Below are 72,089 nucleotides of genomic sequence, written 5' to 3'. Positions count from 1 at the left end.
TGAGAATGTGTATCGATTATAGAGAATTGAATAAGGTTACGATTAAGAATCGATACCCACTACCTAGGATTGATGATCTTTTTGATCAATTGCAAGGAGCTAGGTATTTCTCTAAGATAGATTTAAGATCTGGATATCATCAGTTGAAGGTACAAGAAGAAGACATACCTAAAACTGCTTTCAGAACTAGGTATGGTCATTATAAGTTTACAGTCATGCCCTTTGGATTAACGAATGCCCCAGCAGCATTCATGGACATGATGAATCGAATCTGTAAACCATACTTGGATAAATTTGTAATCGTTTTCATCGACGATATACTTATTTACTCCAAAAGCCAAAAAGAACATTGTGAGCATTTACATGTTCTCTTAACTTTGTTAAGAAACGAAAGGCTTTATGCCAAATTCTCGAAATGTGAATTTTGGCTGCAAGAAGTACAATTCTTAGGTCATGTGGTAAATCACGAAGGTATCCATGTAGATCCTGCTAAGATAGACGCAATTACGAAGTGGAAAGTTCCACAAACAGCTATGGAGATAAGAAGTTTTCTAGGCTTAGCTGGATACTATAGACGATTTATCAAAGATTTTTCCAAGATAGCCGTACCATTAACTAAGTTAACCTGTAAAGCTGCTAAGTTTGAATGGGGACCTAGACAAGAAGAAGCCTTTAAGATTTTAAAGCATAGGTTGACGAATGCACCAATCTTAGCTTTACCCGAAGGAACAGAAGATTTTGAAGTATATTGTGATGCTTCAAAATTAGGCTACGGATGTGTGTTAATGCAACGCAAGAAGGTAATTGCGTATGCTTCTAGACAATTGAAAAAGCACGAAGAAAATTATACGACTCATGATTTAGAATTAGGAGCCATAATTTTTGCCCTTAAGATATGGAGACATTATCTGTATGGAAGTAAGTTTACTGTTTATACAGATCATAAGAGTCTAAGATATATATTTGGGAAATAAGAATTAAACATGAGGCAAAGAAGATGGATGGAGATGCTAAGCGATTACGACTGTGATATCCAATATCACGAAGGAAAGGCAAATGTAGTTGCAGATGCCTTAAGTCGTAAGTACCATGAGAAACAGAAACGAGTCCGTGCTCTGAGGTTAAATCTACAAGTAGATTTAATGGCACAAATCAAAGAAGTTCAGAAAACAGCAATCCAAGATGATGCTGAAGGAATGAAAGGTTACTTAAAAGAACTAGAACAAGGAAATGATGGAATTTGGAAATTCCATAAGAAGCGAATTTGGGTACCTAAGCAAGGAGAATTAAGAAATAAGATCTTAGAAGAAGCTCATAAATCTAGGTATACCATGCACCCAGGAAATAATAAGATGTACCAAGATTTAAGAAATAATTTCTGGTGGATAGGAATGAAAAAGGATATAGCCGAATATGTATCCAAGTGTTTAACTTGTTCACAAGTTAAAGCTGAACACCAGAAACCTTCAGGACTACTACAACAGTTAGAAATGCCTGTATGGAAATGGGAACTTATAACAATGGACTTTGTTACAAAGTTACCCAAAACCAAAAGAGGTAATGATGCTATTTGGGTAATTGTCGACCGATTAACCAAGTCAGCTCATTTCCTACCAATGAAAGAAACCTTTAGCATGGAAAGGTTAGCACAACTCTACGTGGACGAGGTAGTATCCCTACATGGAGTCCCGCTCTCCATTGTATCGGATAGAGATAGTCGTTTTACATCTCATTTCTGGAAAAGTTTTCAGAAAGCAATGGGAACTCGACTAAATCTAAGTACTGCTTATCATCCACAAACAGACGGACAGAGTGAAAGGACAATACAAACTTTAGAAGACATGCTCCGAGCATGTGTAATTGACTTTGGTGGTAATTGGGATAGCCATTTGCCATTAATTGAATTCTCCTATAACAATAGTTATCATTCAAGCATCGAAGCTGCACCATTTGAAGCACTATACGGACGTAAGTGCAGAACTCCAGTATGTTGGGCAGAAATCGGAGAAAGTCAATTATCAGGTCCTGAAATAGTACAAGAAACTACTGACAAGATAACTCAGATTAAGGAAAGATTGAAAACGGCTCGAGATCGTCAAAAGAGCTATGCAGACAATCGTCGTAAGCCTTTAGAATTTCAAGTAGGAGATAAAGTACTTTTAAAAGTTTCTCCTTGGAAAGGAGTAGTACGATTCGGAAAGAAAGGAAAGCTAAGTCCAAGGTACGTTGGACCATTCCCAGTGATTCAACGAATAGGACCAGTTGCTTATCGTTTACAACTACCAGAAGAATTGGCTGGAGTACATGATGTATTTCATGTATCCAATCTCAAGAAATGTTTAGCAGATGAATCCCTGGTAGTACCTCTTCAAGATGTAGAGGTGAACGAAAAGTTGAAGTTTATAGAGAAACCACTACAGATCGAAGATAGAAAAGTCAAGTTTCTCAAACACAAACGACTGGTGTTGGTCAAAGTCAAATGGAATTCAAGAAGAGGACCAGAATACACTTGGGAACTGGAATCGGAAATGAAGCGAAAGCAACATCATCGCTTGTCCCATAAGTGCTAAAACGACCCATTATGTTTTAGTGTGTATCTTGTAAAGCCGTCTTGAAAACAACATCATCGCTTGTCCCACTAGGCCGTTGGACATAGGCATTATTGTAATAACATGCAAACCATTTGTTTCATGTTCATGACCTAATGAAATAGACATGTTAGTATATTTCTTGTTGCATCAACATATGACATAGCTCTGTAAGGCGGTTTCAAAATCTATCTTCCGATTGCGCGTTACCTACATTTGTTCTTAAAAATAAATAAAACTTAGAAATGATTGATACGAAAATAAGCATGGGCAATTTCATATATACCCCTACAAACTTGCAAAATATCATATATGCCCATACAAACCTATAAATATCATATATATTACCTATAAATATCATATTCATTAAAAACAATTTAATAAATGACAATTTCATCCTTATTTTTCTATGAAATCTCATATATAACATCCAACTTCAAATATTATATTTATTCATTTCTAGATTAATTTATTTAGCTTAAATATTATATATATAACCCCTACAAATGAGAAAACCTAAGAAACTCTAATCCCCCGATTTTTTTTGAAAAAAATTACACATGTAATATATATGTTTTTAAGGGTATTGGGCAAAAAAATCAAAAAAGCGCCGAGTGGATATTTTTTAAAAAATAAACAAGTTTCCTGGGTAACATATGTCAGATGAATGTAACATATGTTACACCAAAACTTGTTTATTTTTTTTAAATATCCACTCGGCGCTTTTTTTATTTTTTTGCCCAATACCCTTAAAAACATGTATATTACATCTGTAAATTTTTTTCAAAAAAAAAAAAAAATCGAGAGCTTTGAGTTTCCTGGGTTTTCTCACCACAAGTGGGTTTTATATAAATCATTCCCCTATATATATATGGAGAATACTACTGTTTATGGGGAAAAAATAAAAAAATGGCTAAAAATAAATTTAAGCTTAAAATGCGTTATATAAAAATATGAAGTTAAAAGATGAGCATATCTGAAAACCTGAAGTTAAAGAAATAAAGGTAAAATGATTATTTATTAGGTTTTTTTTAATAAATTGTGTATATTTGATATTCTAACTAATTTGTAAGGACATATATGACGTTTTTAGTTTTTGTTGTGTGTATATGATTTTTTTTTCAGGTGTAAAAGGGTATATATGAAATTAATCCAAATAAATATGTATGTAGTGTAAAAAATATAAAAGTTTCCTTGGATTCTTCAAAATATTACACCACACTCTTGCCAACGCATCCTCCTCTATTGTGCTCCATTGTACGCTTTGTGCCTTACCAAATGATTCTTTTTGTTCCTGCTTTCTTGTTATTTATATCTTTGATTGTTGCGGTTGGGTTTCTGGTACAAGTTCATCTTCATCTTCTTGGTTTGAGGAATGACATTGGGTTCAACTTATTGGGATTGTTGTGATTGTTTTCGTTGTTGCATATGCATTTGTTGTAGTTGTTGGAAGTTGGAACGCGTTTGGGCTTTGATTATGTCCTGAAAATGATAATCGTGGGGATCATATTTGATCTACGACCAATATATAGTATATAGCTGAGTGACGTAAAGGGTGGTTGGTTCTGTTAGAAATTTGTGAAAATAGCATTTTTCACAAATATAGGAAAATGATTTTTTCCTATTTTGGACTAGAAATAAATATAAGAAAATGAGCGGGTTTTATATATTTATTTGTGGGTTTGTGTTATGTTGGAAGAGCTTCGTAACGAACTAAACCACGTCCAAAACGGAGCTAAGATGAATGAGATATCGATGCTCAAAGTTTGGTGTTTGAAACTTGAATGCTGAAAAAAGTGGGAAAGTGGCATCTTGTCCCACATAGGAGGAGAGATGAAACTTAAAGGGGTATTTAAGTGGGAACTCTCCATCCTTATTGTTTCATGGAAGCACACATTAAGTGTACTCGCGAACCCTAACCCGCACTCGCGCGCGCGGCGTGGGCGATGAGGCGCAATGTGGCACTTTGATGGTGCACTTTGCACTTGTATTTTTGACCACGTGCGCGTGGTGGAGCATAAGTGTAACAACTGTCACTAAAATCCATAATTAGGATGGTAATTAGCTATTAAGGAAACCCTAATTAAGAAACCCAAGTAATTCTGCACTAACCCTAAAATTTCCAGAACAATCAGAATCAGGATCAGGGCCCCTAAAACTCAGGGGGGGATAAACCCTAGCCAACGATTATCTTCATAACTTTCAATCAAATTCGAAAATTGAAAAACTGTCAACACAGCAAGCCTAGTTACACACGTAGCTACCCTATGAACATAGGTTACCACTCGCGTAGCGCGACGCCTATAGGGGGTACCCCTCGCGCTACGCGACGGTGTCAAATTTCGGGTATAAATAGAGGGGGTTGGGACTTGAATTCTGTCTTTGGAACGACGTAAATCCGAGCTACGTAGAGCGAGTTATCACAGAAACAGTCCAACACACACACACAATTATCGAAACGCTGCCGCAATCAGGGTAATAACTCGATCGCTATTACGATTCAACGTCCGATCGATTATAACTATCCAACGATAGTCCAGGTGCCGCTCAATTGAGCTTGTACTTTGATTATTCGTCGTGATTTCGACTTGAATATTAGAGTGCTGTTCGAATTCGGACTATGCTCTGTTATTCGTTGTGAATCCGATTGAATTATCGAGTATTGCACTGATTAATCGTTGTGAAGGTTTAATCTCGTGAATTGACGTAATTGCTGTATTAGTTACTAACCTGTGTGTGCATTGTGTTAAATTAGGTTTAAGCAAGGCTAATCAGTAGGCTTATATCTATTGCTCGTTAATCTGCAATGTGAGTCATTCTTCTTTTTAAATTGTTTTCTCACAGTTTGTGAGTAAGTATTTTAATACCTCAAATTATTTTCAAAGGTTATAATTACAGGGATTAAGTCTTTGTAATCACCAAATTACAGCTGGTATGTGGGGTATTGTGCACATTACTGTTATTATCACTCTATGTGAGTGAATATTACTCTATGTGAGTTATTATTACTCTGTGTGAGTACACCGTCACTATTAGGGCAACGGGACCCAATAGTGGTATGACCACAGTCACAGAAATGAATCGAGTGACAAATACCCATTCTTGATAATTGGTTGATAGAAACATTGTAATCGCTCTTAATACTGTAAATTATAACTAACGGGTCGTTTTAGAAAACAGAATGATTCACTCAGTATTTCCCCGCTGACAAAACCTTTTTCAAACATGTTTCAGGTGATCTGTGTGATCCAGGAAAAGTGCAGTAAAGCACTATCAAGCTCAGAGAAGTGGCTCAGTGTAAATAAACCAATAAAACGTGTTTTGAAAAATAAAGATTTCTGTGTGAAATCAACTTATTGTAAATTATGCGATTTATCCCTTAAAACTTTGTGTAATATATATTAAACGAGCATTTTACGGTGAAAAGATCCTGTTGTAAAAAGACTTCCGCTGCCGCATAAATTAAATACCACGGGAACTGCCTCGCGGGCCCCGACTCCGTCCAGGGTGGGTCGGGGGCCGTGACAATAAGGGTTGCAAGGACCAGGTGGTTGGTGACGTGGCATGAAGGCGCATGGGTACGAGGCGCATGACCCTTGTAACACCCTGTGTTTTCGAATGTCAAAGTCAAAGTCAAAGTCCAAGTCAACTTTGACTTTCTTTGACTGTAAATAGTCTATTTTATGCTTCATTTGTATTATGTGGAGTAAGTGTTGTAATAAGAAAGAATCGAAGTAATCGAATGTTTTAACGCGAACCGACTTACGACTGTGAATAGTAGGAAGTAACAATGCGATAAAGTTAACTAATCAGTAATCAAACCGATCTAACTATCATCGAACTCGAATCTCGAATTACGCGAACTTTGGTTGTTGTTATACGTGTGTGTGTGCCTTATGTGTTACCTGTGCATGTTTACTTTATGTTTTGTGTTTTGTGTGGTGATCAATCGAAACTCGAAACTCAAACCGAATGCAATCGAAATTGAATTACGACAAGTGGTAACGTAAGGATAGGGTGAAATATAGATGATTGTATGTTAGATATAGTAGTTGGAACTGAAAGTAATTTGAATAGGAAACTCTATCGTACTCGTACCGTCTTCAATCGAAATCGAAATCGAAATATCGAAAATCGTCGCACCGAACACTCGAACCAGGCTGCTATTCGATCAGGCTGTCAGCCGATCGAACAGACTGTTCGATCGAGCAGGCTGTCTGATTGGGATGCCAGCCGATCGGCCAGCCCTTTCCTCTTTTGGAGCCTATAAATAGGGCTGTCATTGTCACTCTTTACCACTTTTGGAAAGCTCTAACCGACCAGCCCGTGCTCCTCTTCTTTTCTCAGATTTCTTCCGATTCCAGTAAGTTTCCATCCTAAATCTTGTACTTTCTTGATCAAAACATGCTCCTACACCTTTCTATCTTTCAATTTTTGATTTCTAACCGTGAAATCACCAAGATCTAGGCATTCTTGGGTGATGTCATCATGGTGTTCTTCAAGAACACCATGTTTTGGCTTCAATCCACCATGGATAGCTCGGATCTAACCGATTTCCACATAAACAAGCTAAGATCTACCAAAAAATCTAAACATTTACATGCTGTGAAGGATTGAAAGAAGGATTTCCAACTTTCTTTCAACTCTTTTACACTCAATGCCTTCAAACCGGTAGAAACGGAGCTTGAGCCAACTCACTAAACATTCCAATGGTTGTGTGATTCAAGATCCGGATTCTATCTACGAGGTTCACCGACTTTGGGTTTAACGTCAAACCGCCAGTTCCGAACCATTCACCGGCCGGACTTGGGTGATTCCTGTCCGAGCAGGAGGAACAAGTAAGAACGAAGGTTCCCCGGTTAAACTCGTTGTCAAACTACCTTAATATAACGTCAAATAATCAGAACAGTCAAATGTTAGACGGACAGGCCGACCAGGTCAGGATGCTGGCCGAACGGTTAGGCTGTTCGAACGAACAGCCCAACCGATCGGACATGCCAGCCGATCAACCGGGCCAGCCGATCGACTAGCATATGGCCCCACAACTTAACAATTTCACGAAGTATGGTATTGAACGAGGTATTGTTCGATCGAACAGTTGTTCGTCAACATTACTCCTTGGATCATGAGATACTATGCTTCAACACTTAGTCGATTTTCAATTCGTTTGTCGTATAGGAATGCCACCCGATCGAGCATGCTATTCGATCGAGTAGGTTGTTCGATCGAGTGACATCCTGATGAGGACTACTATTGGAGTTCCTAACCGATCGGTTATGCCGACCGATCGAACGGATCGTTCGATCGATCGACCTGAAAGGTAAGAACGCTTCAGTGTTCTCAAATGCTACAACGAAAATTTCAAAAGGACAAGCCATCATGCACAAACACATCCTTCACAAAGGAAGAAACAATCCACTCGAACAGTCCAACCGATCGAGCCTACCGGCCGGTCAAACAGGCTGTCCGAACGGATTGTCCAGCCGAACGAACAACCCACTCGATCGAATCAACTGTTCGATCGACCAGGCTGTCCAACCCACTTACACTTGTTTCCATTCTACGTGTTATTCATCGTTATGCTATCGAACTATTCAGGCTAACCCTACTCCCAAGCGCTCCCTTCAATCCATCAATCTATCGCTGTGAGTATACTCGATCCCTTTTTGCTTTTAGCACTTTTGGGTGAAATCACTATCAAACACACTACTCAATTGATTGAACGCTAATCGAATTGCATGTATTACGTGACTAAATGAATGCTTGTTGATTGTGTATACATGTGGAATGCTGTCTACCTGCCTTAACGATGTAGTACTATAGTTTGGAATCAGCACCCGTTCACACGGGGGTTGTTAAGGACAATTACTTGCATGGATTACGGTGGTAATCATGTATTGCGAACCGTCTCGGACGGTCAACCCGCAGTCATTGGTATCGATAGGTCCATGTCGATAATTAACATGCTTCGTTTTCCTCTGTGTACGTGCTGGTTATGCGTAAACTATTTCGAACTCTATATGCTATTATCAAACTTGTATGCTCACCTTTACATTATATGTATTGACTTTATTTTAACGTATGTGACAGGTGTTTAAGATGTTTGCTTGCTAGAAAAGCGAGGCTAGAATAAAGCTCTAGAGGCCCCCAACAAATAGTTGTCTGTCAGGAAAGAGCAACTAGAGCATAGTTGTCTGTAGATCTTGTCAGGCTGGGTCTTTAGGAGCATCTGAACAATAATTATTTGTTTTATTTAAATCTGAGTTGTCGGAACAGAATATTTGACTAGTTGTTATCTGTAATAATTTGTTTGTTATTTGGGACACGGTATGGGACGTGTTAATTTAAACTGAATAGTGATGATGATTGTTATGGAAACTTCTGGACAATCTGTTTCGCTCAGTGCCATGCCCCGATGATTCCGCCATCGGTTGGGGTGTGACAACCCTGGTGGGTCCGCGTGCAGTAGCTCATGACGTAGCAGTCTAGCACGTCCGCGCGCGAATACCTATGCCAGATAGACGCGCGGTTGCGCGCATGGAGCATGGGCACTGATGTGACGTGCGCAGCGCACCAAAGTGAGCCAGTGTGCGCATGCGCGCGTGGAAGTGAGCCAAAATGGCGCACGCGCGCATGAGCGTGCAGACCTGCGCGCGCACACCAGTGTGTCTTGCGCGCGCGCAGTAGCTTCCAGCAATTAATGCTAGTGCAGTTACATTTCAGCATTCGAAACTGACGAAGTTAATGGTTTTGACTGAGAATTAAATGAGGAATTAAAGTGCGTTAAAGATGTTCAATGCAACTTAATTCTCCCATTTAATTTACTTTTCAGTTTCGACTTGGACCTGCAGTATAAATAGGAGGTTCCTGCTGCAGAATGAATACACCGAAAAACATACAGCAAACAACTTTCTCTCTACTGAATTCTTCTTCATCTTCAAGCAGCAAGGTACACGTTCGGGTTGGAGTCAAGACCGACAGTGCAACTGCTTTAGCTGTTGTATCCTAGAAACAAACGAGTTCTCCTGGGAGACTCGAAATTTGTTTTAAGGGACCCATGTCTAACACGATCCTCAGTTGTGAACAGTTTTTCTGTTCGATTTTTATGTTCTTGTTTTTCCAATGTTTTAGTTGTAATTGTACTGTACTTTTACTTTCAGTCAGATTTGTTTCTGTAATTCAAGTTAATAAAGAATTTTATTTATTTTGCACGAACGGATTCCTACAGGTTCTCGTTGTTTGGACCCATGATTCAATTTTGTATAGAAAACAATAAGTTTATTTTTTTAGCGGTGTAATAATTTTTTTGTTTTGATAGTTATAAAAATATAGGGTGAAGAAAATTATGAAGAATGGAGATCAGGAAGGAGCCCAGGATGTCACCGAAGATACATTAGGAAAGAGAGGGGAACGGTGTTCCTGGCCCTCCCGATCTCAACGGGCACCTCCACATGTCTTTCCCTAAACACTATAATGCATATCCTTTAAAGGTAAGAAAGATAACTTTATGTTTTAACCATCTATGCATGCATAATTGTATTACGTGCCTGAAACTGGGTTTGTGAAACATTTTACGATAAAAATACTAAAATCCAAGTACCATATTTAATAATAATTATATGGGGAAAGTGAATACGGTGCTGTTAGACGTGTAACCTTACGCGATAAACCCATCAAAACTACGTAGTTTTGATTAAATATCCCTAAAAATAAAATTAAACCTTTTATTATTTTCAACAACAACACGTTCTTTGATTTTGATTATCACCAGGGTCGTTTGTAACCCTAAACCCAATTTTGCAACACCTTCTCCTCACATCCGCTTGATCTTGAGCAGTTCTTCCAACGATTTTAACACTAAACCCAGGTTTGCAATTGATTGTTAGCAATCATTCAGTTTTGCAATTGATTACCATGGGCTGATTGTTAGGGGACGCGTGGTTTTCTAGGGCTCCAAATTCTTTAACAACTGAAACAGAGGAATACGTGATTCACAATTGCAAATCGTCGGTACCTACCCAGTGATCTGTCAGATTCAACTTGAATTCAAGTCTCAGATGTATATTGATTCTTGTAAATGCTACTCATTAGAGATACTAGTTAAAAGTCAAGGTCTTTAATCTTTTAGGCATTCAAGTACTTAGCACAGATTGACAGATTCTAAAGATTCTTTGTAAGTAATTTGAGTCTTATATGTTCAAATTTTCATCAGAGATACATAGTTGACGCTTTGGAGGTACATAACGAAGGAAGAGAAGACGATGTTCCGAAGCCAACAAGATGGTTTATTCGTACTACATTATTACTAAATTTATTTTCTTATCCTTTGATCATGAGTATCTTTTGTGTAAACTAGAGTTGGCATATAGTATACTATAGAGGCTGCAGATAGTATACTATAGAGGATGCAAGGTGCTACAGATGAATGCCCATGAGAATGGAAGAAACATTAAGAAGATGCAAAGAGATTGGACTGCAAAAAGAATGTTATTTATAATGGTTTAGTTAGATGGTTTTATTGTAAATGTTCTCAAGACTATCTTGTATAATATGAAATGGTTATCTAAATCAAAGTGCGTGTATATTTTCGCTGCAAGTTTGCCATGGGTATAGTCATATCTTGCTATAATTGACCCGTTTCATTTTAGTTCCTTGTATATTGACCCGTTTCGCTGCAAGTTCTGATATAATAATTCTGAACGCCAATATACAGGGAAACTTCCCATGTGACATATGTTTCATACTTGCATCACTTTAGTTACAGTGACACTTAGCTCATGCTTATGTAAATGTTAACTAACACCAAAAAAGTACAACAGATCAAAAGATAATAAAAATATAAAGAATAATAAAGGAAAATAGGTACATCAGTCTTCCAAATATTAACAGCCAAACTAAAGTTTGACCAAATCTACTAGGTCATCACTAACTTTGCAAGCATCATCCAAAGCAACCCTGCACACAATTTTTTAATATACATCTACTTTAATATACAACAGCTACATTCTCAAACTACATGAGGTCGATCATATTTTGACCTGTTACATATTAATTCACTATATAGTGACCCGTTCCATTTTACCTCACTATATGTTGACCCGCTTCATATTAATTCACTATATATTGACCCGCTTCATTTTAATGTACTATATTTTGACCCGCTTCATATTAATTCACTATATATTGACCTGTTCCATTTTACCTCACTATATTTTGACCCGTTACATTTTACTTCACTACATTTTGACTAGTTTCAGTTAAACTCACTATATTTTTGGCCCATTTGACCTCAGTTGAATTCACTAAATATATATATATATATATATATATATATATATATATATATATATATATATATATATTCGCTGCTACTTTGATGTCATTAAATATCAAAACCATTGTAATAAAGGAAATTGCAAAACTACAAAAAAAAAATTACTTTCTACAATACTGAAACTAGTGCCACCATAACAAATTTGCAAACTTGCTGATTCTTCCAGCCGAGTCACATTTCATCCTTCTCTTTCTAGTAACGATTCTTCCATCTGAAAAAAATTAATATAAGTATTATACTAACATCAATTCATTATAAATATATAGATCTTACCATCTTTTTTGGAAAACTGCTGATGTAATGACCCAGTTTCTTGCAGTGAGAACAAGCTCTCTTTTTTGGTGCTTCAAGGGATGATTTGATTCTAGTTGCACTTTTAGGTCGACCTTTAGTATTAGTATGGACTAGTGGATCCCGAATAGAAATTTGAGGTATCATGTTCACTTGAGAGCTTCCAGCCATAGAATCTTGTGAAGCGGTCTCTAATTGTTTCGACCTTGTTCGAATACTTTGCTCTTCTAAAAAATTCAAAAGGATAATGTTTAATTTCTTTATCTCAGTCGGGGAGTCTCTTGCTTGTTCGATCGCTTTTTCTAAAATTTGATTGAACATACCATAAAGTTAACCCACTTACTTCATTCTCATTATGTGTGTCTTCGAGCCCAATAGTGCAATTATCCACCTTATACCTTGCATCTAGAGTCCACCTAGGTAAAATATAATAATCAGGTAGAGTTTCAACATGTCTCTTCTTCAAGACATATAAGATATGCTTGCATAATATCCCATATGTTTCAAACTTTGCACATGAACATGTAACATCCATCTTATCTGAGGCACGGAAGTTAACATTTCTCCAATATATTTTATCTATATCCAGTTGTCCAACCTTATATATGATTTCTTCAGAAGTCTTGCTTATGGTCTCATGAGTTAAATTGAAGGTAGCTTCAATCCATTCCTTTTTGAATACATCAAAGAGATTTCTTGTGTAACGTGAACTCGCTTTTGCCTCTATCAAATTAACAGAAGAAAGAACTGGCTTGGAGTTCATGGTCTTGAAGTCTTTATCATACTGTATTACGAACTCATTCAACATGGTCTTGGAATTTACATATCCATCAAAAAAAGAGTGAATACTCTCACTTCTTCCGCTTGATGTCATGCCAGCAAAAAAACAATCTTTCAAGAAGGCTTTAGCCCAATATTTACGTTGGTTATACATCTCCATTATCCAACTGCCGCTTTGAAAATTATATTTACCACATAAAAATTCCCAACGACTTTCAAATTCTTCAATTGTATTACTCTTTACCCACTGCCTATGTAACTCTTCAAAGTCACTATAATGAACTTTTAGAGGTCGAAGATGTTCGGTCTCATGTTTCTTAATATGCCATGAACAATAACGATGTCGAGTGTTTGGAAAAACACTTTGTATTGCATTGCAGATAGCTTTATCTTGATCTGTAATCATCGCTGAGGGATACTTATCAAACATGCACTTCAAGAAATTTTTAAATAACCATTCAAAAGTGTCTTGCTTCTCATTCTCCAATAGCGCACCACCGAAAAGTATGGACTGGCGATGATGATTTACCCCGACAAAAGGAGCAAATGGCATCTTAAATTTGTTGGTCATGTATGTGACATCAAACACAACAACATCTCCAAACTTGATATACGCGTCTCTTGATCTCCCATCAGCCCAAAAAATATTTCTTGGAGATCCATCCTCAGATAAATCCACAACAAAATAGAGGTTTCGATCTTCTATTAGTTTATCTTGGAAATGCTTAATAAGCCCATAGAACTCCTTGCCTTTGTATTGTTTCCGTTCAACAGCTAAGATATCAGCACATTGCTTTGATGTGACATCATTTTCACATGGACTTTTCATGGTGTTCACGACCTTCCAGATTTGACTAGGCTTCAACCCGGATTGACTAAGTTCTGACATTAGAGATTTGCAAGCTTCTGCGCGGTGAAACTTCTCATGAGACCGGTGTTTCATAACTTTGGTTGGAGTAATAGTTAGTTCATGATTGTGTGAATCATTAAATTTATCTACTAGCCATTTTCCATCTTTACCTTTTGAAATCCTAAGAAATGCTTCACATCCGGTCCTTAATTCCCTACGACGTTTGACATCTCCTTTAGAACTATCACGCTTTAAATCTTTAAACCCCTCTTTGTTGCATACATATTTCCTCCTATAAGGTTCATTTGTTGTCTTATCCTTAAAAGTCGAACGAATACGTATTCCAAACCCATGTACAAATGCATAGCGATTGTAGAAATCATATGCGTCACCAAGAGTATCAAATACCTGCCCGATCACATTATCATCTACTTCTTTCTCAAACTTAAAATCTTTTATATTCTCTACTTCAACATCGGAATCGCTATGTACGACTAAATACCCATTTGCATCAATATCATCAATCAAATTCGCTTCTAAAGCTTCCTCCTCTGGTTGAACTCTTGAATCCATTAGCTTAGCTTCTGAATGTTCTGGATCAACAAAAATACAAACATGTGGAAACCGATAAATAGATGAATGAACCTGGGAAAAAAGCATTCTAAAAAACATGTCGAATCATGATATTTAAGGTAATTTTAGTAACATGGAGATTTATTAAGCAAATCATCACCAGTACTAAATCCATTCTAAGGAACTTTTAAATAAAAAACATGGAGATTAATTAATTGAATACATAATCAATGAGGAAATACCTGATCGATTAATTGAGAGTGGAACACACCAAAATTTTCGTAATTGAAGAAACCTGGTCGATTAATTGAGAGTGGAATACAAGAAAATTGATCTTATCTTCAGATTCCTAATTAGAGAAGCCATGGGATTTGCAGGTGATTTGGATTTGGGGATTTGCAGTCGTTCTTTTTGTTTCAGCTAGTTAGGGATTTAAGAGATAAAAGGTTTAATTTTATTTTTAGGGATATTAGTTAGGGATTTAAGAGATAAAAGGTTTAATTTTATTTTTAGGGATATTTAATCAAAACTACGTAGTTTTGATGGGTTTGTCGCGTAAGGTTACATGTCTAACAGCACCTTATTCACTTTCCCCTAATTATATTAGTTATTTTAGGTTTACTAATACTAATATCAGTGAGGTGAGAGGAATGGATATGAATCAAAACTTGAAACAGAAATAGAAAATAAAAGAATGAGTTGAAGGCTTGTCAGAGGGAACAACGCATGGAAAGTGAGATAGTGAAAGGTGAGGAAACGCCCATTCACGACATCCCTTACCATCTTAATTGCCATTTCCATACTCGTCGTGATATATATTTTTAAAATCAAGTTTTACTTATATGTGTCTAGTGTATAAGGGCATGTTTGGCTAAGCTTATTAGAGTTAAAAATGACTTTTGAGAAAAGAACTTTTGAGAAAATGACTTTTTGAAAATGAGTTTTAAAAAAAAAACGTTTGGATTAGCCTATGGGGTGGGAAAAGCCAATAAGTCAATAAGTTGTTTTTTAAAAAGTGTTTGGCTTAGCTTATATGATATAAGGGGGTAAATAAGGGGTATATTGGTAATTTGAAGCTTGAAAAGTTATAAGCTGGCCAAGAAGTCACAATATTGTAACTTGTTAAAAACTCATTTTCATTCATCTTAAAAAGCCATTTTCAAAAGCACTTTTCAATTTGCCAAACACTAAAATGACTTATTGGCTTTTTGATTAAGCCAATAAGTCAATAAGTTACTTTGAAAAGCTTAGCCAAACATGCCCTAATTGTTCTATTTGTAACTACTTATGTGTATTGTATTGTATTCGTATTTTAAAAGGTAAATACCATTGCCTAATCTTTAAGCAGTCACCATGGCCGATCCAACCTTTTTGAGGCCCAAGATGAAATGAAACGTCGGGTCCCTTTTTACTTCTTTAATTGTTATAAACGATACTCATTTATCCATGTTTGTAATCAAATACAAATCCAACACAACTATAATAGAGAGTAAACAAATCTAAAATAATAATTTTGCATTAATATTAATAGTTAACATATTAATTTTTATTTTAAGTGGAAGCCCGGTTCTTTTGAAGGTCCTAGGCTTAAGCCTGGGTTAAATAGGTCCGGCCTTGGCAATCACAACATTAGTGAGTCCGCGTTACAATTGTGTACATCGTGAGGCATCGGAAAGCCGTGAGGCATTCGTAGATGCTTTCGTGATGAAAGGATGGGATTGGGGGGGGGGGGAAGTTATGTATTTTTTCGGTCGATGGGAATAATAGATTTTCTTTATCGACAATGAATTAGTTTTTCTAAAAGCATTAGCAAAAAGCTAGAAAATACAGGTACATGAATGACATGACTAGGAAAACTGAATTACACCAATTCAACCAATCAAAGATTGGAAGGTTCGCCCTATCTTTTAACCAAAGTAACCATGTCGTCTTGATTTCTTCGTTCCGAACCCACCATATACTAGGAAAACTGAAAGTTCACCAATTCAACCAATCGAACATTGAAAGGTTCGCCCTATCTTTTAACCAAAGTAACCATGTCATCTTGATTTCTTCGTTCCGAACCCACCATATACATAATACACAACATGATATCAACACAACTTCCACTTGTGGCCCATGTGGCAATGGCTAGGGATGGCGCCTGGAGGGGTTGGCCCGTGGGAAATTTGCCCTTCTGCAGGGGTGGAGGTTAACGGTGGCCCGAGGGTGCCCCAACCCCTATTGATATTTTGTTCGTAGTGTTAATTTTACGAAAAATATCTGATTTTTTTGTAGTGTAAAATATTAAATTTAAAAAGTTTAGCCTCCACCGATTTGGATTTTGAGCCTCCCGGTCCCCACTGAGTTTTCGTTAAAGCTCCGCCACCGCCTTCTGGAAGGGCGAAATCTTCGCGAGATATGGTGCCTCAATTAAAAAAAACTTTTAAATCTTATTTTAAATTTCTTGAAATGTAGTAGTAATTGGTTAAAATAATAAAAATATGTAACGTTTTTCTAAATTTTGAAAACCTTATTTATTTAAATTTTTACAGTTTTTATATCTTTTAGACAATATTTGTTTTATATAAATTAATTTACTGTCAAAGTATTTTTTTATAATAAGTTATGTAAGTTTATATAAATAGTTTGATTTGGTTAAAAAAATAATTTGATTATAGAAAAAGAAAATAAATGGTGATTATGTTGAAATATAAGAATCTGTAAAATGTTTGTGGGGATTAACATAAAATTAATGTTTTTGAAGGATCAAAGGAAATTCGATAACTATCACTAATGCTTTAGTGGTGGCTACAGGTATTTAAGTTTCATCTATGGTGGGTCCGGATGAGTTTTCTCATTCAGGTCTCAAGTTCGAGTCTGGGTGATATGGGTTTCTTATTGAGGGGTTTAAATTGGGGATTTATTTTGCAAGGAAGCTCTCTAGCGCGGATCCGGTTAAAACAACATATGCTAGACCTCCCGATATTTGCAAGTAATTCACACCTTTCTAAAAAAAGCTAATTGAGCGAGTTCGTGGTTGTTTTTAGAACTGACCAACAGAGATATTATTAGTGTTAACATTTTTTAGAGTAAAGTATAGTTTCAGTCCCTGAGGTTTATACCAGCTCTCAGGTTTAGTCCCTATTTAGAAAAAATCAACACTCCAGTCCCTGACGTATTCAATTGCTCACAATTAAGACCTTCCCACTAACTGACCATTTGTAAGTCAGTGAAAAGACTAAAATATCCTCATAACTTTACTTACAATTACATTCCCTAAACGTATAAATGACATGATTCCCTCCATATTCAAAACAAATCATAATCTTGCAACTAAGCACCGATTAAGCTGATATAATCTGCAACATGAAGGTATTAACAACAACTACAAAACCTCGTAACAAGTAACAACACATATAACCAGATTTGAAGTTCAAATGGGTTTCAATACTAGAACTAGAATTTTGTTTTGACCTTTATGATAGCTTTTTTTTGGCTTTAACCGAATTTTTATAGTAAATACCAATAATGTTATTTAAACGTGTTAACCATTAATCATTCACATCCCATTCTTTATATTCGTTCAAACCATAAAATTTAACAAAACCTATTCTTTATTCTTTTCTTATACCTTAACCATGTATTTTCAATATTAATTCAAACCATAAAATAAGAATTAAGTTTACGAAACAGTAAATTTTAGTTAAATTATATGGATATGAATAACTTTTTTTTTTGAAACATATCTAGATATATTTTAACAAAACATGTTTGAAAAATAGCTCATCTTCATACATAATTGCGACAACCCCACACACATAAAGTAAATACATAATAATAAACAGTTAAATATACATAATAAATGACATTATTTGTGGGGAAGGTGGTAATGGTACTCATGGATGGTTTATGGGAAGCAAAGTTAGAATAGAGGAACACGAGACCATGACAACACATCATGTGTCCGGTCTTTTTTGGGTATTATTTTACTAAATATCATAAGAGTTAATTACACAAATATTCCATATGATTTTATACTAGCAGTTAATATACTGTATAAGCTTAAAAAGTTTTAAGTTGAAGTTACATGATTTTTATTTTGTAACAAGTTTGAGTTTTAATATTAACTTTCGTTAAAAGTTTTGTTATATTCATGTAAAATGCGTAATAAAACCACTACAACCACCACTATAAGCTTCTAACCCCAAATAAATATCTTGCTCAAGATCAAAACAACATAAAATGCATTAACAATTGTACTAGTTCACTTCGTTACCTGAATTTGTGTTGTCGAAAAGTCACGCAATGACGGTTGGGGTCCTCCATGCTTCTGGTGGTCGGTAGAAGGTGACACGCAGTGTAGATTATTTTTTCCTCTAAAATCACTTAACTTTTATTAAATGTTTGTTATTATGATTTTTTAATATAATAACCTAAATGGAACACGTATTAATCATAATTACCATCTAGTAATTGTTATTTTTAGATTAACTTTAAGTTGGAGTTAGCAATGAAAAAAATCATATAGCAACCAAATTTGATAAATGTGTAGTTGAATCAGAAAAATAATCACTAAATAGTAACCAATATTTATATATGTTTCATCTAGGTCACTTACTTTCAAAAATTAACATTTATATAAATATTTACAAGATCAGGACACCTAATGAATAATGAGCGACTTTAAAGAAAAAAAAATTACTTTAGTAAGATACTGGTGAAACTTGGTTAGATTTTGCCTAAATGAAATATTTTTTATTAGGCAAACATAAACACATGCCACATCACCTACCCGATAAGGCGATAACCTAAGTGAAAGCCTAGGGTGGAAGCCAATGCAATCCACTACCTACCCGACGAACCAACTCTCACACATCTTTAATTGGTAAACACTCACCGATTTCTATACTTGAACATTCAACGACAATATTACCAATCAGATAGGAGTACCCCGTTGAGCTACCTGGTGACGCCCTTCACTCACTCCCTAATAATTTAATCAATATCAATTCTGACTCTCATAACAATATAGGCCTTTTCTATAATTAAAGTGTTTGTTATGATATAATATAATAATATCCCTCTTTATATCTAAAATATCTATTGCATAGTGGGGTTGTCTCGTAGGACTAGTACGGTACTTGTAATAAAGCCAGAGCGATAATGCCTTTCAAATCCTCGACAAGCACATCCCATCTGACAGTGATGAGTTAATATATACTTCCTGTTTTATTTCTCTACAATCCTATAAGGCCATGTGTAGTGGTTAAACACTATAATGCCTCCATCATGGGGCGTTTTGCGCCATGTGACGTCCTAGTCAGCAAGGGGGCATTATAGCAAAAGTGGTGTAGTGGGTATAATGCCCCATAATGCCCCATTCAATCATTTTACAATCATTTCACAATTATTTTTTTAATTTAAAACATAAAATAACCTTCATTAATTTAAAAATAAAATTACATTACTTGAAAAAAAAATAAAAAGAAAAACTAAAAAAAAACCGAAAATAAAAAAAAAGCAGAAAATAAAAAAAAAACCGAAAAAAAGCTGAAAAAAATAAAAAAAAAACATAAAAAAATAATATGATCTAGAGTCCATATTTTTCTCTAATTTTTTGGCGACGCATTTGCGCAAGGATCAACGCTTCGCCTTGTAGGTGGTCGATAGGTTTGGACAAAAACTCGATGTCCTTTTCCATTTGCCTCGCCTCTTGCATCTCGTTAAATTTTTTTGTTTCGACCACTCGTTCCTTCATAATCTCATAACGTTGGTGGCCGAGATCTCGAATGTCTTGGAGACGACGGTTCATCTCCTCGAAATCATCCTTTAACTCGAGATCGGAAGACGACTCGACCGTTTTTTTCCCGGTTCCCTTTCTTCTACCGGTGGGTCGGGCCAACTCTTCTTGAATGCCCTCGTCCACCGCCTCATTTAAATCAACATTGCGGGCATCCGATGTCGGAGTTGACGGGTCAACGGAGGATGATGTTTTTGACCTTTTAGCCCGACGTCTACTACTAGACGTCATTGGGTTAACTACCGCCCACTTTGGACTTTTTCGAAGTAGCTCCCAACAGTTGTAGTACGTGAAAGGGCCTTTTGTCCTCTCGAACTCCTCCAAACCCTTCGTTAAAACCCCCACGTCACCTTCACCGCTCGGCCGATTATCGTAGTTACGTTGGAAGACTTCTTGGAACCCATGACACTTGTTGTTGATGTCGGTCCATTTGCTAGAAATGGAGTCTTTGTCCCGATGTTCGCCTTGACCCCACGTGCTAAAGAAGAGTGCACGAACCCTATCCAAAAAAACCGGGCCCGTTTGAAAGTTTGCTAAAAAAAAAAGTTTTTTGTTAAAAAATAAAATAACAAAATAAGTAAAATAATATTTATATAAAATAGTTACCGGTCTCTTCGTCCTCCGAAATGTCGACATACGCCCGAGTCAACGCGTATTCCTCTTCCTTCGTCCATTTGATTATATTTTTTGTACGCCGCCGTGCGTCCTTATCCTTCTTCTTATGCGACCTTTTGCCGCGTTTCGATGTTTCTTGCACCGGTTCGGGTTGCGTCTCCGGTACGACTTCCACATCGGCTTCGGGTTGTGACGGTTGAGACCCGCCGGCTTGACCATAGCCGAAAGTGGGAGGAATAAACGGAGGGGCGCCACTCAAGTAAGCCGCGTAAGTTAAAAAGCTCGGGTCCATGTCTTGAAGGTTGAATGGGGTTTGCGGTTGGGTTGTGTTCGGGTTTGCGGGTCTACCGGGGACACCAAAAGGAGGGCGGAATGGATGCATGATTGTATAAAAATTAGAAGAAAGTGGGTTTTTTTTTATAAAAGTTGGAAGAAAGTGGGAGAGATAGTGAGTTTTTGTATAAAAAATGATGTGAATGTGGGGTAAATATATATAGTGGGGATTATTTTAAATTAAAAAAAAAATAAAAATAAAAGAAAGTTACCGTTTGAAAACGGTCGAAAGACGGTGGCCCCCACATTTTTAAGCGTTATAATTTAAACGCCGAACGGGATTTTTTTCGAAAATAACGCCGTAAAACGCCCCCTGTAATGGGGGGTTGGGCGTTTTCGAGCGTTTTCGCGCAATTTTTTTTTAAAAAAAACGCCCCATTACGCTTGGTCTAAGACCATTGGGTATGGGGGAGGATAGTCTCCAAAGAACTATCCTCCACATAAGCGCCACGTAGGCAAAGGAGAAGGACCCTCCCCTTGAAGACTATCCAAGGGTGTGGGGATGCTCCTTCTTTATTTTTTTTTATTATTATTATTTATTTGATTTAATTAATTAATGAAAACAAAGTAAATAAAAATAAAAAAGTTACATTTAAATAAAACCTAAAAAAACAATGTAAAGTTACATTAAATAAAAAAAACACACCTAAAAAAAACCTAAAGTTACATTTAAATTAAAAAAAAACACACTTAAAAATAACCTAAAGTTACATTTAAATTAAAACTACACTCCCCCACTCCATTTTTTCCTAATTTTGTCCTTCATCATTTGTAAAATGGGACGGTCTTCCGGTGGATAGGAGCTAAGGTCGGTGGTCATTATTTTCCATTCCTCTAACTCCTGCGCTTCTTGTTACTTTTTTAGCTTCTCCTCCGCTAGTTTTTTTTAATATCTACCTTCTCGGTTTGCCTGTCGTTAAAGATTTCCTTGAATGATTTTAACTCCGCCATAACACCTTCCAACCTCGAACCACCACCACTTCCTGATGCGGCTTGTTTCCTTTTTTCAGCCGCTATTTTTTTACTTTTGTCCCTTCCTGGGGGACGTTCTCCATCTTCAATCGACTCCTCCTCATAGTCGGGCTCGTCGTTGATATTTATTTGGCAACGACCGGTTGAGCCTCCAACGCTATAACTTCCTGACTCGGAAGTTTTAGACCGTTTCGTTGCTCGTTTCGCTTGTGCAACCTCATTTTGACATCCCTTCCATTTTGGGTGATCCTTTACAACTAGCCAAGCACGGACATGTGGGAAAGGAGCTTTGCTCTCATTTTCGTATAAACGCACCGCTTCATTGAAAACATTTTCGTGGTTCCACCCACTCGGTTTGTTGGCGCGCGTTGTGTTATAAAACCCACAAAAGCGGTTGATCAACGTATTCATCTTGCGCCACTTCGAGCTGATAGAATCAATGGTTCTGTACTCGCCTTGTTCCATAAGCCCGTGGAATATATCAAGGGCTTCTTGCCAAAACGAATCGCTTAGTTGATTGTTAGCTACAAGTTAGTAACAATAATAATAATAATATTTTGTAAGAAAAATATAGTGTACAAATAAATATTTAACAAACAACAATAAAAATATACAAATAATATTTAATAATAACAATAAAAATATAATGTACAAATAATATTTAATAACAATAATAATATAAGAATAATAATATTTTACCGACTATAGGAGACGTTGAAGAGTTAATATATGCTTTCGCCAACGCCTTTTCCTCAATTTTTGTCCATTGTTGCATTTGTTTGCCCGGTGCGTCTTCATTTTTACCCTTTCCCTTTTTATTTTTCTTTTTTGAAGGTTCAGGTTGTGTTTCTGGCACAACCTCTATCTCATCATCTTGTTCCTCGATTTGTGTTTGAGGTGCTTGTGGCATGTTGGGTTGTTGCATTTGATATGGGTTGAACGACATGTTGGGTTGTTGCATTTGATATGGGTTGAACGGCATGTTGGGTTGCATTTGCATTGGGTTGAACGGGTATTGGTTGAAAGCGTTTGGCATTTGTTGGTAACCCGCAAAAGCGTTGTCCATTACGGGTGTGTAGCCGGATGACGAAAACGGGTGTGAACTTGAGTTGGGATTATTTGGGTTGTAGGGATCCATAATTTTTTTAAAGGTTGAGAGAGGTTTTTTTTTTATAAAAATGAGAGAAAAGTGGGAGTAGTTTGGTAAAAGTGGGATGAAAAGGGGTTGAATTTATAGTGGTGGGGTAATTTTTTTTTTTTTTTTAAATGTTACAAGTTACCGTTTCAAGGGCCCACCCCATTCAAAAAAGTCGGCCCGTCTCCAACGTCCAAATTCAGACGAAAAAGCCATGCCGAGCCCCAAGAGGGCAGTGTTTGACGAAGCTAAAGGGGTGGGACGGCCCACTGCCGTTCCCCACACCCAATGGTCTAAAAGTATTGGCTAGTATTAATTAATATTAAAATTACCTTCCTAAAATAAACCACAATGAATATTATGATCTTAGACACCAAGGTTATGATTTGCAAGCTAACATGGTGGGATCTAACACAAAAGAAGGGTGGTCGACACTTGGGTGAACCGTCATGCTTGTTTCGACAAGAATCTTTTGTTTCGTACAAAGAATATCAAGGGAGAACTGAGAGTGATCTTGAAAAGACTTACGAAAAGGAGCGGTGACTCTCAGAATAGGAAGTTTATCATGGCTCATTCTATACGCACCCCCCTTTTGTGAGAGGAAAACTGTCGGTCTCACGCAGGCCCCACCTGTAAGTATGTGAGAGGAGGGGAGTGAAAAAAGTAAATAGAGGGGGTGTAGAAAGTAGCACCCTTTATCATCTCATGTTCTAATAGTGACACCAATCAATGTTTTGTATGTTTTATGTTTGTAAGAATATAATGTCTAAATGGTTGCTTAGCAAGTTTGGTTTTCCTCTATGTGTTTAAGGTTAATAAGGGTGTTAACCGAAATTTGAATTTTCTTTTTGATAAGGAAAAATGACACAACGATATCGGTATATGTTTAAACTTAATGAAATGGTTGTTAAAAATAAATATAGCTAGCAATAGTTTGGCTTATGTAAGGTAGTGTTTGTTATGCTTGAATTATAGTCTGAATGGAATGGACTAATACAAGGGTATGAAAAAAATATGTCTGGTTGTTCAGGGTAATATGAAATCACCATTTATACAAGACATTTCATTCTCTCAAATTCATTCTATCCACCCTCTTATTTTTTTTTCATCTCATTCCCTCTCTCACCTTCATTACTAACAACACCAGCCACCACCACCGCCTTCGCCACCACCACTCTTAACCACCGCCACCAACCACCGACGTTGCCACCACCCTCCGCCATCAACCACTGGTGCCACCGCCACCACCCACTACCGCCACCTATCGCCGATTTTATTCTTTCGTCTTTTCCTTTCCTGCCTACCAAACAACAAAAGATAATGATATTTTATTCCTATAGTAAAGCGATGGACTTCATAACTAAACTCCCCTGCACTTCATCTGGTCACGATAGCATTTGGGTGATCATTGACCATCTGACAAAATCCGCTCACTTCCTCCCCATCCGTGAAGATTATCGAGTTGAGAAATTAGCTCGTATCTATACCGATGAGATCATTTGCCGTCATGGTATTCCAATCGACATTATTTTGGATCGCGATGGTCGTTTCACTTCGCGCCTTTGGCAAACCTTTCAAACCGCTTTTGGGCACCCAACTCAATCTTAGTACGGCTTTTCATCCTCAATCGGATGGTCAAACTAAACGTACGATCCAAACTCTTGAGGATATGCTTCGTTCATGCGTAATCGATTTTAGTGGCAATTGGGACGTATATTTACCGTTGGTCGAATTCTCGTACAATAACAGTTATCACGCAAGTATTCAAATGGCTCCGATCAAAGCATTGTATGGCCGGAAATGCTCTTCGCCTATTTGTTGGCACGAGATCGGCGAAGCACTAATCACCGGTCCTAAACTCATACAAGAGACAACAGACATGATCCTACAAATTCGTGACAACCTCCTCAAGGCTAGAAGTCGACAAAAGAGCTAAGCTGACAAGCGACAGAAGCCCTTTGAATTTAACGTTGGTGATCATGTACTCCTCAAGGTATCCCCTTAGAAGGGAGTCACTCGCTTTGGTAAGAAAGGCAAACTCGCCCCTCGTTTTGTAGGTCTCTTCAAGATTCTCAAAAGGAATGGCAAGGTGGCGTATCGACTAGATTTATTGACGTGTGTCTGTGTGAGTGTATTTTTAGTTACATATTTTTAGCTATTTTTACTGGCCGATTTCAAATTTTAAATTTATAAAACACGATATTCTACTATCACTCTACACACACGCTAGGGCAAGTATACCCATCGCGGACGTAGTATAGTGATGGCAAGATACCGAGGCCGTCCAAGGACACAAGAGCTTTTAGTTCCGGCTTATCGTCAACGTCTAATCGAACCAACTATTGAGAAAAGATTTTTAAACTAATAAAAAGATAAAAACAGAAAATAAAAATGATAGACAAGAAAGAATCACTTGGATCCAACTTATCTTTCATGTACCCTTTTGATGACTTCCGCACTTTGGGCATTTTAAGAGATTATCTTAGTTATAGTAGTAGGCCCCTCTTTTGGAGGCGACGTTACCCTCAACCTAGTGGTTTGAGTCAGCAAGGATACAATCCTACTAGGTCAGATTGTCGGAATATTAAAAGATAATTAAGTTATTAATGCAAAATGTGGTGGACCCCCCTTACGAGGTGGCGATCACCCTCAACCCGTTGATCTGAGTCAGCAGGGATACAGTCCTCGTGGGGTTGGTTTAAAGTTTTAATAGTAGTTTAAGAATAAGGGATTCAAGCTTTTTGTACCTCTCCCGTGGTGGGTAATGCCCGATCCGACTCGTGAGGTGTTACTGGGCTTGAACCAGGTTCTCGCAGGATCTATACACTGAACGAGACATAGAATTACCCAAACCACCCTTCTAATCTCCCTTTTGGGTTAATTAACATGCTTTATATAGACCATAAAGACATGAACATGTTGAGTAAACGAACATATGAAGAATGGTTGAATAAATTCACCTTCAATATAAAAAACTAATTATTAAAGTCATTAATACATACCCAATTAAAAAGTAGCCAAAGTTTGGAAATCAAAAAAGAAATACATAAAAGATATGTCTTCACCAAGTGATGTAAGAATTTAGCCAAGCATGGCCTTTGTTTGACAAAGATTCTTACGATCAATCTTGGATCCCGAGACTACACACACACTCTAAAGATGGAAAATGGATGATAGTGGTGGATGATGGTGTTGTAGTGGTGGCAAGTGAGAGAGAAGTGGTTTGCCAAGGGATGAGTTGAAGTGGAACCAAGCACTTCTATTTATGGCTGTCTTCAGAAGCTTCAGCACGGCCCGTGCCCGGCTGGCACGGCCCCGTGCCCATCTCTGTCTCTCTCTTCCTCATTAACTGCTTGTCAGATGTTGTACTAACACAACCCCGTGTGTCAACGGCACGGCCCGTGGCCAAAGTACTTGCTGTACTATCGCAGATTCTGCAAATCTTTGAGTTGACCACGCCTCATGTTGGCTTAGCACGGCCCCGAGTTGGCTGCTATTTTTGTCTTTTGCAGTTGTCTTTTTCTTCTGCCCAGTATCCATCTTTGAATATGGCCCGTGTTTGGTGGACACGACACCGTGTCAGCCTTCTGTTCTTGTTTTGAGGTTTGGATGTGAATTGGGGCTTGGCGAGCTTCGACAATTCCTTCTTGTTTACATTTATGTTGGATTTTGCTGTCTTTTTGCTCCTTTTGCAAATTTAAGCTCTTTTAGCCCTGAAAATATAAAAGGAACGAAAACACGAGCTTTTTCCAACATTAGTACTAAAAAAGGGTTGCTTTTACGTCGTATTTGACATAATTTATATGTTGTATTTTAATCACATCACTTATCTCAAGAGCTCAACAACATTTATCCAACATTTCACGTATCAAATCTCAAGAATTGCTTAGCTGAAGAAGGACTTCAAGTTCCACTTGATGATTTACAAATCAACGAGTCCTTACACTGCGTCGAAAAGCCAGTCGAAATCATGGACCGAGGAACCAAGCAACTTAGGCGTAAACGCATTCCCACTGTCAAGATTCGATGGGAAGGAAAACGTGGCGCCGAATTTGCCTGGGAACTCGAGAGTGATATGAAGACCAGGTATCCACACCTATTCATCGAGTCTTCTTCTTGACTAAATTTCGGGACAGAATTTCCTAAAGTAGGGGAGACTGTAACGCCTCGCATTTTTGTATTTCTATTTTTAGAAATTCTTGTATTCGTATTCTATTTTTGGAAACTTGTAATTCGTATTCCTTTCAACCAATTGTAATCTGAGACTTCGATCATAATGGAAATGCATTTTTATACATATGCATGTTACAATCAGGGGCGAAGCATTGAAGGGGCCGGGGAGGGGGGGCCGACCCCCCGAACTTTTTGCTCAGTGGTGTTATGTATATGCGCTTCGTATAGAATTTTTTAGGTATATACGTTTTTGACCCCCCCCCCCGGTTTTAGCGACCCCTAGTGGAAATTTTAAAGCTTCGCCACTGGTTACGATCATACTTGTTTACGCTAAACACCACCGAGTACATGCTTATGTAAGAAACCAAACCATATACAATCATTAGATATTCAGTTATACACATTTTACTCTATCAACACACTTATACGCAAGCCATACGCACTAAATATGTGATACATGCTCAATCCCGTATACACGTTTTATACACGAAACCGAATCATACTTAACGTTTATTTTATGTTCGGGATATTATTCCTACACATTCATACAATACACATACTCATACATGCCTTAGAATTCCTTAAAAACACTTAACATGTTGAAGAAATTGCATAATTGGACAAACAACCAAGCATCAAGGCCAAAAATAAAAATTTTCACTTTTGACATGTCATATGGACAACAAGACATAGGGTCTTATGGTCCGCAAGAGCTTCTGACGGGCAAAATTGTTGACAGCTCGCAAATTAACTTCGAAATCCACCTTTTAACCACTTTTTCCACCTCCCTTCTCCTTCTATCACCTTCTAACTCAGTTATGACTTAACCTTAGTCCTCCTCTATAAATCCAAGCCTTCTATAACGCATTTCCACTTTCCATAACCTCATTTCACTTTCAAACACTCCAACAATTTCAAGAAAACTCCAACTTTGGGAAAATCACTACAAGTTAAACTTGTGAGTATTAACTTATTTCTGCAACCCTTTCTTCTCATCTATTGCTTTATAACTCCTTGGATAACCTCTAAGGATGTTACCCAAAGGTTCACCGAGGTGTAATAAGGTGGTACATCAATTATATGATGCTCCAAAGTGGGTTCAAAATTCTGTTTTGGATTAAACTTTACAACTTGTTCTTGGTTACATTCATCTTGTGGGAATCTTGTGTTAAGCCTTGTCCCCAACTAAACTTATGTCGTGGGGCTTATGTTGTGACAAATTTCCAGAAGTTATGAGGTCCATAACCTCCAAAACTTTCTGCTTAAAAGGTACCAAGTGACCTACAAAGTGTTGGAACCATCCAAGCTTTCAAGCTTCAAAATTGAAAGACTTGAGCTTTTCTTAAGTGTGAACGGAGGCCTTGGCTTTCCAACTATGATTCCACTACCTCACTTAGTTAGTTAATCCATCTTCTTTAACCTAGGTAATCAAGTGGACTTACTAGTAACAAAGTATCCAAACTACACCAAGTCTCCAAACATTTGCCATGATTGGAATGCACTAGTCTAGTTTGAGTTTAAAAAATATAACTCCAATTCTTATAAATTTTTATTTATATAAAAAATAAGTGTAACGCCTCGCGTTTTGTAACTTTCCTTATTTAGCGAGTCCTTTGTACTTTCCTCTTATGGAAACTTGTAATTCTTTGTATTCGTACTTCATTTCATACGTTGTAATCTGAGACTTGAATCATAATGGAAAACTTTATCTTTTATATATTTGTAGTATACATTATTCGTAAACTTGGTGCTTACTCATATTACATACATACTTGATGCTTATTTCCATGCAATTTCATACATTTTCATACTTGCTATACATGCAAAATACATTATTTGGCTCTTTTATCCATGCACGACACTTGTACATCGCTAAAATCCGCTTAAAATACTTAAATTCAGCAAAAATATCAAAATTCAGCAACTTGGGCCTTGGGCCTGGTGGGTTCGCACAGATCTGCAGCCCAGCCCAGTCCATCCGCGCGGATGGGCTGATCCGCCCCAAAGCCCATTCGTAAAAGCCCATTCCACCCTTAAACCCCAATTTCATTCTATAAATACAAGGCCCATTCTTTACTTCCAACCTTCCACACCCACGTTACTCTCTCAAATTGCTGCTGTTCAGAATCATACGAAGCTCACATTAGACACTCTAAGTAAGTGTTAATCCTCTATTCTTCATCTATTTCTACTCCTTTCTTTCGATTTTACAAATATTTAACAAGATTCTTCATTCCCTTACACTTAGTTTCACAGATTCGCATAGGCAATCTGTATTGAACTCTCAACTATTGAGGACCAAGCTAAGAATGAAGTTAATCTCTTTTCAAAACCCGTTTTTCCAAACTTTCAGATTCAAACCTTATTGAAACCGAGTTCCACCGAGCTCACAAGTTGAGAAAATAGTTGTGGATTCGTAATGGGGCTGATTTCAGTCAAATAGAGGGCCAGTTCAAGCAAAACCGAGCTGATTTACCTCAAGAACAAGTCCATCAGCACGAATCAACAGTCGATCCGTACGAATAGACATCCCCATTCGTACGAACTGGCATTTTCCCATCCGTGCGAATGCACTGTTCATCAGTTCTGACGATTTCCAAACGTCAACTGACTTCCAGGTTGCTATACTTAATATGGTTAACTCTGGAACGTAGATAGTAGTATTTGTATTCTATATTCCTTTTTGTAAACGTGACCAACCGATCAGCTTGACTGATTTGTGCTTTGGTGTTATATAATGAGGTTCAACAACCTACATGCATGACTTCTATGAGACTTCTGTTGACACTGACTACTAATATACCAATACTCCAACTAATAACAGTAACAGAAAACACGAACTTAACTAATTCATAGTTAAAACATTTAAACGAGGTTCTGTCCGACAACAGTCCGTTCGCACGGATGGACTTCTCCCTTCGCATTGATGGACTTTCCCCATCCACACAAACGACGCATCCGTCACAAACAGCCTCATACGAACTGTTCGTATTTCCATTACTGGTATTCTGATATCGTGCCTTCAATCACTGATAATTAGAATACACTTCTGTTATTTCTTGTTATTGTCCTAGATAATACTAAGTACTTAAATTCCGTAATCTTAATCCTCCAACTCCAACTCACACCTTCACTTACCTAGTAGGGTAACCTCGGTGTTCCTGTACTAGTCCCATCTTAACTTTGGTGTTCTCGTACTACATTCGTGAATTCCTACCAGATCTACGCTCACAGGATTAATTCGAAGAACTAAGCAAAACTGTGAGTATACTTGAACCCCTTTTTCTTTTACCACACTTTGGGGTGTAACATGTTAATCTATTAAACTTACACTCATACTCATATACTAAATGCACAAACAATCCTGTATGCATACGTTATACTTGATGCTCTAATCTGGGTTTGTACGTTTTGTGTGGAACTTGTCATTAACTTCGTACGAGCCTAACCTTAACATGTTAGCGCTATAGGAGTAATGCACCGCCTGTGAACGTTGGGTTATGTTAAGAGTTTATTGCGTTTAAACTTTGGGTTGACTAGTTTATGCAAATTCCAGTTTATTGTTGATCTTGTTTAGCTAGCTTGCCATGTGGATTTGTTTAAACTTATTTACTTATGTCACACCCCAACCGATGGCGGAAACATCGGGGCGTGGCACTGAGCGAAACAGATTGTCCAGAAGTTTCCATAACAACTATAATTACCAATTATTTAAAGCAACATGTCCCATACCATGTCATAAAAGATAACATAATTATTACAGACAAGATCTAGTCAAACTGTTCTGTTTCGACAACTCAGATTTCAAATATAGACAATTGTTTATTGGTTTCTAGACCTTTCTTAGCCTCGATTTCACAGCAAGAAAAGCACTCAAACATCTTATGCACCTGCTACATACGTTAAAGTAAAAGTCAATACACATAGTGTAAAGGTGAGCGTACAAGTTTACTAGATATAATAGAGTTCGAAATTGATTACGCATAACCAGCATGTACACAGTGTAAAATGAGGCATGTTAGTTATCAACATGAACCTATCGATACCAATGACTGAGGGTTGACTGCCCAAGGCAGTTCGTAATACACACTCACCACTGTGAGCCATGTAACAAATTGTCCTTAACAACCCCTGAGTGAACAGGTGCTGAGTCCAAACAAATAGTACTATCGTTGCTAAGGCAGGTAGACAACATTCCATGTGTAAACATACCAAACAAGCATTCATTAAGTCACATATAACATGAGGTAACAGTTAGCGTTTAAAGTATTTCGTAGTGTGTTCGCTGTGACTTAGATTAAGTAACGTAACACCCAAAAGTGCATAAAGCAAAAAAGATATCGAGTATACACACAGCGATGATGGATTGAAGGGGCCGCTAAGAGCGAGATTAGCCTGATCAGAACGATAGCACAAAAGATAAGCGGTGCGTAAAAAGGAGCAAGTGACAGTGGGTCAGACGACAATCCGATCGGGTGACAATCCGATAGGGTGGCCGGTCGATCGGGTGACAATCCGATCGAGTGGCCGGTCGATCGGGTGACAATCCGTTCGGATGGTCATCCGATCGGGTGACCATTCGATTGGATAGTTACCTTGTTTGGGATGGATGTGTTTGTGTATGATCGCTTGTGCTTTGAAGTTTTCGTTGTAGCATTTTGAAAACAGAGAAGTATCTCTACCTTTCAGGCTGGTCGATCGGACAGCGGTCCGATCGGGCGACAATCCAATTGGTAGGACACTTCAGTGAGAATAAGTTCACAAGAGTTTGTCACTCGATCGGATTGTAGTCCGATCAGGTGGCAATCCGCATGCATTGAACATGTTGAAAATTGTTTAAGTGTTGAAGTCTAAACGTCACATAGTCGAGTGTAATCCGATCGGGTGGTAATCCGATCGGACAGCAATTCGTTCAACGTTCAAACCTCAATTGTTGAAATGAACGTTAAGTGTGGGACCCAAGGTGCAAGCCGATCGGGTAGCAACCCGATCGGGTGGCAATTTGATCGGACAACAGTCCGATCGAACAACATTCCGTCCTGGTCGACCTGATCGTCTAACACTTGGTTGTTTTTGATAGTTTTGTAGTTTTATCGAGACGGTGTGACAACGTGCTAATCAACAGAACCCCATCCTGACCCCAGTGACCCGATCGAACAGGAATCACCCAAGTTCAACCAGTTAACCGGTTCAAGATGGTTATTCTTGACTAACCCGAAATCGGTGGTCTCGTGGATAGAATCTTGATCTTGAACCAACACAACTCTAAGAATGAGTAGAAGGTCAGAACAAGCTCCGATTCTATCGGTTTTGAGTGCATTGAGTGTAAAAGAGTTGAACGAAATTTAGAAACCATCTTTCAATCCTTTTTCATCATGAATATGTTCAGATCTATGAAAGATCTTTGTCTATTTGTGTGAAAATCGTTCAGGTCTAAGTTGTTCTTGGTGGATTGAAGCCAAAACATGAAGTTCATAAGAACACCATGATGACATCACCCTAGAACACCTCAAATCTAGTGATTTCACGGTTAAAAGTTAAGATTTAAAAGATAGAAAGGTGTAGGAGTACATGTAGATGAAGAAAGTACAAGATTTAGGTTGAAAACTTACAAGAATCGTGAGAAATCTGAAGAAAAGTGGGCAAGAAGCGTTGGTCGGACAAGAGGTGTAGAAAAGATAAGTTTGTGATGTTGACAGGGGTATTTATAGGGTTTCCATAAAAGGAAAGGGGGAAGATGTGGCTGGTCGATCGAGTGGCAGCCCGATCGGGTGGCACCTCGATCGGGTGGCAGTCCGATCGGGTGGCAGCTCGGTCGGCTGGCCACTCGATTGGAGTGATTTGTGCGACGAGTTTTGTTGTTTCGATTGCGATTGCGAGCGTTGCGATGCGATGGAGTTTCTTATTCAAATTACTTTTAATCCCAACTACTATATCTAACATATAATCATCCTAAACATAAACATAAATAAACATAAATAAACACGCACAAGTAACACATAAAGGCGCACACATACGTAAAACAATATCCAGAACGTGTAATTCGAGTTGCGAGTGCGATTGCGATAAGCGATAAAGTGATAAAGTGATAAAACATGCCATAAACAAGTCATAAACATCGACAAATAGCGATAAAACTTCGATTATTAATAAGTACTCCACATAATACAACTAACGTAAAAGCATGAAAAGACTAACTACGAGTCAAAGAAGTCAAAACAGGAATTGAGCAAGGAGTGACAGATCGCAATTAGCAATCTTTTCTTCCTTTGACTTCAATCTTGACTTTGACTTTGACTTTTGAAACACGGGGTGTTACAGCCTCCCCTAGTTAAGGGAATTTCGTCCCGAAATTAGGCTTCAGCCGTAACAAAGAACTGCGGGTACTTTGCCTTCATGTCGCTTTCGAGTTCCCAAGTGAACTTTGCACCTCGTTTGCCTTCCCATCGGACCTTCACAATGGGGATGCGTGAGCGTCTGAGTTGCTTGGTTTGGCGGTCCATGATTTTGACAGTCTTCTCCACGAAGTGTAGTGTTTCGTTTACTTGAAGATCCTCTAGAGGTACGAACAGATCATGCTCAGCCAGGCACTTTCTGACGTTAGACACATGGAGAGTCGGGTTGTTGCTAAGTTCCTCCAGTAGTTCGAGTCTGTAGGCCACTTTTTCGATCCTTTACAGAATCTTAAAGGGTCCAATATATCGGGGCGCGAGTTTCCCTTTCTTGCTGAATCTGACCACACCCTTCCAAAGTGACACTGATGTGCTTGAAGTGGTTCAATTAAATTAACTAAATTAAACCCTAAACTAGACTCTCTAAGCTTTAAATTTATAAAACTAAGACTCTCTAAACCCTAAACCACACGACCGGCAAGTGTACCGATCGATGCAGTATAGCCTAAGGAAGTCCGAGTATCGAACCCAAGAGACTCTAATAAATTACGCTAATGATTCAATCTAGACTTAGACTGACACGGACTTTAACTAATTGTTTATTTGATGGGGAGGGGTGGTTTCTAAAAATCCTAAGAATGTAAATAACGAATAACTATATTAGCTAAATAACTAACACAAACTCGAACGAAAACTTTGACCAGTGGTGATGAAGACTACCTAGGCTAGACGCAAGCTAAACTCAGAATGGATTTCTATTCGAAGATTTTGTGGTGTGGAACCGTGATCTTTGGATACTAAACCTATTAAGACACCACTAGCCCCTCAAACACTCTCAAGGCGATTCTTGTGGCAATACCTAGGCTATTACGCTTACCGGTTTTCTAGATTTCCTCACAGTCCTCTAGTTTCTTGAAAGTGCCTATATAAGACGCTCTACCTCACAGCGCGAACGTCTAAAGCAACGACGGGTTTTAATCTTGGTTTAATAGACAATGGAATGTTAAGGACTTATAACCAAACCGAGACCTATTAATAACCTCGAGCCTCACAGCGACAAGTTTAGCAGAACACTTGATTTTATTAAATTACAGAATATTACTTCTAAGGTTACTTACTCGATTTTCACCCTAAAGGATTAATGATCTATTACGTGATAAAGACCGTCACCTAAATCAAGAACCCTAGCACAACCCTATTATGTGATAAAGACCGTCACCAAGGATTATACGAAGCAATGAACAGTAATAAAATAATCACCAAGCACGCATATGCACCAAGTTAAATTCCCGAAGCTTTTACAATACAAGAAAAATCCACAACCACGCCAAAAATCGAATAAAGAACCAAACTTTATTTGACTATTGTCATTAGTCTAGGTAGTTTATGAAGTTTAGCCGGAAAACATGGTCAAGAACATAATCAAAATCAATATATATTCTGAATTCATTGTGCAACAAAGTTTAAACAAACGAAAACGAAGGAATAAGGATGATAAAACCCGAATCTTCACTCCCGAATGCTCCAAGATGTTACCCGAATGATTCCACGCCTCCAAGATGCTTCAAGAATGTTTCAACAGCCTTCAATGGTGCTAAGGAACTCCAAAATTCCTCCCCTTTACGGCTGTTGATGATGATGATCTTTTATAACTTCAAAAACCCTACTAGCCGTTGCCTGTTGAGTGGATTGCACGTTTTAACCTTTCTCGCGGCACGCGTAACACATAAGTGGGAGTTTACGCGGCCCGCCTCAATGTCATGCTCTGGATTCAAGTTTTAAGTTCAGGCGGCCCGCGTAATAAGTGACTATAAGTTTACGTGGCCCGCCTCAATGCTCCAGTATTGATTTTCGCTTCGTTTTCGCTCCCGAGCTTCTCGATTTCTGTTCCAGCCTTTCGCCTTTCCAGATTTTTACTTATTTCTACTCCTTTTTGCTGCTAAAACCTGGAAAACACAAAATATCAAAAGTATGTACATTCTACGCTAAAAACGGACAAAAACAACTATCTAACGACTAAAACCGGACGCGAATAAAGATGTATTTTGCAATACATCAAATATCCCCAGACTTGACTTTTTTTTCGTCCTCGAAAAAGAATTGTGCAAACGGAATCATAGTCGGAATAGTCGATCGGGACAAAAGTTTAAGTTATTTTATTAAATCGACACTCGTGTTAGCCGCGATTGCAAGTATAATGATCCTCTTAAACCCAACCCGGTTCCAAGCCCTTATCATGCAATTTAGGTTCAAGTTCGGTCAATCCACCTAGGGTCTCACGCTAAGAATTGCAAGTCCACCTAATCCCCCCTCTAGCTTATAGGACAAAAGGAACCACCACTGGGTTATTTCCTAACTGCCTTATACCAAGATCAAGAGAGTTTAAAATCAAATCTTATTCTTTCCATTTTTTTCATCACTTTTTCTCATTTTCTTTTTTCTATCGAGCATAGACGTTGCTTTCCCTAATCCCAGAGGCATTCCGGCTGTAGAGTCGTTATCCCCAACCACAGATTACATAGGCTTCGGTACTTTTTATTTATTTTTGCAAGGTCGATTTCACACATTCTAGGGTAATCCGGCTGTAGAGTCGCTATCCCCAACCACAGACTACATAGAATGGCTACTTTCATTTAGTTTCTAGCTCGCTTATTTATTTATTTATTTATTTATTTTTTCATTCTTTTTCCACGAGATAATGACCAAAAACTCTAACGATCTTAGCTTATAACGGCATCCCTTATACTATTTTTGGCGGTTTCAATTTCCCCACTCTCCCTAGATGAGAACCCACTAGTCGACCAACAATTAGGTATATTTAAGATCAAAGGAACCCAGAACCGAATCGAGCCTACCCGCATATCCCAAACTAGACACAAGCACGATTATTTATTCTCATATTATTATTATTTGACCCCGATCAAAAACCCGACTTTTCTATCATTTTCCATTTTTATTTTGCAACCTTCATATTTCAAAAGACATTTTCTAATTTTTTTAATTTTTTTTTAATTTTCCGACTTTTATGACTCGACTAACTATACTAAGACGCAAGTGTCCCATCCCCACACTTAAATATTGCATTGTCCCTAATGCAAGGATGAAAACACGACTCCTAAAACCTAAAAAAATCGAAAATACGAAAAATAAATAAAATATACAAAGTATACAAGTGGAACGACTTAGCTAAATGAATATGTGAGACTGTCAGTATGCCAGTCGATACCACATATGCCCTCCAATCCAGATGCGCTCAGCAAACTGTACTAACTCGGACACGCGAACGGAAGCGGCACTAACAACGACCTAAACAATCATATCAACCAACAAACATAATATATACCATAATAAGCGTCATAGTCACATCAAGTATCAACCAACCCCTAAAACCCTATCAACCTGTTTTAATATATCAGTACAGACCAAAATATGAGCATCAAAACAGCATAAAATAAAAACATAAACTCCATGGAAGCTGCTGCATATCCTCAAACTAGCATCTACTCCTCATCCGAGCCCTGCTCTTCATCAGCAGGCTCCTCCGCCAATGGCTGCCACGATGATGGTGGTGGTAACTTTAATGAGCAAGAAGAACCTGAATACCAGCCCGCATCTCCTGCCTAACCTGCTCCACTTCCTGTCTAACATCCCTCATCTCCTGCCTAACCTGCTCCACTCTATCATACAAACTCTCCAGAGTCAATGGATCCGGCCTCGGCTCTCTAATGGGGTACTCTCGTGCCGGCAACTGATGCCTCTGAAGTGGCACCTGGTAACACTTGGAAATCGTAGTATGTGTTGCCTCTTCGACGGCTGGATCTGGTGAGGGTGGTGCTGGCAAAACCTCATACCACACTGGCGGATCATCGTATGTAACAATACCCGCCTGCTGTAAACTACCCAGCTCCATGAATGATGGAGCTGGCCCTGCGCGCATCCTCTCTACAGGGAAATCTGCAAACACTCCCAAACTCTCCGCTAATCTCGTAATATAAGGTCCCCCAAACAGCCTAGAATCCTTCCCTCCTTTCTTTGGTCTCACAAACGACCACGCCAACACACTTGCCAAATTCGCTGGCCTATTCTCCACCATACACATCAAACAGAACAGACTGTGGTGGTTTACTTTGTTATCTCCCTCGTGTCGGCCAATCAGTGTCGCCGCCAATATCTTGTGCACAAACTTTAATAAAGGATCTCTGATGTCGGATGCCACCATATTGTTTGAAAATGGCGTATTAGCAATAGTGCGCCAGAACTTTGCCAAATCATCCTTTACTACACAATGCTCCTTCCTCTTCTTTACCTCCCCTCTCAACAAACACCTAAACGTATCAATCTCAACCTCCTGCTGTGTATAAAATCCAGTCCCCACTGCAAACTACGGAAGTGTCATATAAAATATCCTCTTCCCTATCACAAACGAAACAACATCGGGCTCATCAAAACCCCCACGATGCCTATACTGGAATGTGGAGTGGAACTCCAAGGTAAGCTGGTGGTACTGAGGCTCATCACAATCTAACGCCAACCTAAACTTTGGCCCAAATAACTGCTCTAACCTATCCACCTGCCCAAGCTGCCTCACCAAATCCCAGTCAATCCTCCTGAACCCCAACAACTACACCGACTTAATAACATCCAGCCTATAATACTTATCCGTATCAAACAGAAATCGCAGCAACGGGTTGTCCAATAGCACCGTGCTCTGGCTGTGTGGGGTCCCGTCATCCCTATACGATACCTTTCTAAGTGGTGCAACAGCTGGCTGCTCCTCAGCAGCTCCCTGAGCTCTAGTACCGCGCCTCTTGCGCTTCACTCCCGATGAAGATCCCTCACCTGACATCCTGTTCAAACAATTCAATAAACGTGCAAAACAGGTGAACAGTTAGTAAACACAAGCTATTTTTAGTATTTTTGAGTTTTTTTTAGTTTTTTTGGAATTTTTAAGAATTTTTCTGATTTTTTTATGAATTTTTGAATTTTTTATGATTTTTTTAATATAATAATATAATAATAATATACACTCAAACGACGGCCGTATAGCATTTCGTTCACGGCCGTTGTTCGAAACAAGTGACTTATCGCAAAACGAGTTGAAAACAAACCGAACTTCGCCCGAATGGAGACTGAGTACGAGCGAAGCGGTTTAGTAATCAAGTGTAACACCCATTCTTATAAATTAAGGTTTAACGTATATTTTGCGAAATTAATCATGTAATTAATTTTTACATATATATCGGAAATACGGGTTTGTTAAAAACTTTTACAATTTAAGTGATATACATAATGTGATTTAATTCGCCGTTTAGAATAACGACAAAACAACGTTGCGGAAGCTTTGTTTAACGTGTGTTCGGTTCTTGCTCGATGCTTAATCTTCATCCGGGACTCTCGACATTCACCTGTGATCAAAACCAACTTAAAGGTCAGTTTTGATAATTAATTAACTAATACAACGGGGAAATTAGGAAAATCCAACATGGATATCTTAAACCCAAAACAAAAATTCATTTCTAACCTCCACCGTAACTTACGGTGGCACCGTAAGTTACGGTGGCCTCTGTGTTTCAATTTTCCTACCGTACAACAGTAGGCATTCACCATAACCAAATCATGTCCACTGTAACTTACGGTGGCACCGTAAGTTACGGTGGCCCCTGCATCATTCCTTTCCTTTTTGCCGTTTTAGACACGAAAACTTTCGTATCTTTCAATCCGCTTGTCCGTTTAACCTACCGTTTCTTCCTACGTGTTTGTAATTTGATTCTCCATTATATGGAGTTAAAATCTAACATCCGGTTTAACAAAATTTCAGACTTTTAAGTCTTCGGCTTATTACCCTTTTTACCAAATTTTGACCCGTTCGATTCTTATCAAACAAACTTGTTTATTTGATCCTTAATTCATGAAATTTATAATTTCCATATCTCCTATCATATTAGTTTCAAATCACGGGATTCTTACATAATAAAAACCCGTTTACGCTCAGGTTCTTATTTTGACCCGTTTAGAACGAATTATGTACATTTAAGCATCAAACTCTCTCTTCTCTTTCTACACTTCATATTCTCACTTTTAAATAGCCTCTTATATTCCACCACAACTATTTTTGTGGTGGATTTAACAAAATGAACCACATTCCAAATTTTTACCCTTAGGATAGTCAATTTACATGATTAACCCGTTCATAGGCATTTGACCCCAAAAGTTGATGCCTACCACTCTTACATGTGTCTAAGAGTTACATGATGATAATACTAATATCTAAACGACCTCTAAGGGTCGTTTGCCCGATTTACCTATCAAGGGCATTTTCGTCAACTTATTTCCCCCTTTTACGACATTGGTCCCTTTGCTAATGTATTGACCAATATTGCATTTTTAACCATAAATCTATATATATGCGTACCTGGCTCGAGTCAACATATAGACCCGTTTTATGCCTCGCGTTAATTAACCAACATTCTATGGCGTCGCAATTATCCAAATTGCTAATCACTCCTGATAACATACGACTTGACAATCACATTAGTCGATACTGTCAAATGGTGTTTCATCACCATTTGACCTGTTTGGACTATAAGACCAAACATTTACATAAATTAGAATAAAAGCATGGTTTTAAATTTCCAAAATTTACCCATTGCCCCGTTCACCATAAACCATGGTTTTTATCATTTGTACTTGTTCCGACTTGTATCAGTCGTGTCGGAACCCTTATTTTGGGTATTACATCTTTCGCATTCATAGTTTATAAAATAAACACGTGTCCTACATAAGGGTGTAAGTTTTACTTACCTTGCATCCGAAACTCGTTTTTCCTTTACACTTGATTCGCTTGACCCGCTTCCTTCCTAAGCCTTCACCTAGCTTGTCAAGCATCGAACTATAATCATAATTAGTAAGATGATTAGACTAGTCATTATCACACACGACTATTCCATCTTACGAATTCTATGTTGAGTCTACTATTCGACTTCATTATTAGTTAACTTAACTTATCTAAAGTTAACTACTTTCAATCGCATGGTTTACAACATTAAGTCTAAATCAACATAGTATTTAGAACTCTTATCACTTCATATCACGCGTAATTGCCATATCATTCGAATACGCGTTTTCACTCTAAATTTCAATACTCTAGTTCTTATTTAGGCATTTTAACAAACACCTAATGTGCATAATTTCACATATTTACTAACTAATTTATAATTAGTTATTTTCACCAAGATTTATATAACAATCAAACCTCTAAGTCTAGTGTTCATGAATTACATCAAGAACTTATATTATAACAATCAATTTTCATCAATTTAACACTCTAATCCGAGTGTTCATCTTATTGTCATAAAACCCACTTAGCACATAATAGGGTAATTACCAAATCCCTAGTTTTGACAACAATTTATCAAATTTTCTACTAGGGTTTGTTTCTAAACCAAGATATAATCACAATAACACTCATAGATTCAACATTCATTCCAGAATTTTGATTATGATTGTTCATCATAATCTCAAAGTATCACCAAATCATAAAATTCAACATACCTTGTAATCCCCACGACTAGGTGATCATGAATTTGTAATCATGCAAATGATTTGGGTTTGATTTGAGCTTCAATTTGAGAGATTTGTGAGGATTTTAGGGTTTGAAGAAAACCCATGTCGCCCCCCCCCCCCTGCTTCTTCTACGACCAGACAACCCCAAGTGGGTGTTTGGTTTGTTTTTAATTAATCAAGTTTCAAGTTTAAACAAGTTTGGCCCCTCCATTTTCCTTAGTTCATAATTTAAGGGTTTTAACCTACTCATGGGTCACTATCTAACTAGGTTAGAATTATTCCTAGTCAGTTTAGTAGGTTCTGGAAGTCATAACCCGTTTTACTTTAAGTCCCGTTAAATCGGGCCTTTTATCCATTCTATTTTCTTGAAAGCTCTTATTCACTTTTAAATAAATATTAGGATTATTTAAATAAATTCCTAATATTTGCCGGTTTACTTTTACCGCTAACGGTACTTTCCCCGTCTTTAGTATTAATGGGGTTTAATTACCAAACTCGTTTTCGGGGTGTTACAAGTCTACCCCCCTTAAAGAGGTTTCGTCCTCGAAACCTTTTCTTACATAATTCATTGAGTTTAAACTCAATGTATTCTATCCGAGAAATATTTTAAACATTACTTATACTTTTTAACCAATCGTTAGTATTACCTGAAAAGTATGGTAACATCTTTTTGGTTATTAATTGTCTACATATCTCATACGGCATAATGTAACTTCGAAGTAACGTAATCTCGTTATTTCCACTAGTTTAGTTAACTTAGCGATATTCATCGCTTCCTTATACTATCAAATTCCTTATGAATCCGTTACTTTGACCCGTTTTAAGGTCTTTTGGTGAAATCTTTCACTTTTAGCAACAATTTCTTTTGTTTTTAAATTCATTTATACGGTTCAGTTATACCGAATTCACCACTTACAAGAAACCAAATTACTTAAATGACCTTAACCGGTCTCACTAACTAGACTTATTAGTCCAGTTACTTTTTACCGCTCGCTTGGTTATAATGTGATTCCTCTTCACATTGCATTTCTTGACCGTGATCATGTCACGTCACATTTAATTTATATCAACCTTTCATTTTCGAAAAGATCACTTTTCGAATATATCGTCTTGCGCCTATCAGCGTCAAGACTTGAATCTTTCATGCTTACTATTCAAGGAAATTGACAATCCCCTAATTTATTGTTTTCCGTTCTCGTTTTACGCGGGGAATCGTAACAAATTCCCTCACCTTAAACTATTGACCCGTAGGTTCCTTCACTTAACCTCGTAGGCTATTTCCTTAGGCTTTCACCTCTTTAAGACGAGGCCCTTGTGATCCTTTTGCTTTAATTCATGACCCGTGGGTCATTTTGGCCCCGTAGACCCTTGCTCTAATTAATATCCCGTAGGTTATGATGATCCCGTAGGTCATCTTTTATTCGAGTCTTTATTCAAATGTGTATTCATTTATATACGCATATGGCATTAAGGCACCCCTTCTTATGTTTTAGAATTATTCACCTTTACTTTTTGGATTTCATTTGACCTTGACCGTAGTCTAAGGCTACATTGTTTTCTTTCGAATTATCTTTCCGACTTCTTGACTTCTAACGTCAATTACACGTCGGTTTGCCCTACACTTACCGTTACCCGGTTCTTACCTATACTTCTTTACGTCTCATTACCCGGGTTCTTTTATTTTAATGTTTTTAACACCTTTAACTCCTTTACATAGGTTTACTAATATTTCACACTTTTATTTATTCGATTCGCGCTTACTTACTTTAGCAAGTGTCATCCTTTATTAAATTTTGTTTGACTTGTTCGTGTGAAAGTTTCATCACTTATAAATGTCAAACTTCAGTCATTGTTCGACCCATTCAACTTTAAAATAGTTGAGCGTAATTATCAAAATTTCTATTTGCCGTTATCTTATCGTCCTTTAGTCATGACCCAAAAACCCGAGTCTTTTGACTTTCCATATGCGTTCCTGTTTCTCAGTCTACGTATGTGTTTAATTCCTTACCCATCAACCGGGTATTTTACTGAAATCTTTATCATTGCACCCCTTCCGGTATGCATTAAGACTTCATTTCGATTTGCTTGGTCATCTTAGCGAAATCCGTCGCTTTTATTCGACCATGTCTTTTATTCTTTACTTGACCACCATTGGCGGCCTTATTAATTATAAGCGACGATTATCATTGTTATCTTTGCTTTATTACGACTAAAGTTAACAACCTTGGTTATCTTTTTCGTGTGGGCAACACCTTTGTTTTTATGACCCGGCGGATCATCTATACTTTGGTTTTACTTGCCCATTTCGTTCACCATGGCCCTTTTGTCCAAGATGACTTATTTTCGTGAATTTTCTTTTGATCATTCATTTATATCATCATTTACATTAATCCTTGTCCCTTCTATCGGGCTCATTATCCTAATGTAATACGCTTCCGTCACCCGGCTATGTGTTTACATTATTTTCATCTATTTTGTTCATTTGTTTCATTTGGGTACTTTTTAATTTGTCCCATTCACCCCGTCCTTACTACATCGGATGTGAATGTGTCCGCTATAAGAAGTTCATGGTATCATATGCCACTACTTACTTGGCCAGAGTAAGCGATTAACACATGACACGCATGACCTTTTTATAGTTTTCACATCACGCCCTATGTAAGTAATACCTCTGTTTATTTCTCTTGGAAACAATATCCTGGATAGATATTCTATTCAGGTTTTCCCAAGTCTTCAATCTAAATCTGCAACTATCAGTTTCTACGTATTGGTTGCATGTTTATCATGCAATAATTTAAACATGCACTTGGTAAATGCTTGCCCTAACGGGCTTTTCTTGCCATTAGCCTTGTTCGCGACCATCACTCGATTTGGGTCCTTGATGAGCATGCTCTCATTGTCATATCTCGGACCGTTCCATCATCATATCCACAATTCGTTTGACTCTCGTTATCTTCAAACGCGAGTGTCCTTCAATTAAAACATTCACAAAAGTTAGTAACATCAACTCCAATAATCGCCCATATTATAATACAAGGCTTTTCTACTATACGCGTCAATGCGCGAATATCAATCATTTCAATTGGGGTAACGTGTATCACACGATAGCCCTATGTGTTGTTTACAATACTTTAGCATGCTAAACTATTAACATACATGTACTTACCGGATTTGCGATCAAGCCTCGAACAGAACACCAATCTTTATTAAGAGCATAAGGTTTAAGTCCAAGCATAGTTTTCCCACCATACTTGAATCTCTTAAACCAAGGCTCTGATACCAACTTGTAACACCCATTCTTATAAATTAAGGTTTAACGTATATTTTGCGAAATTAATCATGTAATTAATTTTTACATATACATTGGAAATACGGGTTTGTTAAAAACTTTTACAATTTAAGTGATATACATAATGTGATTTAATTCGCCGTTTAGAATAACGACAAAACAACGTTGCGGAAGCTTTGTTTAACGTGTGTTCGGTTCTTGCTCGATGCTTAATCTTCATCCGGGACTCTCGACATTCACCTGTGATCAAAACCAACTTAAAGGTCAGTTTTGATAATTAATTAACTAATACAACGGGGAAATTAGGAAAATCCAACATGGATATCTTAAACCCAAAACAAAAATTCATTTCTAACCTCCACCGTAACTTACGGTGGCACCGTAAGTTACGGTGGCCTCTGTGTTTCAATTTTCCTACCGTACAACAGTAGGCATTCACCGTAACCAAATCATGTCCACCGTAACTTACGGTGGCACCGTAAGTTACGGTGGCCCCTGCATCATTCCTTTCCTTTTTGCCGTTTTAGACACGAAAACTTTTGTATCTTTCAATCCGCTTGTCCGTTTAACCTACCGTTTCTTCCTACGTGTTTGTAATTTGATTCTCCATCATATGGAGTTAAAATCTAACATCCGGTTTAACAAAATTTCAGACTTTTAAGTCTTCGGCTTATTACCCTTTTTACCAAATTTTGACCCGTTCGATTCTTATCAAACAAACTTGTTTATTTGATCCTTAATTCATGAAATTTATAATTTCCATATCTCCTATCATATTAGTTTCAAATCACGGGATTCTTACATAATAAAAACCCGTTTACGCTCAGGTTCTTATTTTGACCCGTTTAGAACGAATTATGTACATTTAAGCATCAAACTCTCTCTTCTCTTTCTACACTTCATATTCTCACTTTTAAATAGCCTCTTATATTCCACCACAACTATTTTTGTGGTGGATTTAACAAAATGAACCACATTCCAAATTTTTACCCTTAGGATAGTCAATTTACATGATTAACCCGTTCATAGGCATTTGACCCCAAAAGTTGATGCCTACCACTCTTACATGTGTCTAAGAGTTACATGATGATAATACTAATATCTAAACGACCTCTAAGGGTCGTTTGCCCGATTTACCTATCAAGGGCATTTTCGTCAACTTATTTCCCCCTTTTACGACATTGGTCCCTTTGCTAATGTATTGACCAATATTGCATTTTTAACCATAAATCTATATATATGCGTACCTGGCTCGAGTCAACATATAGACCCGTTTTATGCCTCGCGTTAATTAACCAACATTCTATGGCGTCGCAATTATCCAAATTGCTAATCACTCCTGATAACATACGACTTGACAATCACATTAGTCGATACTGTCAAATGGTGTTTCATCACCATTTGACCCGTTTGGACTATAAGACCAAACATTTACATAAATTAGAATAAAAGCATGGTTTTAAATTTCCAAAATTTACCCATTGCCCCGTTCACCATAAACCATGGTTTTTATCATTTGTACTTGTTCCGACTTGTATCAGTCGTGTCGGAACCCTTATTTTGGGTATTACATCTTTCGCATTCATAGTTTATAAAATAAACACGTGTCCTACATAAGGGTGTAAGTTTTACTTACCTTGCATCCGAAACTCGTTTTTCCTTTACACTTGATTCGCTTGACCCGCTTCCTTCCTAAGCCTTCACCTAGCTTGTCAAGCATCGAACTATAATCATAATTAGTAAGATGGTTAGACTAGTCATTATCACACACGACTATTCCATCTTACGAATTCTATGTTGAGTCTACTATTCGACTTCATTATTAGTTAACTTAACTTATCTAAAGTTAACTACTTTCAATCGCATGGTTTACAACATTAAGTCTAAATCAACATAGTATTTAGAACTCTTATCACTTCATATCACGCGTAATTGCCATATCATTCGAATACGCGTTTTCACTCTAAATTTCAATACTTTAGTTCTTATTTAGGCATTTTAACAAACACCTAATGTGCGTAATTTCACATATTTACTAACTAATTTATAATTAGTTATTTTCACCAAGATTTATATAACAATCAAACCTCTAAGTCTAGTGTTCATGAATTACATCAAGAACTTATATTATAACAATCAATTTTCATCAATTTAACACTCTAATCCGAGTGTTCATCTTATTGTCATAAAACCCACTTAGCACATAATAGGGTAATTACCAAATCCCTAGTTTTGACAACAATTTATCAAATTTTCTACTAGGGTTTGTTTCTAAACCAAGATATAATCACAATAACACTCATAGATTCAACATTCATTCCAGAATTTTGATTATGATTGTTCATCGTAATCTCAAAGTATCACCAAATCATAAAATTCAACATACCTTGTAATCCCCACGACTAGGTGATCATGAATTTGTAATCATGCAAACGATTTGGGTTTGATTTGAGCTTCAATTTGAGAGATTTGTGAGGATTTTAGGGTTTGAAGAAAACCCATGTCGCCCCCCTGCTTCTTCTACGACCAGACAACCCCAAGTGGATATTTGGTTTGTTTTTAATTAATCAAGTTTCAAGTTTAAACAAGTTTGGCCCCTCCATTTTCCTTAGTTCATAATTTAAGGGTTTTAACCTACTCATGAGTCACTATCTAACTAGGTTAGAATTATTCCTAGTCAGTTTAGTAGGTTCTGGAAGTCATAACCCGTTTTACTTTAAGTCCCGTTAAATCGGGCCTTTTATCCATTCTATTTTCTTGAAAGCTCTTATTCACTTTTAAATAAATATTAGGATTATTTAAATAAATTCCTAATATTTTCCGGTTTACTTTTACCGCTAACGGTACTTTCCCCGTCTTTAGTATTAATGGGGTTTAATTACCAAACTCGTTTTCGGGGTGTTACATCAAGCGATGTGATAGAACGCACAATGACACTTACAAGACTCAAATACGACTCAAAACACACTAAACGACCCTAAATGACGCAAAACTAGACACTCAGACGCAAAAACACAAGGTTACATTTTTACCCCCTCTCGGCACCTTGCTCGCCCTCGAGCAATCCCAAGTGCCGACAAATAATCAAAAACTCAATGTGGAAGCAACGGAAACGGCGCGCGTGGTGTTGGTGAAAAACTTTGTTCTTTATGTAAAAAAAAACGCATAACCGCTTCCCCACACTTGAATTTTATGACGTCCAAAGCAATCGACCCAAGAAACTTAGCAACAATCAAACCAAACCATCCTGTCCTCTGTGTATAAAATTTATCATTCGGACGAAACCACCCCCCCTATTTCTATCACCATCCCGTCTCACATCGCTCAAAGCAATCAATTAAACAAATACTCCCGTCAAACCCATGAAACAGCATGACACGACTTGATACCTGCAGACACTACTGACCATCAGAACAAACAAACATGACGACTCGACCCTAAAACAGACCTGACTCATTTCGTTGACCTCGAACCAAACAGACCTGAAGAAACACTTGACTCTGACGGAACTCGATACACAGACCAAACAGACAACTGACACGAAACAGCAACCAAGACTTGACAAACACACTACGAAGACAACATCTGCAGGCTCCACAAATCACTGACGCGATGAACAAATCACTCAAAGCATTGAACCAATAATAAAAAGAAAACTTGCAGGCACATACCTTAATGTCGACAACTCGAACTGATGGTGACAACAGTGTGGCGTGGTGGTCAGCAGTGCTATATCGGCGGAGGTGGTGGTACGGTGGACGGTGGTAGTGGGCGGCGGTGTAAATGACAGTGGATAAAGGTAAATGAGATGGTGGTGGTGGGGTAATCAGCGGAAATGAGAGACGGTGATGGTGGTAATGGCCGGTAATGTAAGGTGGTGATCGGGGTGGTTAGCAGCAGAGGAGAGGTGGTGGTGGTGGGGGTCAACAATCGCCGGAGGAGAGATGGTGATGTTAGGGTTTGACAAATGAGACCCCCATTTGGGGATTTAACCCTGGTCGCGACATAAAGGGGTCTCGCGGCCCGCGTAATATTTATATTAAGTTGAGGCGGCAGGCGAGCGCCTATATTTTTTCAAAATCTTTTTAGCTTAAGCGGCCTGCGTGAAAGTGACTACATGGTTGAGGCGGGCCGCGAGGACAGTAAACAGTAAGAATTTCATGATAGCAGCAGCATATGTGTTTTAATTGGTTTTTATTAATTCCCAAAATGCCCCCTGCACCTATTCTTGTTGTTTTTAATGTTAAACGTACCTGTGATGCTGCTCGTATATCGACTTCGGCCACGTGAAGGTGATGAAACCTGCAAAATACTTGACGACACACAATAGACGCAACAAACTACGAAAATCACGAAAAACGACGCAAAGACACGAAAACTCTAACTAACGACGCGACACGAACGACGACTCAATGTACAAACTATACACTTGAGTTTTCACTCAAGAAACTACGCGGTGGTGCTAGGCGGGTCCGAAAGAGGAACGGTTTCCTCTTCGGCGGTGTCGATGGGACCTCCTAAGTATTGCTTCAACCGATGTCTATTCACTTTCCACGAATTCGAATTCTTTTCATCAAACAACTCCACGGTACCGTACGGGAAAACCTCCTTCACGACATACGGCCCGGACCACCTCGACTTCAACTTTCCGGCAATCAACTTCAGTCTCGAGTTCAATAAAAGCACTTGATCGCCCACTTTAAACTCCTTCAACTTTCGCAACCTTCTATCATGCAAAGCTTTCGACTTTTCCTTGATACTCCACGAACGATCACACGCAGCGTCACGAAGCGCCTCCAACTCATGAATTTGGAAAAATCGTCTCCTAGCGGCCTCGGTCAAATCTAAATTCACCGTTTTGAGCGCCCAAAGAGCCCGATGCTCTAACTCGACCGGTAAATGGCACACCTTCCCATACACAATCGTAAAGGGTGTCGTACCTAATGGCGTCTTATAGACGGTGCAGAATGCCCATTACGCATCGTCCAACTTGTCGGACCAATCCTTTCGACTCTTCCCTACCGTCTTCTTTAAGATTCACTTAACACCTCGATTCGTGTTCTTCACTTGACCGCTCGTTTGCGGATGGTACGCGGTAGACAAGCGGTGCGTAACTCCATATCTCTCTAACGCCTTCTCCATAACGGTATTGCAAAAATGCGTACCGCGATCACTAATAATTGCCTTCGGAGTACCAAATCGCGTGAATAACTTCTTCAGGAATCTCACCACCACTCGTGAATCGTTCGTAGGTAAAGCTTGAGCTTCCACCCACTTCAAAACGTAGTCTATCGCAACGAGGATGTACCGATTTCCACTCGAAGATGGAAACGGTCCCATGAAATCAATGCCCCAAACGTCAAAGACTTCCAACACTTGAATAGGATTCTGGGGCATCTCATCCTTGGATGAGATGTTGCCGGTCCGTTGGCAACGATCACACTTTCTAACAAACTCAGCCGCATCATCTACTACTGTCGGCCAAAATAATCCGCAATCATACACCTTCTGCGCAGTCACATGCGCACCATGATGTCCTCCTGTCAAACCCTCATGAACATGCCGAATAATGTCCCAACCATCCTCTCTACTCACACACCTCAAAACTCGATCACCGCCTATCCTGAAGAGGTAAGGCTTGTCCCAAATATACTTCCGCGCATCATTTAAAAGCTTTCTCCTTTGTTGGCGATGCATACCCTCCATCACGAATCCTCAGGCCAAATAATTGGCTATATCGCTAAACCACGGTAAATCCACGGCCCCTGCCGTAACAACATCAATAGACTCGTGAGGGAATCTTTCCCCTATCGCCTCCTCACGAATCTCCTCTCTCCTCGGATCCTCTAAATGGGACAAGTGGTTCGCCGCCACATTCTCTGCCCCTTTCTTATCCTTAATTTCAATATCGAACTCGGAAAGAAGCAGAATCCATCGTATAAGGCGCGGCTTCGCGTCCTTCTTCTGAAACAAGTAACGCAGAGCAGAATGGTCGGTAAACACAACGGTTTTCGAAAGAACAAGGTACGAACGGAACTTGTCGAATGCAAAGACAACTGCCAACAACTCCTTCTCCGTGGTGGTGTAATTCTCTTGGGCATCATTCAAAGTTTTACTCGCGTAGTAAATCGGGTGAAAATGATTCTCCCGTCTCTGCCCTAACACCGCACCAACTGCGTAATCGCTCGCATCACACATAAGCTCAAATGGTAAGCTCCAGTCAGGCGACACGAGAATCGGTGCACTCACCAACTTCTCTTTCAGAAACTCAAACGCCTTGAGGCACTCCTTGTCAAAGACAAAAGGAATGTCTTTCTCCAACAATCGCGTCATGGGACGTGTGATTTTAGAAAAATCCTTGATAAAGCGCCGATAAAATCCCGCATGACCGAGAAAACTACGAACCAACTTGACACTAGTCGGCGGAGGAAGCTGGCTGATCGTATCTATCTTCGCCCTATCAACCTCAATACCAGCTCGCGAAATCTTGTGCCCTAGCACAATACCCTCAGTCACCATGAAGTGACACTTCTCCCAATTTAACATCAGCTTCGTTTCCACGCATCTCTTCAACATCCTCTCAAGATTCACTAAGCACTGATCGAAAGAATTACCGTAGACTGAAAAATCGTCCATAAACACCTCCATCGAACTCTCTACCATATCCTGAAAGATCGCGATCATACAACGCTGAAATGTAGCTGGAGCGTTACATAGACCAAACGGCATGCATCGGTACGCGTACGTGCCATATGGACATGTAAAAGTGGTTTTCTCCTGATCCTCTGGTGCAATAGGAATCTGGAAATAACCCGAAAACCCGTCGAGAAAGCAATAGAACTGCTGACCCGCGAGTCGCTCAAGCATCTGACCAATGAATGGGAGCGGAAAATGATCCTTACGAGTGGCGTCATTTAACTTTCGATAGTCAATGCACACACGCCAACCCGTAACAGTACGAGACGGAATAAGCTCATTCTTCGCATTCAGAACAACTGTCATCCCCCCTTCTTCGGGACGACCTGCGTAGGACTCACCCAAGCTGAATCAGAAATCGGGTAGGTCAAACCAGACTCTAACAACTTCATCACTTCCTTCCTAACAACATCCTGCATATTTGGATTCAAACGACGCTGCGGCTGCACTACAGGCTTGTACACATCCTCCATCAGAATGCGATGCGTGCAAAAAGTAGGGCTGATGCCCTTGCTATCAGATAGCCTCCAGGCAATCACATCACTGTGCTCTCTCAGCACCTCAATCAACCTCCCTTTCTCCTCCTCTTTCAATTTCGAAGATATGATGACAGGCATATTCGGCTTCTCTCCTAGAAATGCGTACTCAAGATGTGATGGAAGAACCTTAAGTTCTAAAGGCGGTGGAATCTCTACAGGAGTACTCTCATCACTAATCGCGTCGAGCTCTAACGGCTCAGGGATACACAACTCATCACTCTCATCCAACTGCTCCTCCTCAACTTCTTCAACCTTCTCCTCATCATGCTCGTCAACAACTCCCTCGCCTACTAGATCAGCTCCACTGATGTACTCGAAACACGTGTCGACACAAGATATGAAAGAATTTAGAAAGTAAACAGAATGACACGTCCCGCTATCATCATCTCGACCTCCTGGATGCTGCATCGCTCTATCAATCTCGAATGTGACAATCTCGTCACTCGCTCGAAGAGAAATCTTACCGTCAAAGACGTCGATGATCGCCTTGGCGGTTCTAAGGAATGGACGGCCAAGAATAATAGGAACTCTCTCATCAGCCTCCATATCAAGCACAACGAAATCAACCGGAAATTATCAACCTTTACCAACAAATTCTCCACTATCACACGAGGATACTTGACTGATCGGTCAGCCAAAGACAACGACATACGCGTGGGTGTCAACTCTCCTAAACCAAGCCTCTCGTACAACGAAAACGGCATCAGATAGATGCTGGCCCCTAAATCGGCTAGAGTGTGAGCGGGGGTAACAGCTCCCCCAAAGAAACATGGAATCGTGAAAGTACCAGGATCGGTTAATTTCTCTAGCAGCTTATTCAAGACTACCGCGGAACAACCTCCTGTCAACGGAATATTAGAAAGCTCACCAATCCTCTCCTTGTGCTTCAAAAGATCTTTGAGAAATTTAGCGTACTTAGGCATTGACTGAAGCGCCTCGATAAACGGAAGATTGATTTTCAACTGCGTAAACATCTCAAGGAATTTCCCGTATTCCTGAGCATACTTCTGCTGCTTAGTGCGGGTGGGAAACGGAAGGCGAGAATAATCAATCACTGGTGATGGCCGAACCTTCGTCGGCTGCTTCTCCATTTTCTTCTCTACTGGCGACTCCTCGGCGTGTGCGGTACTTGCTGGGTCTAGCCTCATGTGCACCTTGCCTGGAGCCTCCATCTCGATCTCCTCATCGACTTCATCCTCTTTCTCTTCCTCAACTCTCTCCCTCACAACCTCTCCCAAACTCTTTCCACTGCGGGTCGTAATAGCTTTAGCTGAATTGTTCGCGGGATTAGTGAAGGTATTTCCCGAAAACTGACCCGGTGGATGCTCCTGAAACTGTTTAGCAATTCCACCTACTATTCTTTGAAGATTTAAAAGTGTGGATTGCTGACTTTTGAGCTGAAGTTCATGACTTTTATTAATCTGCTCCTGACTTTTAGCGAACGCCTGATTCTGCGTCATCATCTGAGCGAACATCTCCTCCATCCTGCTCAAAATACCCTGTAAAGCCTTGTCACTGCCTTGACTCTCCTGACTCGACCCCCCACTAGCGAACTGTCCTCCTGAGCCACTAAACTGACCATTCTGACCCGAACCAGTACTCGTGTATATACCGGGCCCTCTACTCTGATACTGACCAGACGGAAATCCAGTAGGATTTCCAGACGAACGATAACCACTAATATTACCACTATCGCGCCAGTTGGAGTTGTAATTGGAATTATTGAACGGATTCGTAGGACCCCTAGACTGGCCGGCTATGTACTCTACCTGCTCAAGAGTAAGGGTAGGACAATCTATCGTATCATGACCCCCTTTACATACCTCACACTTATCAACTTTCTTCTTAATCTCTTCCAAGCCTTGCCTCATCTCTTGCCTCAAACTCTCGACTACAGCAGCTACCGATGGATCCAAGCTAACTTGGTTTACCCCTCGACCGGCCAAGGAGGTACGCACAGGAATGGAAGTCCTGCTGATAGTGCCGTAATCCATATCAGAGTGGGCGAAACTCTCAAACAAATCGTTACACTCATTCACTGTCTTTTTACCCATAAGCTGCCCTCCAGCTGAAGTATCGAAACGAGCTCTAATCTCAGGTGTAAGACCATTGTAGAATTTTTCAACTAACGCCCAATCGGATAAACCATGCTGAGAACAATGAGAGATCAATGTCTGAAAACGCTCCCAAGCTAAGTGGTACGGCTCATCAGGCTCCATGTGGAAAGAGTGAATCTGGTCACGAAGGCGAGACGCCTTGGCTGGGGGAAAGTACTTGGCTAAGAAAGCATCACGAAGGCCTGCCCAAGTAGTGAAAGTGCCTGCGGGCTGAGAATCGAACCAGACGGCTGCGTGTCCAGCGAGTGAGAATGGAAAAACCTGAAGGTATCGAGCATCAAGGTTCACCCCCTCGATGGAGAAGGTGCTGCAAAGGCGAGTGATGCGATTAATATGAGCAGGTGCATCCTCGTCGTCACGACCATGGAACTGACATTAATTGGTGATGGCAGTCATGATGTAAGAAGGAATCTGCCAGGACCGATCATTTGCGATGTTCGGAAGGGTGATGTAGCACCGATGAAACCGGTGGTCGCCTGCTGGTAAACGGTGCGGTTCGCCATAGCGGGTGGAGGACTAGGCGTACGAGAACGGGAGGGTGGTGGGGAAACGTGGGGTGATGTCTTTGGTGAAAGTGGAAAATCGAGATCGGGGGTGGAATGCGAAAACGAAGGTGAGTTAGAAGAACTTACCTTGAGTGCAGAAGATGAGACGGAAGACTTGATCGCAAACGAAAGCGGTGGTGGACCCTGCGAGCGCGTATGGGGCATCAACTGCACAAACCGAATGCAAGCAAGTAAGAAGTCTCTAACGAATGACTCAACAAACTATAAAAGACACTAAAGCAAATATTTTTTTGATTTTTTTTTGTATATAATTAGACTCCTACGACTCAACGAACAAACAAATAGCACGTAATATGTCAAGTAAGTCCAAACAAAGTAATTAACGCAATCGCCAAAGAGTCCCCGGCAACGGCGCCAAAAACTTGATGTGCTTGAAGTGGTTCACTTAAATTAACTAAATTAAACCCTAAACTAGACTCTCTAAGCTTTAAATTTATAAAACTAAGACTCTCTAAACCCTAAACCACACGACCGGCAAGTGTACCGATCGATGCAGTATAGCCTAAGGAAGTCCGAGTATCGAACCCAAGAGACTCTAATAAATTACGCTAATGACTCAATCTAGACTTAGACTGACACGGACTTTAACTAATTATTTATTGATGGGGGGTTTTCTAAAAATCCTAAGAATGCAAATAACGAATAACTAGATTAGCTAAATAACTAACACGAACTCGAACGAAAACTTTGACCAGTGGTGATGAAGACTACCTAGGCTAGACGCAAGCTAGACTTTGACCAGTGGTGCCTATATAAGACGCTCTACCTCACAGCGCGAACGTCTAAAGCAACGACGGGTTTTAATCTTGGTTTAATAGACAATGGAATGTTAAGGACTTATAACCAAACCGAGACCTATTAATAACCTCGAGCCTCACAACGACAAGTGATGTGTGTAAAATGCAACATATAAATTACATCAAATGAGGCATAAAACTAACCCTTTTTAAGTACTAATGTTGGAAAAAGAGTGTTTTTGTCTTCCTTTTGTATTTTCAGGATTAAATGAGCTCAAATTAACAAAAGAAGCAAAAAGGCAGCTAAATCTAACATAAATACAAGAAAAGGAACATAAGTGGATTGCCCGACCCCTCGACAGCATCCTCCCAAGCAAAACAGAGAAGGCAGAAGACTGAACACGCCCCGTGCTCAGCGAGCACCGGGCCGTGCCCAAGAAGCAGCAGATAAGACAAACCTATAGAAGCTTCTATTGCCCACCACGGGGCCGTGCCCAGTGAACACGGGGGCGTGGCGAAAGTACTGCAGGCGCATTAATAGTAATTGCGGATTACAATTAATGAGGAGAGAGATTGTCAGACAGGCACGGGGCCGTGCCCAGCGGACACGGGGCCGTGCCCAGGCTTCTATTCAGCCTATAAATAGGAGTGCTTGGTTTCATTGCAACTCATCCCTTGGCACACCACTTCTCTCACACTTCATCCACCATCCACCACCATCACAACACCCTCATCCACCACCATCATCCATTGTCTATCATAGAGTGTGTGAGTCGTCTCGGGATCCAAGATTGATCGTAAGAGTTCTTGACAATCAAGGCCATGTTTGCCTAAGTCTCTTACATCACTTGGTGAAGACAAGTGTTCAGTATAATACTTTTTATTTTTAATCTTTTGCACTTTTTATTTGGTTTTGTATTAATGACTTTAATAACTAGTTGCTTATGTTGAAGGTGATTCTTCCTTATCATTTGTCTGTGGTGTCTTGGCATTATTTTATTGTCTATATAAAATAAAAGATTTTCAACATTCATATCTCCACGGTCTATATGGAGGTATGTTGGCTACCTGGTCGGGGGTTAAGGGAACGGTTTGGTAATGGTCTTGCCCTTGTTCAGCGTTTAGAGGTCCTGCAAGGGACCTGGGTCAAATTTAGTAGGATCTCCTTCAATACCCAAAGGTATTGGATGGCGGGGATCCAAACTCTTTGACCCCCTCATAAGTTAACTACTATTAATACTATAACCGGCTATTTAGGACTGTATCCCTGCTGACTCAGACTACTTAGTCGAGGGTAACACCTCCAAAAGAGGGGCCTACCATAATTTGCATTAATAACTTAATTTATTATCTTTCAATAATCCGACCCTTTAGGATTGTATCCTTGCTGACTCAAACTACTGGGTTGAGGGTAACGTCGCCTTCAAAAGAGGGGCCTACTACAATAACTAAGATAATCTCTTAAACAAGTGCAAAAGTGCGAAAATAATCAAAGGTTATACTAATACACGAGTCGGATCCAAGTGATTCATCTTGTCTATCTGTTTTTATTTTATTTTATTTTTCAGCATTTAGTTAGTTTTATTTTCTTAGTTTAAAAATCTTTTTCTAACATTTTGGTTTGGTTAGACGTTGAGGATAAACCGGTACTAAAAGCTCTTGTGTCCTTGGACGACCTCGGTATCTTACCAACACTATACTACGTCCACGATGGGTGCACTTGCCCATATGTGTGTTTAGTGTTAGTAAATATCGTGTTTTATAAATTTAAAACTTGGCTAAAAGTGTAAAAAGGGCTTGAAATATACATCTAAAATATAACACACTTCACGCACATCAAGTTTTTGGCGCCGCTGCCGGGGACACAAGGATCTTAAGAAAGTTAGGAATCAACGGACTAATCATATTTTTTATTTTTCTTTTTAATTTTTTAGGATTTTCTTAGTTTTTCAGCTTCTGCAGAGCTCAGCACGGGCCGTGCCTGGTCGGACACGGGCCGTGCCCAGCGTTGTTACTGGCAGTTTTTAGTTTTCCAAGTTACAGAAGGCTGACCACGGGGCCGTGTCGGTGCAACACGGGGCCGTGTCCAACTCTCCAGTAACTGGGATCTGGAAAACAATCACTGTAACTCCGACCACGGGCCGTGTTCACTGAGCACGGGGCCGTGGTGAACCTTCTGACCAGCATTCTTTTCTGTTTTTATTGCAGGACTTGGAACCAGACGCCACCCCTACGTAGTGTATGAGCTCCAGTTCTAATAAGGACATAAAAGAACCTCTAGAAGAACCCAAACGCTTTCTCAGAAACCAAGAGAAGATTTCGGGAAATCCACTTCCAATGGCGGACCAACGTACCCTTATGGATTATCTACGACCCACCGTAGGTAATCTCGGCGCCGCTATCAACGCACCGAATGTTGAAGCCAATAACTTCGAACTTCGGCCGCATTTGATACAGATGCTTCAAAACTCCGCAACCTTTCATGGGCTTGCGGACGAGGATCCCCATCTACATATTACTAATTTCTTAGAAATATGTGATACTTTTCGGATCAATGGAGCATCAAATGACGCCATCCGCCTCCGAATGTTTCCTTTTTCACTAAAAGACCGAGCAAAAGCTTGGCTTAACGCCCTCCCAGCTGGATCGGTAAACACCTGGGATGAACTAGCCCAAAAATTTCTATATAAGTATTTCCCTCCCGCTAAAACGGCTAAATTAATGACTGAAATTAATACATATTCACAAGAGGACGGGGAATCCTTATATGAAACTTGGGAAAGGTTCAAGGAGCTATTGCGAAAGTGTCCACATCACGGCCTTGCGATATGGCAACAAGTATCCACTTTCTATAATGGGTTGTTGCCACACACAAGGCAGACACTTGACTCTAGCTCCGGGGGACTTTTAGGTAATCGCCGCCCGTGTGAGATATATAATCAAATTAAGGAAATTGCTCAAACCAATTTTCAGTGGCACACTCCCCGAGGCAATAAATCTATTGCCCCGGGCGCCCATAAGGTTGATGAAAGCACTTCTTTACAAGCCCAAATCGAGGCCCTTTCTTCGAAAATAAAAAAATTGGAAATGACAAAAACAGTCTCGGTTATGGCTTGTGAAGGGTGTGGTGGGCCACATGAAAATTGGAGTTGTATGAAAGAAACAGACGATCAACAAGAGTCGGTAAGCTACATTGATAATAGACCTAGGCCGTCGGGTCCTCCAACGGGCACCTACTACCAAGGAAGGCGAAATCACCCTAACCTTAGTTGGAGAGAACCCAGCAATAGTAGTAACCAACAAAACCAACGAACAAACTTTCAACAACCAAGAAATGAGTCACAAAATTTCCCTCAACAACAAGGTGGACGAGAAAGGCTTGAAGATACCATATCTCGCCTCATCTCCGACACTGAAAAGAAAAACTCGGAGAGGTTTCTACAATTAGAATCAAATTTTAGAAATCAAGAAGCTAGTATTCAAAACATAGAAAAACAAATAAGTTAACTAGCCCAAAATTTCTCCGAGAGACCACAAGGCGCATTACCAAGCAATACCGAAACAAACCCAAAAGCGCAAGTTCACCTCATCACATTGCGAAACCGCACCGTGGGTCCTACGGAAGGGCCGCCGCCTACCGAGGAGACTATACCGCCGCCCCTACAAGAGAAGGGTTCCTCTCCATCACCAGAGCCTACCAAGGCTCCTCAAGTTTCGTACCCCGGTAGGTTAATCCGTGAAAAGACCAATGAGCAATTCGCAAAATTCGAAAGTCTACTAAAACAATTGCATGTCAACATTCCTTTTATTGATGTCCTAACCCAAATGCCCAAATACTCTAAGTTCATGAAGGACTTCCTCACTCATAAAAGGAAAATTGAAACATTGCAATTAGTTAACTTAGGCGAAGAATGCTCTGCCCTCGTACTCAACAAACTCCCCCAAAAGAAAATCGATCCCGGAAGCTTCACGATTCCTTGCTCGATCGGGGACTCCCCCGTTCGTAATGCACTAGCCGACCTTGGGGCTAGCATTAACCTCATGCCCTCATCAATGTTCAAAAGACTCGGCCTAGGAAAAACGAGTCCTACAAAAATGAGCATACAACTTGCTGATCGATCCGTCAAATTCCCGCAAGGTGTCATTGAAATCTCCTAGTCAAGGTAAACAAATTCGTCTACCCGCCCGAATTTGTCATACTCGATATGGAAGAAGACACCGTAGTCCCCCTCATACTAGGGAGACCATTTCTCGCCACCGCACAGGCAGTGGTAGACATGAATGACGGAACGCTCACCTTAAAGTACGGGGATGATGAAGTAAAATTCGGGGTTGGGAAGAGAATAGAGGACGATGACCAGGTCAACTACATGAAGGTTATTGATTCAAGTTTGGATGATGCTCTCCGACGATGTAACATGGAAAGCAAAACATCCAGCTCAGAAAACATATAACCTTGCCTTGGGTCTAGCCAAGACCCTTATAAACGTGGCGCACCACGGAGGCAATCCGCGGAACTATCCTTAGTTTAAATTTAATGTTTTAGTTTTAATATGTAGGAATAAAACACACTCATGGTGGTAAAGGATGATAAGGGAAACGAGAAACATGGCCCCATGCACAAGAACAAGGCCACCCGACAACAATTTCTCCATTACAGTAAGTTCAGCACGGGTCGTGCCCAGCCAACACGGCCCCGTGCTGAACACCCTGCAGAAAAATTCCCAGTTCAGGTAACTGGACACGGGCCGTGTTCACCGGACACGCCCCCGTGTCCAGGCTTCTGTTTCTTTTCTTTAATTATCGTTACTGGCACCTAAACACGGGGCCGTGCCCGGTCACCACGGGGTCGTGTCCAGACCGCCAGTAACATAATTTTTTTGCTTTTAACACCATGTTACACATTCAATCAACCTAAAAATTTATTTTTGGGACACATTGAGGACAATGTGTAATTTAAGTGTGGGGGGGGGATGCTAAAACCTTGAATTTTGCAAGTCCTAATAACAAGCCTTACACAAAACTCTATTGGAACCGCTAATCACCCCAATTTTTTTTCAAAAAATTTCATTTTTTTTACTTGTCTAAAGTTTAAGTTGGGAATTATAAGACTAACAAGGTTATATTTTTACAAATTTACAACCGATAGCATCGTGATAAAAAGAACCAACATAAGAAAATTATGAAACGGCATGACAAACTTAGTTAAAATTCGATTATATATACTTGATCACATAAAAAAACCCATTCCCACAAAAAGTGAGTTTTGAGCCTTTATTGAGCATACAAATATACATCTTTACGCTAAATGCTCATTTTTCGTTTCTTGTGTGAATAGCCGCTTGGTTCTTACGACTTTAGAACTTGCCACGACAATTCATTCCCGGTCCTTACCAACTTAAACCCAAGTAAGTATATGATGGAGGCATTAGGATTAACCCTTTTTCATTCAACACCATTATTTTTAATTTTTTTTTACCTACCCAAAAATCCCCCTAGTTAACCCCTTTGAGCCTAAACCTTTTTCATTTCTTACCCCAAAACCCTTTTTACCCACCAAAAAAACCCTTTTATTTTTACCCTTTATTTTAGTAACTAGCTCGGTTTTCGTGTGACTAAAAAAAAAATTTACAATGAAGTTAGAAATAAACAAACAAAGCTCCTAAAACAAAAACTTGTTTGAAGAAATACTTCATTAAAAATAAAAAGTCACTAAAACAAAATGTTTTACGAAAACCGACGCTTTTTACGCTTTTCGCCCTTTTCTACTAACCACTAACCCAACTACCCACCTTTAGCCCAAGCCTTTACCCAAAAAGTTCTCTTGATATTTACAAAGGTAAAAAGTTAAAAAGGAGGAGGATTGATTGCTTGGCAAGCCTATGGTAGGAATAAATTCCATGCCGCTCTCGAGTGATTCACTAAAAAAGACACCTTCGGCCGAGTGTGAGTGATTTCTCCCGTGAGGTATGTGAACTTGTATATAAATGGAATTTTAAAAAGGCATGTTATGCCCAAATAAGTAATTTCTCTTATGAAACGTTCTAAATAAATCATAACGAATAGGATTATAAATAAATAAAAATAAAACCCAATAAAGATCTTGGATTCCCGACACTCTATGACAAGCCAAAACCTTCTTTTCTACCCATTCCATTTGGGAGTGTAAGCCACGTATTAAAAAGTTTTGCTTGAGGACAAACAAAAATTCAAGTGTGGGGATATTTGATGTGTGTAAAATGCAACATATAAATTACATCAAATGAGGCATAAAACTAACCCTTTTTAAGTACTAATGTTGGAAAAAGAGTGTTTTTGTCTTCCTTTTGTATTTTCAGGATTAAATAAGCTCAAATTAACAAAAGAAGTAAAAAGGCAGCTAAATCTAACATAAATACACGAAAAGGAACATAAGTGGATTGCCCGACCCCTCGACAGCATCCTCCCAAGCAAAACAGAGAAGGCAGAAGACTGAACACGCCCCGTGCTCAGCGAGCACCGGGCCGTGCCCAAGAAGCAGCAGATAAGACAAACCTATAGAAGCTTCTATTGCCCACCACGGGGCCGTGCCCAGTGAACACGGGGGCGTGGCGAAAGTACTGCAGGCGCATTAATTGTAATTGCGAATTACAATTAATGAGGAAAGAGATTGTCAGACAGGCACGGGGCCGTGCCCAGGCTTCCGTTCAGCTTATAAATAGGAGTGCTTGGTTTCATTGCAACTCATCCCTTGGCACATCACCTCTCTCACACTTCATCCACCATCCACCACCATCACAAGACCATCATCTACCACCATCATCCATTGTCCATCATAGAGTGTGTGAGTCGTCTCGGGATCCAAGATTGATCGTAAGAGTTCTTGACAATCAAGGCCATGTTTGCCTAAGTCTCTTACATCACTTGGTGAAGACAAGTGTTTAGTATAATACTTTTTATTTTTAGTCTTTTGCACTTTTTATTTCGTTTTGTATTAATGACTTTAATAACTAGTTGCTTATGTTGAAGGTGATTCTTCCTTATCATTTGTCCGTGGTGTCTTGGCATTATTTTACTGTCTATATAAAATAAAAGATTTTCACCATTCATATCTCCACGGTCTATATGGAGGTATGTTGGCTACCTGGTCGGGGGTTAAGGGAACGGTTTGGTAAGGGTCTTGCCCTTGTTCAGCGTTTAGAGGTCCTGCAAGGGACCTGGGTCAAATTTAGTAGGATCTCCTTCAATACCCAAAGGTATTGGATGGCTGGGATCCAAACTCTTTGACCCCCTCATAAGTTAACTACTATTAATACTATAACCCGGCTATTTAGGACTATATCCCTGCTGACTCAGACTACTTAGTCGAGGGTAACGTCACCTCCAAAAGAGGGGTCTACCATAATTTGCATTAGTAACTTAATTCATTATCTTTCAATAATCCGACCCTTTAGGATTGTATCCTTGCTGACTCAAACTACTGGGTTGAGGGTAACGTCGCCTTCAAAAGAGGAGCCTACTACAATAACTAAGATAATCTCTTAAACAAGTGCAAAAGTGCGAAAATAATCAAAGGTTATACTAATACACGAGTCGGATCCAAGTGATTCATCTTGTCTATCTGTTTTTATTTTATTTTATTTTTCAGCATTTAGTTAGTTTTATTTTATTAGTTTAAAAATCTTTTTCTAACATTTTGATTTGGTTAGACGTTGAGGATAAACCGGTACTAAAAGCTATTGTGTCATTGGACGACCTCGGTATCTTACCAACACTATACTACGTCCACGATGGGTGCGCTTGCCCATATGTGTGTTTAGTGTTGGTAAATATCATGTTTTATAAATTTAAAACTTGGCTAAAAGTGTAAAAAGGGCTTAAAATATACATCTAAAATATAACACACTTCACGCACATCAACAAGTTTAGCAGAACACTTGATTTTATTAAATTACCGAATATTACTTCTAAGGTTACTTACTCGATTTTCACCCTAAAGGATTAATGATCTATTACGTGATAAAGACCGTCACCTAAATCAAGAACCCTAGCACAACCCTATAATCAACCAAAAAAGTTATATGGAATGATGGTCAGAGATGAGCAAATGATACTGGGTACCGGTACCGAATTTTCCGAACCGAAAGATCTTAAGTACCAATTCGACACGACTTTTATCGGTTTTTACCTTCATATACCGGTACCGTAACTGTTATTAGTATACCACGAAATCCACGGTACCTTCTGGTAGTGCTAAGATTGGCACATATGATTGTGTCCTTGGACGACCTCGGTATCTTACCAACACTATACTACGTCCACGATGGGTGCACTTGCCCATATGTGTGTTTAGTGTTGGTAAATATCGTGTTTTATAAATTTAAAACTTGGCTAAAAGTGTAAAAAGGGCTTAAAATATACATCTAAAATATAACACACTTCACGCACATCAACAAGTTTAGCAGAACACTTGATTTTATTAAATTACCGAATATTACTTCTAAGGTTACTTACTCGATTTTCACCCTAAAGGATTAATGATCTATTACGTGATAAAGACCGTCACCTAAATCAAGAACCCTAGCACAACCCTATTATGTGATAAAGACCCACCAAGGATTATACGAAGCAATGAACAGTAATAAAATAATCACCAAGCACGCATATGCACCAAGTTAAATTCCCGAAGCTTTTACAATACATGAAAAATCCACAACCACGCCAAGAATCGAATAAAGAACCAAACTTTATTTAACTATTGTCATTAGCCTAGGTAGTTTATGAAGTTTAGCCGGAAAACATGGTCAAGAACATAATCAAAATCAATATATATTCTGAAATCATTGTGCAATAAAGTTTAAACAAACGAAAACGAAGGAATAAGGATGATAAAACCCAAATCTTCACTCCCGCATGCTCCAAGATGTTACCCGAATGATTCCACGCCTCCAAGATGCTTCAAGAATGCTTCAACAGCCTTCAATGGTGCCAAGGAACTCCAAAATTCCTCCCCTTTACGGCTGTTGATGATGATGATCTTTTATAACTTCAAAAACCCTACTAGCCGTTGCCTGTTGAGTGGATTGCACGTTTTAACCTTTCTCGCGGCCCGCGTAACACATAAGTGTGAGTTTACACGGCCCGCATCAATGTCATGCTCCGGATTCAAGTTTTAAGTTCAGGCGGCCCGCGTAATAAGTGACTATAAGTTTACGCGGCCCGCCTCAATGCTCCAGTATTGATTTTCGCTTCGTTTTCGCTCCCGAGCTCCTCGATTTCCGTTCCAGCCTTTCGCCTTTCCAGATTTTTAATTATTTCTACTCCTTTTTGCTGCTAAGACATGGAAAACACAAAATATCAAAAGTATGTACATTCTACGCTAAGAACGGACAAAAACAACTATCTAACGACTAAAACCGGACGCGAATAAAGATGTATTTTGCAACACATCAGATACCTTTAGGAGTACATGGTCGCCAACGTCAAATTCAAGGGGCTTGCATCGTCTATCGGCGTAACTTTTCTGACGACTCCAAGCTTTCAACAAGTTGTCTCTTATTTGGAGGATTTTGTCAGTTGTTTCTTGCAGTAACTCGAGACGGGTTAATTGCGAATGACCAATCTCGTTCCACACAATAGGCGACCGACATCTTCTTTCGTATAAGGCCTCAAACGGTGCCATTTGAATGCTGGAATGATAACTGTTATTATATGAGAATTCGACTAAAGGCAGGTAAGCATCCCAATTACCACCGAAGTCTATGACACACGAACGGAGCATGTCTTCAAGGGTACGGATCATTCTTTCAGTCTGACCGTCGGTTTGTGGATGGAATGCGGTACTTAGATTAAGCTCAGTACCAAGTGCAGCTTGAAACGTTTCCCACAGACGTGAGGTAAACCGAGCATCACAGTCAGAGATTATATCGCGAGGCGTCCCATGTCGACAAATTATCTTGTTGGTGTAGATCCGGGCTAATCGTTCCACCTTGTAGTCTTCCCGTATTGGAAGAAAATGAGCAGATTTAGTCAAACGATCAACGACAACCCAGATGTTGTCGTGACCTGATGACGTACGCGGAAGCTTTGTTATGAAGTCCATAGCTATGCTTTCCCACTTCCACATAGGGATCGGGGGTTGTTCAAGCAAGCCAGAGGCTCTTTGGTGCTCGGCCTTGACTTTCGAGCAAGTCAGGCACCTTCCAACGTAGAGAGCGATATCCCTCTTCATGCCCGGCCACCAGTACTTGTAGCGAAGGTCCTGGTACATTTTGTCGGCACCGGGATGAATAGAATATCGAGATTTGTGGGCTTCATCCATCAGAATCTGTCGTAAATCGGCCCACTTAGGGATCCAAATTCGGTCCAGATAATGGAATATCCCATTCGACTTGTTCCCTAGCTGGGCTCCATCGTGATGAATCCTTTCTTTCTTCAAAGTACGCTCGGTAAAACATGCATGTTGCGCTTCGCGGATGAGAGATTCGAGATGATGCTGGGCTGGAACATTGTGGGTACTGAGCAGATAGCTTCGTCTGCTGAGTGCGTCGGCAACGACATTTGCTTTGCCTGGGTGATAACGAATTTCACAGTCGTAATCATTGAGAAGTTCCACCCATCGACGTTGACGCATATTAAGTTCTTTCTGGCTGAAGATGTGTTGTAGGCTCCTATGGTCGGTGAAGACCGTACACTTTGTGCCGTAAAGGTAGTGTCGCCAAATCTTCAATGCAAAAACAACTGCGCCTAGCTCGAGGTCATGGGTTGTATAGTTCTTCTCGTGGATCTTGAGCTGACGAGATGCGTAAGCGATAACCTTGTCTCGTTGCATGAGAACACAACCAAGACCAAGGTTCGAGGCATCACAAAAGACAAGGAAGTCATCGTTTCCGTCAGGTAAAGCAAGGACGGGAGCATTGCAAAGCATGTTCTAGAGGGTTTGGAAGGCAGATTCTTGTTCAGTTCCCCAAAAAAAGGATCTGTCTTTGTGCGTGAGAGAAGTAAGCGGCACGGAGATTTTAGAGAACCCTTCGATAAATCGACAATAATAGCCTGCTAGTCCGAGAAAAGAACGGGCTTCAGACGGGTTCTTCGGTGTAACCCAACTCTTAACTGCTTCAATCTTCGCGGGATCGACATGAATACCTTGACTATTGACAATGTAACCGAGGAATTGAACCTCCTCCAGCCAAAACTCACACTTGGAGAACTTGGCGTAGAGTCGATTCCCCTGGAGTAGCTCGAGAACCAAACGTAGATGCTGCGCGTGTTCGGCTTTCGATTTTGAATAGATCAGGATATCATCGATGAACACGATGACGAAGCGGTCCAGAAATGGTTTACACACACGATTCATCAGATCCATGAAAACCGCGGGTGCGTTGGTTAAACCAAAAGGCATAACAACGAACTCATAGTGGCCGTAACGAGTGCGGAAAGCGGTTTTGGGTATATCCTCCTCTTGAATGCGTAACTGGTGGTTGCCGGAACGTAGATCGATCTTGGAGAAACACGTAGCACCTTGTAGCTGGTCAAACAAGTCATCAATTCGAGGCAGGGGATAGCGATTCTTGATTGTCAACTTATTCAACTCCCGATAGTTGATGCACATCCTGAACGACCCATCCTTCTTTTTGACGAAAAGGACTGGCGCGCCCCACGGAGAGGTGCTCGGGCGAATGAAACCTTTATCAAGCAATTCCTGGAGTTGACTTGAGAGTTCACGCATTTCGAACGGGGCGAGTCGATAAGGAGCTTTAGCAACAGGGTTTGCTCCAGGAATGAGGTCGAAACGAAAGTGTAACACCTCGTAAAATCACGTCCAATTTAATAATGACACGTGTCATAAACCCTGATTGTGATTAAAGATATCTTGAGGGACTAAAACTGTCATCTAGTGCAAAGATGTAATCAGAAGGACCAAAAGCGTCATCATGCCAAACTTGTTCCTCTGAATGACTCTGTATAATGTCTGTATTCATTATTGAATAAATTATCAAGCACTAGAAGCCGTTTACGCTTATAAATCAAAAGTTACAAAACACAGGGCTTAAAAGTGTCAACATGTTAATTTTACCTCTGAGAGGCCTTTCTTCATCCCCGAAAGTTTTGTAATACATTATTACATCCTCAAGAACATCTGATAAAAGTTTCACAAGGATCCAATTCAAAATTTTGATATAAATTAAAGTTTTCAAGAATAAGGGTTAAAAGTGTAAATATCACAATTCCTTGTTCGGAAGCCATTTTCAAAGTGTTCAAGACTTCCCAATGCATGGCCACACTCCCTAGGACACCCCTGACCTGTTTTCCTTGACTTTGCATGCTAAAAATGTCATAATATTGAATAACAAGAGTGCAGGGACTGAACATGCAACAAACAAACAAAACTTTAAAATTGGTTCCCTCGCGTGGCGCAAGGACCTGTCGCGTGGCGCGACGGGGGAGGTTTTTCAGCAAAACTGGCAGATGCCTGTTTGCCGGTTCCACCGCCTTTGTAGCCTAGTTTCTCGATTCCAGGGGCTGCTCCAATGGTTTTTAATGCATAGGGACACCTGGAACTGATCAAAGAACACCTGTATACTTGTGTGTAACAATCTTATTGCATCTAAGGTCCTATATAAGAGCTCATTGTTGCAACTATGATCCTTGCTCATTTCACTTGCACTTCAAAATCATTTCAAGCTTTCCTCTGGAGCTCTCTGGTCTTCTCTCAAGATTCTTTAAGTTCTAAATCGTGCTTAGGACCTTTGTAAGTGTCCTTAACCTCTCTTAATTCAGTTTTAATTAAGTTTAATGGCCCAAAGTCAAACCGTCGTAATTAAGGTTTGACTTAGTGATTAATCACTAATGGTCCAGTCAATTCTCGAATTAAGAGTAGCTTTGAGTGGGTAATTATGTTGGTAATAAACCCTTAAAAAGGCACCCTCTGATTCCAATTCTAACTAGGTCAATTGTCGGGTCAAACTTGATTATAAAAAAGTCAACAGAAAGCAAATTGTTAAATAAACACATAATTAACAATGTAGAAGCCATGCAACCTGTTTTATCATTCATATAACTTGGTAATTAATGTAAGAACATGTCTAAGCATGTTCAACCCAACAATTTTCAGTTTAAGCTCGGTTTGGAACCGAAAGTCACAAAAGTAGACTTTTGCTTTGACTTTCAGTTCTGACCCAATGTAGCATACTTTAGAAATGCCTTAGAGCTTTATTAGGACCAGGTTACATGCTATTATAACCATCTGTGATTATGCAACTTGGTTCCTTAGTTATCCGATTCATATGCATGTTTCCGTTATATGCCTAAATGTTGACCAATATGCCATTTTGACCTTAAAACGATAATTTTGAAAATGTGAAAAGACAATAACCTTTATTACTGAATTATAAACATGTCCCTAAATTTTCACATCAGTTTGAGGTCTAGATTAGGAGTTATGCTCAATAGCGTAATTAGAAAGCTTTTTATTAATTAAACGACATAATTAGCATAAAGCCTATCTAAACCCAATTTTTGATACCAAACTTTTTACCTACTGATATAAAATAATATTTTGGGATTTTTAAAGATTTTATTTATTTTTAGGCTGAGCATAACATAGGGTTATAGCTTTGATTCGGTAATTGTCGATTTTACCCTTTTCATGCATAAAATGAGTTTTACATAACATTTTGATACCAAACTTTTTGCTACTGATTTTATATGTTAAATAAAATATTTTAAGCTTTCTGGAATAATAAAAATATCAGCTTTTCTTATAAAACCCGAAAATCGCTTAAAACCGCCTTTTTACGCGTTTAAACGCATAATATGAGTTAAAACCATTTTTAACATATAAGACTTGATACCTACTGATGTTTTAAGTAAATTTCATAATTAAACAGTAAGCAAAAGTTTGTGAAGTCAGAATGCTAATTTTGACCTTTTAAAGCCTATGTGAAATTACCAAAATGCCCCTTCGGTGCATAGTTTGGTTATAAGTGATAAATTTCACATATATGCAATACCCTACTGATATAACTTATTAAATTAAGTATTTTTACTGATTATATCAAACCTGAATCTCAGATTAATATTTAATCTCTTTTATAAGCTTTAAAATGACCAAAATACCCCTACGGGGCATAATTTGAGTTTAAATTCATTTTGAGCATAATGGAAGGTATCCTACTGATATCACAACATCTTTAAGGCATATTAACTTAGGAAACCTATTCATGACTCATTTGGTTATCCGTTACACACTTTTCGCGTTCGGTGCGGTTTATGTAACTAGTTTGCATAAATTAGCCGAAACGGGTCAAACCTTGTCATTTTTATCTCAAAATTCAGAATGTGTTTAGTTTACCCATATTACACAAGTCTTCAAACTTTTTGTGTCTAAATCACATTTTGATCCGGTCTTCGCTTAATCGTGCGTTTGAACTGTATATCTTCCTTTAAAACTAACCGGTCTAAGTTTAGGCTTAATTAAGACCCGTTAGGAATCTAATAGATTATTAAAAACCTTCGTTCTAGATTAGGAGCCCAGTAAAAGCTACTTACACTCGCTGATTGTGATATATACTTGCTCAGGTAAATACTCTTAACTTATTTTCCCTTATACGGGCTTAGGATACGATATTATAATAATACCGCTTGGTCGGGTATGTAGTTGTTTAAATCGGATTGTGATTAATATATTTACATAACCCGTTTTAATCTGTTTTATTTGGTATATGGCCCTTGGGGGGTTAATGACTATGTCCCGGATATCCTTGGCATCATTCATTGAAATGGCCACGACTTAAGCACGGGGTGTAGGCATACACCTGACAGATGCATATGTAAAAAAATTGGTAACCCACTTTATTGAATTAACCTTGTGGGTATTATACCTGTGGCGTGTCAGTTAATCCTGTCCGGCTCTTCTAACCGGCCCTGACGGACGACAAATAAGTAAAACTGTATACAAGATTATTCTTAAATAATTGTCCCAAGTTATAAAAGATATTTTGTGCCTTGTGCATTCAAACCAATTTTCTTAAACTCTTTTCAAAATGAGTCGGTTAATTGTATTTACCAGTGTAAACTGACGTATTTTCCCAAAAATGCTAAGTGCAGGTACTATACGGAATAGGCTGGCTACTCCTAGCATCACTAAAGAGTCTTGCAAGCTTAAGATGTTAAAGTCTGTTGAACAATGATCTTTTTATCTTTTGATCCTCCTGTGGATCCTTTACAGTCCGTTTGTAATACTTTGATATTACTTTTTATTCGGTTTGTAATGTGATTCATCTTTTGCTTCCGCTGTGCATTACATTGTGTTGTTTGACTATGATGATATGAACTACGTCACGATACTCCCCACCAGGCCCACCGATAATACGTGGAAATATCGGGGTGTGACAGAAAGTCGATATCACGACTTGGCGGAAGACCAGGAAGATCATCAGGAAACACATTCGGAAATTCACAAACAACAGGAACATCTTTTACTTCTGTCTTTCCTTTCTTTTTCTCCTCCGCTACTACAATGTTAGCCAAGAAAGCTCTGTACTCCTTGCGGAGATACTTGCTAGCTTGGACGCATGACATAAGCTTGAGACTCTTCGAAGCAGTTTCGCCATAAACACACAATAAATCACCATTAGCGAGCGAGAATCGAATCATCTTATCGAAGCATACAACTTCAGCATGGTTTTCACGAAGAAAGTCCATGCCTACTATAATGTCAAAACTTCCGAGTTGCATCGGAATAAGGTTGATTGGGAAGATGTGATTGTTGAGCTCAAGAGTACAATCACGAAGAACAGAATTGACGGCGACAGTTCTTCTGGGGGCGACTTCAACATCGAACGTCGAGGGGAGATGGGAGCGCTTACGATTAAGGAGCTTTTCGAACTCAAACGATTCAAAACAATTATCGGCTCCAGTATCAAACAAACACGATGCATAAATACCATTCACGAGAAACGTACCATTAACCACATTGTTGTCAGCCTGGGCTTGGCGTACATTGATGTTGAAAGTTCTGGCGCGGGCGACTTGTTGCTGTTGCTGCTGAGGCTGTTGCTGCTGCTGTTGAGGCTCTTGTTTCACAACCCAGTTCGGGCACATGTCCGCGAAATAGTTGGGATCACCACACGCGAAGCAGACTCTGGCGTTGATCGCGGGTGCCTGAGCCGCTTGTTGGCCTTGAGGAGAAGTGAGAAGAGCTTGTTGAGCAGAAGCGGGAGCTGCGACGTTGCGGGGGTCGGTTCGACAATTGGCGGTGAAATTGCCATACATATTGCAATGCACACCAAATCTGCAGGTGATACCCACCGGGTGATGATAAGTACAGGTCGGGCAAGCAGGGTGGGGACCAGTGTAAGCATGTTTAGCAGGAGGTGCTTGAGAGATTGAGGCTGGAGCTGATCGGTGTTGTTGTTGCTGTTGAGCTGGTACCGCTTGAAGTGGAGCAGCGGTAGTGACAGCACAGTTCTTGTTGCTGGAGTTGCTGTTGTTGTTCTTCCTCTTGCGACGAGAGGACTTTGATGATTGCGGGGCAGCGGTGGCGGTTTCAGCAGATGCGGCGGTGGTAGCTTGATGCAGGTTCTTCGAAGCTTTATCCCAAAAACCAGCTTTGACACGCTTGTCGTTGATTTCAGCGGCAAGCAGATAAGTTTCCTGGAATGTTGTTGGCTTTGAAACATGCACAAAATCTGCGACACAGTCTGGCAGAGCTCGAATGTACTTATTGATCGTCATGTCAGCAGTCTTGACTTGATCAGGACAGATAATACTGAGCTGCTTGAA

General features: G+C 39.3%; 2 protein-coding genes and 1 non-coding gene across 3 annotated transcripts; all 3 read right to left on the bottom strand.

The window, feature by feature from the left end:
• Positions 1-11,988: 11,988 nt before the first annotated feature.
• On the bottom strand, positions 11,989-14,824 carry LOC118484720 (protein FAR1-RELATED SEQUENCE 5-like). Its single transcript, XM_035980595.1, has 3 exons — positions 14,659-14,824; positions 12,196-14,436; positions 11,989-12,133 (listed from the first exon to the last, which is right to left on the bottom strand). The coding sequence occupies exon 2, from the start codon at positions 14,414-14,416 to the stop codon at positions 12,479-12,481; it is 1,938 nt and encodes a 645-aa protein (XP_035836488.1). The 5' UTR covers positions 14,417-14,436; positions 14,659-14,824; the 3' UTR covers positions 11,989-12,133; positions 12,196-12,478.
• Positions 14,825-22,022: 7,198 nt separating this feature from the next.
• LOC118485050 lies at positions 22,023-23,256 on the bottom strand. Its single transcript, XM_035981278.1, has 2 exons — positions 22,818-23,256; positions 22,023-22,642 (listed from the first exon to the last, which is right to left on the bottom strand). Exons 1-2 carry the CDS (start codon positions 23,254-23,256, stop codon positions 22,023-22,025), a joined length of 1,059 nt encoding a protein of 352 aa, XP_035837171.1.
• A 34,784-nt stretch (positions 23,257-58,040) lies between these two features.
• LOC118485230 lies at positions 58,041-58,147 on the bottom strand. Its single transcript, XR_004875535.1, has one exon. It is a non-coding gene; the product is annotated as a small nucleolar RNA R71 (small nucleolar RNA).
• Between the last annotated feature and the right edge of the window lie 13,942 nt (positions 58,148-72,089).

Source organism: Helianthus annuus, chromosome 12 (assembly GCF_002127325.2).
Source record: "Helianthus annuus cultivar XRQ/B chromosome 12, HanXRQr2.0-SUNRISE, whole genome shotgun sequence".
Classification (NCBI taxonomy): Eukaryota; Viridiplantae; Streptophyta; class Magnoliopsida; order Asterales; family Asteraceae; genus Helianthus; species Helianthus annuus.
This window is presented reverse-complemented; position numbering and strand designations above follow the sequence as displayed.

Excerpts from the sequence above, each read along its gene's own strand:
- LOC118484720 (XM_035980595.1), bottom strand. The coding sequence starts at position 14,416 with ATGGATTCAAGAGTTCAACCAGAGGAGGAAGCTTTAGAAGCGAATTTG.
- LOC118485050 (XM_035981278.1), bottom strand. The coding sequence starts at position 23,256 with ATGGATCCCTACAACCCAAATAATCCCAACTCAAGTTCACACCCGTTT. Across the intron at positions 22,643-22,817 it reads TTCAACGTCTCCTATAGTCG|CTAACAATCAACTAAGCGAT; the intron begins GTAAAATATTAT and ends ACTAACTTGTAG.